Source organism: Podarcis melisellensis, assembly GCF_964234715.1.
Source record: "Podarcis melisellensis genome assembly, chromosome: 16".
NCBI lineage: Eukaryota > Metazoa > Chordata > Lepidosauria > Squamata > Lacertidae > Podarcis > Podarcis melisellensis.
In genome coordinates this window covers 6,036,675-6,108,475 of record NC_138533.1, presented here as the reverse complement: position 1 = coordinate 6,108,475, position 71,801 = coordinate 6,036,675, and the positions used below count along the sequence as shown (strand labels likewise).

Here is a 71,801-nt window from a genome sequence, read left to right as displayed (position 1 = left end):
AACCTATTGGTATTGGGGGACTTCAACATCCATGCTGATGCCACTCCCTCCTCACAGGCTCTGGACCTGGTGTCTTCCATGGCGACACTAGGGCTCTCCCAGTTTGTTTCGGGCCCCACACATCAAGCAGGCCACACGCTGGATTTGATCTTTGGCGCTGGTATAGATGTGATCATGTTTCCTTCGATGAAGGTGCCATGGTCTGATCACTACGCTCTGAAAGCCAGGATTGACGTTCCACCCCCACCCTGCTTAGGTGGCGAGCCGATTTGGGCCTGCCCGCAGAGGCTGATGGATCCTGATAGATTCCGTCAAGCCTTGCGGGACCTTTCTCCCCCTGGCGACTCATTGACTGAGCTTGTTGAGGGCTGGAATACCCATGTCCTGGCAGCCATCAATGAGATCGCACCTAAGCGCCCTCTGCGACCCCGCAGAAACCGGGCTCCCTGGTTTACCGAGGAGCTCCGGAAAATGAAGCGGGACCTCAGACGGCTAGAGCGAGTATGGCGGCGTGCCCGTGACGGAGCTTCAAGAACATCTTATAGGGTTTTTATGAAAACCTACGAGATGGCTGTGAAGGCCACTAAGAAGTCCTACTTCTCGGCCTCCATTGCATCCGCTAGCTCTCGCCCGGCGCAATTATTTAGTATAATTCGGTCTTTAACGTCCCTCGAAGGACAGCCAAATTTAAATAACAAATTGACACACAGCTGTGAGGCATTTGCGAGCTTTTTTGCGGAGAAGGTCTTGTCGCTCCGCCATGACCTCCCTGCCAATTTGGATACAATAAAGGAACTGGAGGCCCCTCGACTGTCCTCGGGTCCAGTATTGGACCACTTCGACTGGATATCCCCAGCCGATGTGGACAGACTCCTCCGAGCTGGAAAGCCCACCACCTGTCCTCTTGACCCGTGCCCGTCTTGGCTGATTAGAGCGTGTCCAGACGAGGTGCGGGCCCTCCTGGGGGATATCATCAATTTGTCCCTTGGCACGGGGACATTCCCAGGGGAACTGAAGGAGGCAGTGGTGCGCCCGCTCTTAAAGAAAACATCATTAGATCCTTTAGATCTATCCAATAACCGCCCGGTTTCGAATCTTCCGTTCCTGGGTAAGGTGATTGAGAGAGCGGTTGCTGAACAGCTTGGTGGGTTTCTGGATGAAACATCGGCTCTGGATCCATTCCAGTCCGGCTTCCGCGCTGGCCATGGGACCGAGACGGCTCTGGTTGCCCTAACAGATGATCTTCGTAGACAGCTGGATCGAGGCGGGTCGGGGCTGCTGATTCTTCTAGATTTGTCAGCAGCTTTTGACATGGTCGATCATGAACTTCTGGACCACCGCCTTGCCGACGTGGGGATCCAGGGCACAGTCCTTCAATGGCTGCGCTCGTTTCTCTCTGGTCGGGGACAGAGGCTGGCGCTTGGGGGGGAATTGTCATCGCGCCACTCCTTGGTGTGTGGAGTGCCTCAGGGTGCGATTCTCTCCCCGATGCTTTTTAACATCTTTATGCGCCCCCTCGCCCAGCTTGTCAGGAGTTTTGGGCTGGGCTGCCATCAGTATGCTGATGACACCCAACTCTATCTGTTGATGGATGGCCATCCTGACTCGGCCCCAGACACACTGATCAGATGCTTGGAAGCTGTGGCTGGATGGTTGCGTGGGAGCCGGTTGAAGTTAAATCCTTCGAAGACAGAGGTCCTCTGGCTGGGACGGGATGATATGGGACTGAGGGGGCAGCTCCCATCTCTTGCGGGGGTGCAATTAGTGCCAGCACCGTCCGTTAAGAGTTTGGGTGTAATCTTCGATACCTCCCTCTCCATGGAGGCGCAGATTGCAGCTATTACAAAGGCGGCATTTTTTCATCTCCGCCAAGCTAAGCAGTTGGCTCCTTACCTCTCTCGCCCTGACCTAGCTACTGTGATCCACGCGACGGTCACCTCCAGACTGGATTATTGTAACTCGCTCTACGTGGGGCTGCCCTTGAGACTGACCCCAAAACTCCAGCGGGTGCAGAATGCCGCAGCGAGACTCCTTACGGGGTCTTCGCTGCGAGATCACATTCATCCGGTGCTATACCAGCTGCACTGGCTCCCGGTGGAGTACAGGATCAGGTTTAAGGTGCTGGTTTTAACCTTCAAAGCCCTATACGGCCTAGGACCCTCGTACCTACGGGACCGCCTCTCCTGGTATGCCCCACAGAGGAACCTACGGTCTTCAAACAAAAACACCTTGAAGGTCCCAGGCCACAGAGAGGTTAGGCTGGCCTCAACTAGAGCCAGGGCCTTTTTGGCTGCGGCTCCAACCTGGTGGAATGCTCTGTCACAAGAGACAAGGGCCCTGCAGGACTTGACATCTTTCCGTAGGGCCTGCAAGACAGAGCTGTTCCGCCAGGCCTTTGGTTAGGGCGCAGCCTGACTCCCTCCTCTGGCAACCTTTACAAAACTTTATGGCTGCCATCAATCTTGATTTTAATTAATTTTTATAATGTTTTTATAATGTCGCACTATTTTGGTGTTGTTAGCCGCCCTGAGCCCGGCTTCGGCTGGGGAGGGCGGGATATAAATAAAATTTATTATTATTATTATTATTATTATTATTATTATTATTATTATTATTACCCTTCCTGACTTCGCGGGGGGTGCAGATGTCAGAGCTGTCCCCGTGTGGGGGCAGTTAGTGCTACCAATGCCTAAGCAACCACTCACATTGCTGTGTTTGAATAAAGTTGTGGCCAAAATTATGCCAAAAAATTTAAACAAAAATTAAGTGTCAATTGTGTTTTCCTTTGGGGTGTATTGGGCACCTCGACACGCAACATAATTTTTTTTGAAATGATTGAATTGGCAAAAATGACGGCAACAATTATAATGCAATCTAACTAAAATCTCAAACAGGAATGGAAGTGTGTAGATGAATATATGATTAAAAGATGGCTGAAAGAAGTGGGGTGCCACAGTTATGCCAATGGCCTTTAGCGAATCAGAAATGTGGCAAGGTTGGGAGTATTTATTTTGCAGGGACCTTCTTTTGCTTCGCGTTGCTGAACACCCCCCACCCACCCGTTAATTAGGTCGTGTTTGGCCTTGCTTTGGACTTCAGTTGGTCGCCTGTTTTGGAATAGGGGCTGGGTAGGAATTTTTTCCAATGTGGGCAGTTGGTTTTTGCCTAGCTCTTAACAATTGTCACAACTTTGTAAGGTTTGGCAGTTAGGCATTGGTTTAGGGGAATGTGGGGAGGGGAGGTGTGGCCATCTCCTGCCCCTCCAATGAACAGGGTATTCCGTTAAAGGAATCCAGGGGTCTGGATCTCGTCTGAAGACTGGAGAGGGGCTAGGGCCATTCCAGGACCTCCGGAAACCCCAGGGGTAAGCACCAGTCAATATACATTGATGGAGCTCCCCCTGTTGGTTGTTTACCCTTCCAGGCTTCCTGTAGGGTGGAGCAGGAGCCAGATATAGTTTGATACCAATGCCTACGTCAATACCAATCACATTTGTGTATTTTAATAAAGTTGTGGCCAAAATTTGCCCATTAACATTTAAACTAAATTCTGTCTCCACTGTGTCTTTATTTCCGTGGGGGATGGGTTTTGGGGCTCGAAGCACAACAAGACTAAGAAGCAAATTATAGATGGTATTGTAGAGATAAAGACTTAAACTATATCTTAACTGCTGCCATAACTGTATTGTTTATCGTTATATTGATTGCTAATTCAAACTTAATTTTATTGTGTTTCTGATTTGTTTAGTACGGTAAATTCAGTTCAGTCAATTCAATGCATTGCTTGCTGTTTTAGAATAAAATCATTAATTTTCTTACTCATTTTCACTATTTTGTATTGCTTCTGAAACTCATTTTAAAAGAGCTACCTTGCCTTTGGCGAGACAACTTCTTAGCTGCTTTTAACCAAAAAGAAAGAAAGAAAATCTTATTGCGCATCTTCTTCCTCAAACAAAAATCATCTTCTATGACTGGCAATGAAATACTGTTGCCTTGTAAAGCAATGTGTGAAATAATAACTGCTTGCTGCAATTCTATTATATACAGTACTTACATTTCATTTGTGCTATCTGGACACACTGGTTTCCTTTTTACACTTGTGGTTATTTTGTTTATTTATTGAATTTATATACCAACCTATACCTGGGGGTCTCAGTGCAGTTCACAGAATAAAATCAAGATATAAAACCGTTAAATACATAATAAAAATAAAAGCAATAGCCCCCCCCCCCCAAGACACATTTTAAAAGGCATAGGCTGTTGGGTTAAACCCAGCACCTCCAGTTTCACCTCAACATTTTCTCTGCGTGAAAATGAACTGAGGTCTCCTCATCCCATAATATCTCGTAAGGATGATGTCATGCCTCTACCTGTATTTCCTGTTATACCTGTGAAGGGAATGAATGATGATTCTCTTTGTTGTATTCCAATATCCTCCTTGCTGCTGCAAGGGACTTGGGGAGACATAAACAAAACAGAATTTGCATTGGCAGGAAATATGATTTTATCATTAGAGATTGCATGGCGCTGCTGCTGCTGCTGTGTGTATGTGGATTCCAGTGCTAATGGACTTCATTGTCCACCTATTGCAGGGTGGAGAAGATGAGGCTCAGCGATAAAGAGATGGCTTCACAATGGCTTGATTAAACATGACTGAAGCAGTGTTTAAAAGAGGGTGGGTGTTGTTTCAGATGTTTAGATGTTTACAGACGCTCTGCATGTTTTAGATGATTTCCTGCCCTAGAATCTCCAGGTCTCAGTAATTTGCGCGTGTAGGTCCCCAGGCCACCCCTCAAATAACTTCACACATAACACGTAATTTTAGTTTTGGTTTTTGGGCACTATTTTGGCCACAACTTTATTAAAATACAAAATCAGTGAGTGGTTGTTTAGACATTGGTTATGACTATCTGTCCCCCCGCCTGGGACAGAACTGACATCCCGAGGTCCGATTGGTAGCCAGTAGAAGAGAAAGTCAAACTTGGGGGTCATTTGAGCTAAGCGTCGGACCCACGCCACTCACCCCAGCGGCTCCCCGAAAGCTTGCCTGCCCGGTCCTATGACAAGGATTCCCATAACAGGGATTGGGCGGCCCTGGTCCCATAACAGGGATTGGACGAAATCATGCAAGCCCCAGGATTCCTTTAACGGAATTCCCTTCAGCGCAATAGGAGGGTCAGGCCCACCCTGACCCCTCCACCACCAGCATATTATAACCAATGCCTAACCACAACCTTACAAGTTGTGATGAATTGCTGAGTAGTAGGCAAAAACCAAATGGCACAGCCAATCACCAAATGGCACAATTCCTACTAGGCCCCTGCTCCAAAGCAGACGACCCCATGACAGGCAAAGCAAGGTCAACCGGAAAGTGGGCGGGCGGGCGGGTGATCCGATGCACTCTGCAAAGAGAAAGAGAAACCAGATTGCACCAATATTTCAAGACTATGGTCCCACCCACCCAATTTGCAACATACAATTTGCCCCAGCAACCCGGTTACCCAATCATGATGCCAGGCAACAACTATTAACCTGCCTGGCAACAAGAGGCCTGGCCTGGTGGCCCACACCGCAACACGTGCTCTCATTTATTGGAGAACACGCTTTATAAATTATTGTGAAAAGAATTAAGAATAGATGTATTGGAAATTTGAGTTTGTAGCAATAAGTATAGTAACAAAATGCGTAATTAGAAAGACTTTAGAAAACCATCAGTTGAGGCTGAAAGAAGTCTTAGGCTGTGATAGCCAAAAATGATGTTTAAAAGGATGTTTTGCTGGAAAATATGTGTAAAAACTAATAAATTATTATTATTATTATTATTATTATTATTATTATTATTATTATTATTTAAAAAAGGAATCTCCAGGTCTCTATAAATTTCTGTCTGAAATCCTGGGTAAGGGCTGCCGGTCAGTCTGTACAGTCTTGAACTAGATGAATCAATTGGTCTGAGTGTGGGGAGATACAGTATCTGTATAGTATTGTATCTGTATAGTATAGTATCTTTAAAGTACATGACTTTCCCTAAAGAAGAATGGAGACTGTAGTTTGTTAAGGGTCCCCAGAATTGTACCTCTGTGAGGCCGAAACTAGGTAGAAGGCACTTTCCTATTTTCCTTCATTACTTTCCCCAAGCAAACTACTTCCACGCAGTTCATGCCCTGACTTGTGAACTGGCACGGAATGCAAGGCGTTTTCCCAGGGCAAAATTAACCCACAAGCGTATCGCACTCCGAATGCCCTCAGTTGGGATTCAGGTTCTCTGTGTGATGATCCCCAGTGAAGAAGCTTCTGTTAATGCAAAAGGAATTACACTGCATTCTTAGAATTCCACTGCATTTACCACATAAACACCAGCAAGAAGACATTTCAGGAGATCTTAATGGGGCTGTGTTCTTTTTGTAGTTTTAGGACCAGCAGCTGCATTGGCTTCCAGCTTGCTTCCAGGTCCAACTCAAAGAGCTCACATTCTTGTTTAAAGCCACAAATGACTTAGGCCCCAGAAAGACCACCCCCTTCCATAGAAACAGTCTCATGCGTTCAAATCAGCAGAGGAGGGCCTGTTGTGGTAGCTCTACCACCCTCAGAAGTTGGGGATGTGTGACCCAGGGAAGGGCATTCTCTGTGGCAGCCTTTAAGTTGTGGAATTCCTTTCCCACAGAGATGCCCCTGGTGCCTTCATTGTATGTTGTTGTTGTTTAGTCATTTAGTCATGTCCGACTCTTTGTGACCCCATGGACCAGAGCACGCTAGGCACTTCTGTCCTCCACTGCTTCCCGCAGTTTGATCAAACTCATGCTGGTAGCTTCAAGAACACTGTCCAGCCATCTCGTCCTCTGTCGCCCCCTTCTCCTTGTGCCCTCCATCTTTCCCAACATCAGGGTCTTTTCCAGGGATTCTTCTCTTCTCATGAGGTGGCCAAAGTATTGGAGCCTCAGCTTCATGATCTGTCCTTCCAGTGAGCACTCAGGGCTGATTTCCTTAAGAATGGATACGTTTGATCTTCTTGCAGTCCATGGGACTCTCAAGAGTCTCCTCCAGCACCAGAATTCAAAAGCATCAATTCTTCGGCGATCAGCCTTCTTTATGGTCCAGCTCTCACTTCCATCTTCATTGTATAGTTTTCATCATATGCTGAAGAAACACTTCTTGACTATGGCCATTCTCACTTGATATGTAGTGTCAAAAAGCATCCCAATCTGCAAGTGGTGAGAGAATCCCATAGTTCTAGCTGCTTAGCTAGGTTCAGTTTCCTTGGAATGAAATTCAGTGGCGACTGGGGTGTTTACACATGTTCATAACTGGAGCATAGGATGGAGGGGCTCACAACATTAACACCCCACAAAAGCTTGCTTCACATTACAGTGGTACCTCGGGTTACATACGCTTCAGGTTAAAGATGCTTCAGGTTACAGACTCCGCTAACCCAGAAATAGTGCTTCAGGTTAAGAACTTTGCTTCAGGATGAGAACAGAAATCGTGCTCTGGCGGCACGGCAGCAGCAGGAGGCCCCATTAGCTAAAGTGGTGCTTCAGGTTAAGAACAGTTTCAGGTTAAGAACGGAACTCCGGAACGAATTAAGTTCTTAACCCGAGGTGCCACTGTAGTTGTAGCTTTGGATCAAGCATGTCTCTGTGCCTTCAGCTTCCAACCTGCTTTCAGTTCAGCTAAGCACACTCTCTCTGACCATTGTTCTCCTATGGATGCTTGTTTTAGACTAATGTTATTTTCACTTTTTGACAGTCTTAAATTACTATTATTATTTTTTTTTTGGGGGGGGGGGGGTTATTGATGATTTTATCACTTTATCTTTTCCGTAAAATGCCTTGTTTGTTTTTTACCATCAAGTGTTGTATAAAGATTATGAAATTAATTAATCAATTAATAAGGATCTGGCCAATGCCACACCATGCACTTAAACCATTATGGTTAAGAGCGGTGGACTCGTAATCTGGTGAACCGGGTTCTCTTCCCCGCTCCTCCACATGCAGCTGCTGGGTGACCTTGGGCTAGTCACACTTCTCTGAAGTCTCTCAGCCCCACTCACCTCACAGAGTGTTTGTTGTGGGGGAGGAAGGGAAAGGAGAATGTTAGCTGCTTTGAGACTCCTCCTCTTCCTCCTCTTCCTCCTCCTCCTCCTCCTCCTCCTCCTCCTCCTCCTCCTTCTAAAGTTGAAACTCTCCCCCCGCCACCACCACCACCGACTGAGGGAATCCTGGCTAGTTTCTTTTCCTCCGCTGATTAATATGCTTAAATTCAGTGGGTTGCTGCATCTGATCTGAGGTTGTGGTGGGGGGAGGCATGAATGGGAGAGTCGGAGAGCTCTTGAGTGATTGATAGCCTGTCCCCACACACCCTGATCACTGTGCTGTTCCCAGGAAGAATGAGTCTTGATCCTGGTGTAGAAGAGGAGGACAGCCCACCTTGCAATGTGGACAGAACACCCAGGAACTCCTGGCAAGGAGCCATTAACTGCACGAGGACAACACTCTGTGTGTCCACAGAGATAGGCACTGTGGTCCATTCAGAGTGATGAGAGTTATCAGAAGGATACCCTCTTCCCCTTCCAGTGTTACAGTTCCTAGGTTTCTCTGAGAAGATGGATCCATTGTTCAACTATTCTGAAAATTGTTGCTGTTTAAGAGGAATCGGGATCTCAGCTCCCTTAAGAAACTACATCTCCCAAGATACTTTGAGGGAAGCACTAGGGCCTCCACTCCCTACACTTGTGCTGCTCACCAACCCCAGCTACCCATCATTCCAAAGGCATTGTGGGGTGTCGCTTCAGAAACAAAAAGCTGAAATACACATTTTGATATATGCGCAATGAAGCAGAAATAAAAACAATGGCTAAAAACACTTTGTTGACTCTTACACCCAGAACCCACTGCAGTATTCTCACAGCAACCAAACTCTCCTGTAAGTGTTAGTGTTCTTTGGTGACAGATGTGTCCCTATTCCAGGAATTGAGGGGCTCCTAGACCATCATAGACTCTAGTAGCATATCCTCCAACATTTCTCCAATGAAAATAGGGACGTCCCAAGGAAAAGCAGGACATTCAAATCCAAAACTGGAACGGCTTCTGGAAATCCAGGAATGCCCCTGGAAAATAGGGACACTTGGAGGGTCTGTAGCAGGTTGCAGGTGCACCCTAGACTTAGGCCTGTGGGTTTACTAGCTGTTTTAGCAAACTGCATTAATCAGACATAGTTCTAAGGCATAAAGTGTGTGGAAACATTGAAAGAAACAATCATCTCCATGATGTGTCTTCTAAACATACAGTAAAACATCGCCCAAAGTGATTGTCCTACCGGATATTGCCTTTCTTTATCAGTGACTGTTATCTTCCCCATGATCTGTCTTCAAATAATCCAGGAAGACGTCCTGTGATAGGTTTCTCCTGCCAGGCATTGTATTTATTTATCCCAAAAGTTGCCCAATGTTTGTTGATCTGCAGGTTACCAAGAAAGGCAATTAATTAAGTTACGTGGCACGGAATCACCCCCTGGAACGTGATCCGGCGCCTGCTGTATGGCATACATGATCCTATTATTTCCAGATGACACTTTTCCAAGGGGTGGGGCCCATCCATCGAAGATTTGCTCATGGCTTGAAGGGCAATATTGCTCAAGAGGGAAAATTCATTCCCAGAAGTAAGGCAAGGGGACCATATAAAAGGTCTCACCCTCCAAGGATCCAGACATAGACTTCGGATCTTCACTACTGCAGTTTTTCCAGTTGGCATTAGGGGTAAGTCTGGAGATACCACCCGCTCTATTGATTGTATTTGTGGGAGGTCTGAACTTTGAATATTCAAAATGTATGAGGATAACCTTGTTTCCAGATTAGGTGTCCTTGGGTTGCATCTAACTACATTTTACTTAGAATAGACACAATGAAATGAATGAACCTTTGTTAGCCATGTCTATTGTCTCCAGTGGGTATCCTCTGCGTAAAACTAGCATGGGCTTTGAAAACCATCTCTAGGCAGAGATTTTAAGTGAAATGTGCTAGGAAGTAATTGACAGATTATAGGCATTGGTGAATGAAGGAGTCAAGAGAATCTCTGGCAATGTTCTTAACTTGGTAGCAGAGCATCTACTTTGCATACAAAAGATCCTAGTTTCAGCTCCTGACATCTCCAGGTAGGGCTGAAATCACCCCCTAGAAAGCCACTGCCAATCACTGTGTAGACAATGTAGAAATGGCTCAGTGATCAATGATCTGACTCAGCATGTGGCCACTTCCTACGTTCATGTATAGGCTAGTCTTGAAGGCACTAGAGTCCAAGGCATACTTTCTCCCTTAAAGAGTTTAGGGAGCAGGAGCTCCTTTAGTCTGGATCACTTGCTTTGCCAGCTGAGCATACTGTATGTTCAGTCAAGGAGCAATAAAGAGGGTGATGGTTTCCTCCATTCTGAACCTCAATATAGGTACACGTTGGCCTCAGCTACTAGGAGCACAGAAAGCTGCCTTATGCTGAGTCACGTACCACTGACTAGTCTAGATTAGAATTGTTAGCATTGATTGGCAGTGGTTTTCCAGGGATTAGAAAGGGGATAATCCCAAGTCTACCAGGAGATGCTAGATTGACTAATGGTGTGATTCAGAAAAAGGAAGCTTTATATGTTCCTGTTTTACAAAATTAGATACCCAGTGTACATTGGGTGTACGCTGGGTGAGACCCACAACAGTTAAAATATTTACTTATGTACTTATGTACTTGAATCGCGTCATCATTCCTTCAAGAAGCTCAAGATACACAGTTTTCCTCCTATACATTTTATCTTCACAACTCTGTGAAGTAGGTTGGTCTGAGAGGACTTGACTGGCTCAAGGTCACCCAGTAAGATTGGTGGCTGGGTAGGGATTTAAACTCAAGTCTCCTAGATCTTAGTCTGGTGCTCTAACCACTAAGCCACACTGGCTCCATTTAGAAATCGATTTCAGCTTCTAACACAAACAGAACATTATAGATGCCTCCTACAGGGAGGGAAGGCCACCATATTGTGAGCTGCTTTGAGTGGAAGACTAAGAAAGATATGCTTGTCCTGGACCTTCACTGAAAGGCTATTTCTTCATTTCTCACAGGACTCCAAATTTGACCGATATCAAGATGTGCTCCCGCAACAATAGAGGATGCTGCAACAAACCACAGGACTCCTGCCAACAGCAACCTCCTGTGGTCACCCCACCTCCATGCAACCCTCCTCAGGTTGTCCCACCACATTGCCCAAAACAACCTCCCGTAGTCATCCCACCTCCATGCATTCCTCCTGTGGTCATCCCACCCCCTTGCCAGCAACAGACGAAGCGAACTCCCCAGTGGCCAGGCCAGCAGAAGTAAAGGAGACATGTCTCCCAAGGAAGACCTGTTTGGTGTCTGAAGGGTCAACATGTTCTCTTGAGTCGCCTCTGGCTGAAAGAAGCGGAACACCCTCCCCCCCCCCGAACCTATTGCATGTCTTACTCCCTGCATAAAAATGTATCACATATTTTCTCCATCAGGAATGGAAATCCCAGCGTCTTTCATTCATCCTGAAATGTGATCTGAAAAAGAAATATATATATATATCCCTTTTCTGCTTTGGTCCCTATTTGGACAACAGTAATCAATAAAATCATATGCTAAGCTAAGACTGTATGCTGCAGTTCAATTATTCTTTACACTGGTGTTCCTTTTTACATCTGGTGCACCTCAACATTTTCTTTGTGCGTGCATTTGTGAGCTAAAGGGGAACCATCGGCACTCCAGATGTTGCTGAATGACAGATTCTATCTGCCCCTTGCAACATGGCCAGGAATGCTGGGGCATGTCATTCTGTAACATCTCAAGGGTCAACATTTCCCCAGACGTATGTTAGCATCTTGTAAAGGCAAAGGGATCCCTGACCATTAGGTCCAGTCGTGACCGACTCTGGGGTTGCGGCGCTCATCTCGCTTTATTGGCCAAGGGAGCCGGCGTACAGCTTCTGGGTCATGTGGCCAGCAGGACTAAGCCGCTTCTGGCAAACCAGAGCAGCGCACGGAAACGCCGTTTACCTTCCCGCCAGAGTGGTACCTATTTATCTACTTGCACTTTGACGTGCTTTTGAACTGCTAGGTTGGCAGGAGCAGGGACCAAGCAAGGAGAGCTCACCCCGTTGCGGCGATTCGAACCGCCGACCTTCTGATCAGTAAGTCCTAGGCTCTGTGGTTTAGCCCACAGTTCCACCCGCATCCCTTAGCATCTTGAGGGAACCCTAAAAATGAGATAAAATCAAGTGTCTATTCCATGTGGCTATGATTTGTATTTGAAAACCAGCGGACAGTGTCTGAAGAAATCTCTGGGTGCCAGAGGAATGAGCAGAATCTCCTAGTGTGTGGAGATGTGTGGAAATACAACTCTGTACAGGGGGAACAAGGGATTTCCTAACAACTCTCAGCAGCCTTAACAAACTTAAGTCCTCAGGGTTCTTTGACGGAAACCATGAGTGGTTAAAGTTGGATCACGATTGCTTTAAATGTAAGGTGCAGATGGGGTGAAACTAATCCATGGTGGAAAGAACATAAGAAGTTCCCTGCTGGATCAGGCCAATGGCCCATCTGGTCCAGCATGCCGATGTTTGGGGTGAGCCTACAAGCAAGACATGGGTACCAGAGCACTCTGCCCAGCAAATTTCCAGCAAATGGCATTCAAAGGGCTACTGCCTTTGACAGTGGAGGCAGAGTCCATCCATAGTGGCTAGCTGCATAGGGTCACCATATTTGAGACAGTGGAATTCTGGACAGAAAATTTGTTGAGGTTTTTTTGGGGGGGGGCAAAGTTGCTGAACTTTTTTTTGAGCTGTTTCTGAGCTATTTTAAGGGGAAATTGGCATTTCCAACATGAGCTGCCATATGTCCAGATTTTTCAGGACATTTGGCCCATTTCCACCCAGACACTGTTAACGTATGGCTCCAGACGTATGGAAACCCTAGAACTGATAGCCTTGCTCCCCAAATTCAAGAGACAACCAAAACTAAACTCTTTTTACTCTTTTTACAAATAAAGGAGATCGAGCAAGACAACCTGCCCACAAAATATCATGGTATCTGCACATTGGGACCAATACCTAAATTCGAAAAGCGTCCGTAACTGGAAATGAACTGAGGTGTCTCCTCATCCAATAATCTCTCATGAGGATGATCTCATGCCTCTGTCTATCTTTTCTGTGAAGAACAGGAATGATGGCTCTCTTTGTGGTATGCCAGTATCCTCCTTGGCGCTGCAAGGGATTTGGGGAGACGAGGACAGAAATATTTACATTGGCATGTAATATGATTTTGTCATTAGAGATTGTACTTTAGGCGCTGAGAAAGCCCTGTGTGTCTGTGGATTCCAATGCTAATGGAGCTCATTATCCACATATTGCAGGGTGGAGGAGATGAGGCTGAGAGATGGAGAGATAGCTTTACACTGGCTTATGACAACCCTGTGACGTATTCTTCTCTAAACAGGGTTGCCTTCAGATATCTTCTAAAATCAGATAGTTGTTCATCTCCTTGATATCTGCTGGGAGGGCATTCCACAGAGCAGGTGCCACCACCGAGAAGACCCTCTGCCTGGTTCCCAGTAACCTCACTTTTTGCAGGGAGGGAACCGCCAGAAGCCCCTCGGAGCTGGCAGAACAATGGGGGCGGAGACGCTCCTTCAGGTATATTGGGCTGAGGCCATTTAGGACTTTAAAGGTCAGCAGCAACATTTTGAATTGTGCTCAGAAACGTACTGGGAGTCAGTAGTGTGCCTGGATAGATAGGCTAAAGAAGTCCCATAACAAGCATGCCTCAAGTTGCAGCTGCAAATCTCACCAAATTTAAATTGCCCTCCTAAGTTATATTCTCAGTCCAAATAAAGTACCCAGTTGCAAGCAGAAACTTCATGCTCCATCAATGTGCTGGAATGTTTGCATTTTAAGATACCTTTAAAAAAAATCAAAATTCATATTTACAATAGAAAAATAGATTCCAGTCAGGCTACAACCAATGAACATTTAACAAATATACAGGTAGGTAGCCGTGTTGGTCTGCCGTAGTCGAAACAAAATTTAAAAAAATCCTTCCAGTAGCACCTTAGAGACCAACTAAGTTTGTCATTGTTATGAGCTTTCGTGTGCATGCACACTTCTTCAGATACCAAGAAGAAGTACTGGAAGGAATTTTTGTTTGTTTGTTTGTATTGAGTATGTTTGAGCTTGGGAAGGAGTGTGTGTTACTGCAATCTGCTGTAGACCACCTTGGGGCAGGTAATAATAATAATAATAATAATAATAATAATAATAATAATAATAATAATTTATTATTTGTACCCCACCCATCTGGTTGGGCTTCCTCAGCCACTCTGGGCGGCTTCCAACAAAGATGAAAGATACACTAAAATGTCACATATTAAAAACTTCCCTGAACAGGGCTGCCTTCAGATGTCTTCTGAATGTCAGGTAGATGTTTATCGCTTTGACATCTGGTGGGAGGGCGTTCCACAGGGCGGGCGCCACTACCGAGAAGGCCCTCTGCCTGGTTCCCTGTAACTTGGCCTCTCGCAGTGAGGGAACTGCCAGAAGGCCCTCGGAGCTGGACCTCAGTGTCCAGGCAGAACGATGGGAGAGGAGACACTCCTTCAGATATACTGGACCGAGGCCGTTTAGGGCTTTAAAGGTCAGCACCAACAGGTTTATATATAAGGTATATAAACCTTCCAAATGAATAACTAAAAACTACATTTGTATTTTACTGCATTTTCTCTCGAAGCTCAACACCTTTGATAGCTTCCAGCTGCAAAACTGTTTACAAACCTGCCAAATAAATTTTACTATATAATAAAAATGCAAGGCTGTTGTGCAAATCCAGTGTGAAGACAGAACCACAAACAGACTGGTAAGCAAGGAAGCAGCAGTGGTATCAGGCAGCTCTAGTTGATATCAGGCATGCATGCTCCTTGCACTGTTTTCAACTCATTGCTCAGAAGTCCTTTGTATTATTAAAATGACTTCGCTAAAAAAAAAAAAAAGGTTGGGATTTAAATGAAATAAACAAACATGGAAGTAAAGTAATATGCTACAACTGTAAGGGAATTGCTGCTGGCATCCTATTGAGGTCTTCCAAACCTCACCTGGTGGGGTTATTATTTCGTTGTTGTTTATTTGTGTTCAAACAATAATGTGTGCAAAAGCAGTTATCAAAGTGCTGGAAAATAATAATAAAAAATGTAAATAAAGAGGAAAATGAGCCAAAACACAAGAAGGCTCGTCTATTTCCTCTCTCCCCCCCTTTTTTTTCTTTTTCTCCCCTCCCTCCTCCTTCTTCTTTCCTTTTTTCTTTTTTCTTTCCCATAATGGCTTATGTTCTATGCCATGTAGTTTGATATTTTTTGTAGGTTTTTTTTAGCTTTTTCCATTATTATTATTAAGGATTTTTCTTTTGTAATTTTGGTTGTTTATATTTATCTGTATTTGTTTAAAGCAAAATAAAAGTATTAAAAATAATAAAAAACTAAATACAATTTAAAGGTTTAGTTTATTAAATCCATACATCATTTCCCACTAAAGAAAAAGTGATTTATAGTCATTTGTAATGAAATTGTGTGAATGTTATTAAAAAAACTCCAGCAGGGGCAGAATGCCGTGGCAAGACTCCTTATGGGGTCCTCGCTACGAGATCACATTCACCCGGTGCTGTACCAGCTGCACTGGCTCCCGGTGGAGTACAGGATCAGGTTTAAGGTGCAGGTTTTAACCTTTAAAGCCCTATACGGTCTAGGACCCTCGTACCTACGGGACCGCCTCTCCTGGTATGTCCCATGGAGGAACTTACGATCTTCAAACAAAAACATCTTGGAGGTCCCAGGCCACAGAGAGGTTAAGCTGGCCTCAACCAGAGCCAGGGCTTTTTCGGCTGTGGCTCCGATCTGCTGGAATGCTCTGTCACAAGAGACTAGGGCCCTGCGGGACTTGACATCTTTCCACAGGGCCTGCATGACAGAGCTGTTCCACCAAGCCTTTGGCCAGGGCACAGCCTGACTCCCTCCTTTGGCAATCTTCACAGAACTCTAGCCCAATGGTTGCCATCAGTTTGTTTTGAATTAATTTTATAATGAAATGATTTTAGCATGTTGTGTTATTTTATTGTTGTTAGCTGCCCTGAGCCCGGCTTCGGCTGGGGAGGGCGAGATATAAATAAAAAAATATTATTATTGTCAGGGTTTCTGGGAGAGAGGAGGAGATGACAGAGGAGACGGAGAGCGAGTGGGAGGAGGGGCAGAAGGATGAGGAAGAAGATGACGGAATTCTGAGGGAATCCACGAGTCTGAGCAGCGAGTCAGAGGATTCTCAAAAGGGGGTTACCTTAATCAAGCAAAGGGGAGGAGAAGGGAGAAGCGGAGAGGAGCCCAGTGGAAGACAGAGGAAGCAAGAGACGTCTCAGCCGGAACGGAGAAGAGGGGGTGGAGTCGTCAGCCTCTCGGAGGGAGCAGGATTAGGAGAGAACAGAGAGAGGGGGTTGGAGCAGGGTGTTCAGCCGGAAAGGGTGGAGAGCAGAGCAGGGGGTGGTGTAGCGGTCGAAAGAAAGGTCAGCAGCAACGTACGCGCGCCAAGTTCAAACGTAGAGGCGCGCGGAAGTGGAGAGAGCTCAGGGGAGGAGCCCGGCCCTAAAGCCAGAAAGAGGGGGGAAGAGGCGGCAGAGGATTCAGCCTCAGGCGAGTCACGGAGAGAGGGAACCCAGGGGGGCAGGAAGACCCTGCGGAAAAGAAAGGAGAGGAAGAGGTGGTCTAGAGCCAGGCTATTAAGTTGGTGCGGAAGAGGGGAGGAGTCAGAGGGGACTTCAGCGGTCTAACGTGGCAGACGTACGGCCACAATGCTGAACTGTATGAGAAGCAGAAATCTTCAATAAACTTTTCCTGTAAATAAGCTGCAACGGAGTGAGGTCTCTTGTGAGCTGGGACCAGACCTGGGTGGCCGTGACAGTAAGTCCCCTCTCTGAAAGCAAAAATTTTTTTTTGCGAAGCTCACGAACGGGAGCAGCCATGAGCGCTGAGGAGCAGCTGGTTGCATTGCGGAATCAGGTTACCGCTCTCACATCGGCAGTCATTGCTTCGCAGAAGAAGAATGACGACTTGGAGAAGACGTGCCAGGATTTGCAGGCAAGGTGGGAGCGCGCGGACAAGGCGGGGGCCCCAGGATCCAGAGCGGAGGGCATTGCGCTTGGACGGAAGGGGGGTGCCCTAGTTCCGCATTTTAATGGCAACTTGCAAGACTATCCCAATTTCAGAGCGGACGTTGTATATGCACTGCACTTACTCCGTCACGATTTTAAAGATGGGGAGGAGAGAGTGGGGTTCATTGTTTCGCACCTGCATGGGGAGGCCAGGGCTTGGCTACGCAATTTGTGGCGCGAAGATGGACCGGCCCGTCGCGATTCAACTGCGTTCATCAAAGCGATGGATTCTTGTTTTCAATCCTCTGTGGATGTGGACATTGCGCGCCGTCAAATGCACGGGCTGAGGCAGGGGAAAGCGACTGTGCGCCAATACCACTCTAAATTTTTTGCATTGCTCACCGCCTTAGATTGGCCAAAGGACAGTAAACCGGTCAGAGATCTTTTTTGGGAGGGATTGAGCCCCCCCATCAAGGATGAGATCGCTAGGGGGGACAGACCCCAGACCCTAGAAGACGTGGTGCAACGGGCTTTAGCTCTTGGAATTCGACATGAGGGGCGTCCGTGGCATGAGGAGGACGGGCCCCAAGCGCGTGCGCAAGCAAGGACTCTCCCTTTTGTGCACAGGGATTTCAGCCGTACGCACCCCTCGCCAATGGGGAAGGACAGAGAGGAGCCAATGGAGATTGGTGGTGCTAGGGCTCAGAAGCCATCCCAGAGCCCTGTCCCTGGTGCAGCCAAAGCGAAGCCTCCTAGAGGAACCAGGAAGTGTTACATCTGTGACAGTGCGCACCATATGGCGAAAGAGTGCCCCCAGAGGCTCCAGAAGCACACTGCAGCGCTGGCAACTGTAACAGCAGAGGTGCAACCAGGGGAGCAGCTTCAGGGAAACGACAGTGCCTGGCTGGAAGCAGAGCTACTGGGGCTCAGCCAGGCGGATCTGTAGACAAGCCCCCAGCATCACTGCAGAGCGTGGACCCTTTGCCTCCCAAACCGGCAGTTCTGCTCACAGCAACACTCCAGTTGCCTGATGGGAGACTCCTCGAGGTTCCAATAACGATCGATTCGGGAAGCAACGCCGACTTCATGGGACTGCAGTTCGTTAAGCAGCACAACATGGCGCTCCTGCCTGCAACGACGCCTCTGAACGTGGTCACGGTGGACGGCAGGAAGTTGCTGGGGGGGCAAGTGGTGCAGCAAACCCCTCCCATGATGATGCAGATTGGCAACCATCGAGAGCTTATTAGTTTCAATGTCACCCACTTATCGGACACACCCATCGTGTTAGGCATGAGTTGGCTGGAGAGGCACAGTCCCGCGGTTGCGTGGTACCAGAGGCAGATCAACTTTTGTTCATCGTATTGTGCTCAGCATTGCTTTCAGACCGATCAGGGAGGAGAAGCTGAGCAGCCATTGCATCTGGGTATGGTGCAAACAGTGCCTCACAAGTACCAGGAATTCTTGGAGGTTTTCTGTGAGAAGGAAGCTGACAAGTTGCCGCCTCATAGACCTTACGACTGCGCGATTGATTTAGTGCCAGGGGCGCAATTGCCTGCTGCCAAGCTGTACTCCATGTCGGAGGACGAAATGCAAGAGCTTCGGGAGTTCATAGACCATAACCTCCAGCGCGGTTTCATCCAGGAATCTAAAGCAGCGGGAGGCAGCCCTGTTTTCTTTGTGAAGAAGAAGGACACGCCCCAAAAAAGGCTTATAGTGGATTACAGGTTCATCAACAGCTTGACTAAGCCCAAAGCTTTCCCCATGCCCAAGATTGACGACCTTTTAGCGACCGTCAGGAGGGGCAAGATTTTCACCAAGCTGGACCTACGTGGAGCTTACAATCTCATCCGCATCCGGAAAGGAGATGAGTGGAAGACCGCCATGTTCACCCCTCTGGGCACATACGAATACAGAGTCATGCCTTTCGGCCTCCAAAATGGCAGCCACGTTTTTCAAGCATTTATGCACCACGTGCTAGCAGGTCTCCTCTACAAAAAGTGTGTCTGCTTTCTCGACGATATCCTGATTTTCTCGGAATCGCCGGAGGATCACGATAAGGACGTGAGGGAGGTCCTGCAGAGGCTGAAGGAACACAGGCTGTACGCCAAGTTGGAAAAGTGCCAGTTTGATGTCAGAGAGGTTGATTTCCTTGGCTACAAGTTGTCCAACGAGGGACTGGCCATGGACAGGGCTAAGGTTCAAGCGCTGTTGGACTGGAAAAGCCCTCGAAATCGGAAAGAGGTCCAGAGGTTCATCGGCTTTGCCAATTTTTACCGCAAGTTTATTAAAGGTTTTGCGAACGCGACGGCGGCGATCACTGACACCCTCAGTTCCAAGAAGAAGAAGTTCGTCTGGACCGAACAAGCGGAGCGGTCTTTCCGGACGCTTAAGGGTCTTTTCGCCTCCGAAGAGCAGCTGCTCCACGTGAATCCCGGCAGACCCATGCGGGTAGAGACCGATGCGTCAGACAGAGCGGTTGGGGCCGTTCTTTTGCAAGAGGATTCACAAGGCAACTGGAGACCGGGTGCGTTCTACTCCCGGAAGCTCAGCAAGACGGAGCGCAATTATACCATATGGGACAGGGAGTTGTTGGCCATTCATGCAGCTTTCAAAGCGTGGCGACACTTCTTAATAGGAGCCAAGCACACGGTGCAGGTCCGCACGGATCACAAGAACTTAGAGTATTGGCGGACGGCTAAGTTGCAGACCCAGCGACACATGCGCTGGGCGGAGTTCTTTGCGGACTTCGACTTCAAAATAGAATACATCCCAGGAGACTCCAATGTTATTGCAGACGCGCTGTCCCGAAAGCCGCAATACTTGGAGGAAGCAGCTCCAATCGCAGCAAAGCACATTTTCGCACCGCAGGCGTGGACGTGCGCTACCATCGCAGTCGACCTGGACGCGGTGCGACGCGCGTTGCAAAGGGATCAGTTTGCACAGTCTAAGATGGAGGAGCTACGCGGAGGGTCGCGACACAACGATGAGTTTCAATTACAAGATGGACTTTTGACTCGTAAGGGTGCCCTTTACGTGCCCACCGACGATCTTCGAGCCAAGGTTCTGCAACAGTTGCATGACGCCCCTAGTGCAGGCCATTTCGGCAAAGAGAAGACGATGGAGTTGGTGGCTAGAGACTTTTGGTGGCCCCAGATGAGAGGAGAGGTGGCGGACTACGTCGCCAGGTGTGATATCTGCCAGAGGTCCAAACCAGTGCACCAGAAGCAGGCGGGATTGCTAGAACCGCTGGAGACACCGCAGCAACCATGGGAGAGGGTAGCGTTGGACTTTGTTACAGACCTGCCCAGCTCCAGAGGTAAGACGGCGGTGTTAGTGGTGGTGGACTTGTTCACCAAGATGGCGCACTTCATCCCTTGTGCCAAGGTGGCGACGGCAGAACAGACCGCAAAGCTCTTCATCGATCACGTCTTCAGAGTGCATGGACTTCCGCAGTCCGTCTTGTCCGACAGGGGGCGCCAGTTTGTTTCCACTTTCTGGCGAAAGCTTCTGGGCATCTTGCACGTCAAAATCAACCTGACATCGGCGAGACATCCACAAACCAACGGTCAAGCGGAGAGGGTCAACGCGATCATGCAGCAGTACCTGCGGTGCTACGCCAACCAGCGACCTGCGGCGTGGGTGGACTATCTGCCGATGGCTGAATTCGCCTACAACAACACGAAACACGCTTCCACCGGGGTGACGCCTTTCTTCGCGAACAATGGCCGTCATCCCAGAACCTTCCCGAGATTTGCGGCACCAGGAGGGGGGGGGCCTCAAGATGCCGACCAGTTTGCAGCGGAGTTGCAAGAGGTGCACGAGGAGCTGCGGAGACATTTGGAGCTGGCAAAACAGGCGTATAAGGTGCAGGCCGATAAGCACAGGAGGGCGGGAGAGGACATCCAGGTTGGGGACTGGGTGTGGTTAGCAGCCCACGCGATGCCGGCCAGGTCATTGGCCAAGAAGAAGTTAGGACACAGGCAGCTAGGGCCATATCAAGTTGAGGCTAAGATCAATCCGGTGGCTTTTCGTCTAGCCCTTCCGGAAGGTTCCAGGGTGCACCCGGTCTTTCATAGGTCGGTGCTCACTCCCTACAAAACCCCACACAGGTTTCAAGAGTCAGGAGCACCCCCAGAGCCACGTAGGAGGGCGCCTGAGAGGGGGGAATCGCCAAGACCAGAACCTCTTAACGAGGTCACAGAGATACTGGACTCGAGATGGGGGGAGGAGGGAGTTGAATATTTTCTCGCCAGGGAGGGCACACCAGCCGCTGCTAATAGTTGGGTGCCAGGCTACGAGTTAGACGAACCCCTTTTGAAAGAAGAGTTCCATGCACTTTTCCCACATAGACCCATGCCAGCTGAGTACTTTGATGACTGGCTTTTCACACCCACATTGTCAGATAGCACGTTCAGGGGTTTCTCTTCCCCCGAGGAAAGAACACCAGAATCAAGCCCGCCCAGGGGATCGTGCTCGGGGGTGGACACGGAAACCCCTTATTGGTGGGAGGAGCAGCCAGAGGAGGAATGGCGTAAGAGGTGGCTGATAGGTCCTTGGCGGGCAGCACCGGAGGAAGTAGCGATGGAAGCAGAGACTGAGAAGCATTTGGGGGAAGAACCCGACTTCGAATACACTTACACAGAACTGCCAGCAGAGAACATTGACGTAGACGACCTGTATCCTGAGCCTACCCCCGAAGAGCCGCAGTTTCCACAACCGGTCCCCGGCGAGCGGGAGGGGGGAAGGGGGGGCTTCGAGGGGGGGATGGATGTCAGGGTTTCTGGGAGAGAGGAGGAGATGACAGAGGAGACGGAGAGCGAGTGGGAGGAGGGGCAGAAGGATGAGGAAGAAGATGACGGAATTCTGAGGGAATCCACGAGTCTGAGCAGCGAGTCAGAGGATTCTCAAAAGGGGGTTACCTTAATCAAGCAAAGGGGAGGAGAAGGGAGAAGCGGAGAGGAGCCCAGTGGAAGACAGAGGAAGCAAGAGACGTCTCAGCCGGAACGGAGAAGAGGGGGTGGAGTCGTCAGCCTCTCGGAGGGAGCAGGATTAGGAGAGAACAGAGAGAGGGGGTTGGAGCAGGGTGTTCAGCCGGAAAGGGTGGAGAGCAGAGCAGGGGGTGGTGTAGCGGTCGAAAGAAAGGTCAGCAGCAACGTACGCGCGCCAAGTTCAAACGTAGAGGCGCGCGGAAGTGGAGAGAGCTCAGGGGAGGAGCCCGGCCCTAAAGCCAGAAAGAGGGGGGAAGAGGCGGCAGAGGATTCAGCCTCAGGCGAGTCACGGAGAGAGGGAACCCAGGGGGGCAGGAAGACCCTGCGGAAAAGAAAGGAGAGGAAGAGGTGGTCTAGAGCCAGGCTATTAAGTTGGTGCGGAAGAGGGGAGGAGTCAGAGGGGACTTCAGCGGTCTAACGTGGCAGACGTACGGCCACAATGCTGAACTGTATGAGAAGCAGAAATCTTCAATAAACTTTTCCTGTAAATAAGCTGCAACGGAGTGAGGTCTCTTGTGAGCTGGGACCAGACCTGGGTGGCCGTGACAATTATTATTATTTATTAAATACAAATGGGTATTCACCTGGCATTGAATTGATGACAGGCGTAGCACCAGGTGGGTCTCCCTGGGGAGAGCATTCTGCAGTTAGGGTGCTTCTGCAAAGATGGCCCATTCTCCCATTGGCAACTCCTGGACCTTCCCTGGAGGTTAAGCATAAAGAGAAGGGTCTGTGATTATGATCTCAGGATCTGGACAGGCTCATAAAAGGAAAGCAGGCTGGGAGGGAGGAGCAAATAGACAGACTTAGAGTCGGCTTCTTCATTCTAATGGAATTTTCTCATTAGCAATGAAGCTGATACGATCATACAGCAATGTGTTTGGATCTTCCCCAATTATATTGCCATATCAAATAGTCCTTCTCGTTGTGGAATGCCCTCTCCAGTAAGCTGCTCTAAACTGCATGATTATTACCTTTCAGGAAGAATTTTAAAATATTCCTGTTTAAGCGGGCATTTTGTGGGCTGTTCCTGGCAAACCTCAAGATTGCTGGATGGGAGCATGTTTCTAATTGCAATTGCACTTAAAATTATTTTAGCCGCAACTGCTTTTAGATGTTTGCAATTGTTTTGAGGGTGGTTCATTCTGCTTTAGAATGATTCTCCTTTGTTTTGTTTTATCTCTTTGCTGCTCTGGGCCCCTTGTTTCCATGCCCTATTGACGGAAAGCTCTGCAGTGCAAGGCTACCATTTCCAGAAAATTCATTTAGAGTGCTATTAAAAGTGTCAAAGGCGGGGACCGCCCTTTAATTAGTTTTGGACTAACATGCAGAGGACAAATGACATACAAGATGAGATAAACATCAGAAGAGGTGACTCAGAAGATAATTGCTGTGAGTGATGAAAGCATTAAGTGGAAGCATTTCTTTGTAAAGATGCTGGCCGTGACTACATATCAGAAGCAGAACAGGGCTTGGCAGGTGGTATATAAACCTACCCCACCACTGTGCTCTCCATTCAGTTGATACCAGCCACAGAGGTGCCTTCTCAGTGTTTACAGTAAGCCTCTTTTCCCAATTTCATTTTTCTTTTCTTTCTTTAACCATTCACCCAGATACCTTTCTTGCAATGGACAGAGGCGAAGCAACCTGCTCCGATACCTGGAGCGGCACTTGTCCTGGGGGGTGGGGCATGGTGTGTGTCCCGAAGGGCGTGGTGCACCACCAGTGGGGAGCATGGTCGCATGCTGGGGGCCTGGCACATGTCCCAGGGGCTTGGCACACATCCGGGGGGTGCGCTGCATGCCCCAGGGGTACCACCAATTGGGGGTTGGCATTTTGTCACACCCCCCCTTTGGAATGACACCCAGGGCAGACCGCCCCCCCACCTCGGAATGCCCCTGCAAATGAATTTGACTCCAGTTCCTTGTTCTCCCCCCAATAGGGAATTCAGCTGGGTATCATGCGGTAGAGTTCAGCAGGCCACTTGGCCTTTAATAGTTTTTCTATTTTGCAGGCAAAATAGGAGATTATAAATGCTTGTGTGTGTGTGTGTGTGTGTTTAAAAATGCCATATGCTTATTTGATTGCAAACAGCTTTCAGAGACTACCTGGTCTGGAAGTTTCTAATGCAAGGAAACAAATGAATAGATTTACCTTGCCTCGTTAAACCCAATCACAGATGCAGTGAACACAAATTGTTGCACCACAGGGGAAACAGGCCAGCTCAACTTTCAGAGATGGGGAGAACATTCCAATTAAGTGTGGAGAAACAGTCTCTCTCCCCCCACAGCCTAATTTGTTAGATTGCGTTAGAAGCTGCTAAAAATCCCAGCGTATTGAATCTGAGTGCAGGTGTTCTTTATTAGGCTCTCAAGGCCAGCTCTAAGGAAAATTCGTTAATTAAGAACTTGTGGTGCAAACAGGTTTTCGCTGCTTTATGATAGAAGGACTGAATGCCCATTTTCTCAAAGGCTTAACCACCTGTATTTCCTGATTGGCTGCCTCTGGTTATGAGACTTGGGCCAGTAGCCCCTTAAATGTTCATCGTGAAGGTGCAGTTCCGTGCCATGATACCAGATTGAAGTTCACCTTCCTGCTCAACTTCCAGTATTTTGTGTAAGTGTTGTTAGTCTTTAGCCAGATAAGACAGTTTTGTTGTTTTCTTTGCTTCTGAGTTGTGTTGTCCTTTGAAATTCTCTTTCTCTAATGACCCTTGCTTTTTAAAATAAAGTGTGTGTGTGTGTGTGTAAGTGTAATGGCTTTTCATTTGAGCTCCTGGACCTGTTAACCTTGGTTGTACCCTGAAGATGGGTCAGTCATCACATGAAGACTCTAGGACAGCGGTTCTCAACCTGTGGGTCCCCAGATGTTGGACTACAACTCCCATCATCACTAGCAAGGCCAGAGCTCAGGGATGATGGGAGTTGTAGTCCAACAACATCTGGGGACCCACAGGTTGAGAACTGCTGCTCTAGGAAATGTTAAAGTATTTAAGTGGTTGGATTTCAAGGAGAATAACCCTGCAATTTAGCATTTCACAGTGCATTGTTTGTTGTTGCTCTGTTTAATGCCAAGGTTGCTTCCAAGAATATTAGAAAACATATAAACCAATCCATTACATTCAGAATAATTAAAAATCCATCCATATGCATGGGTGCCATGTAAAGTGAGGGGGCAGCATTATATAGTATGGAGGAGAGGGAGCCATTAACCATGCAAGAAGGATGTGCTATCTAGCCACACATCTCATCATGCATCTCCAAAGTATGTCCACCACAGCCCTGCGGCTTTAGTAAAGGTAAAGGGACCCCTGGCCATTAGGTCCAGTCATGACCAACTCTGGGGTTGCGGCGCTCATCTCACTTTATTGGCCGAGGGAGCTGGCGTACAGCTTCTAGGTCATGTAGCCAGCATGACTAAGCTGCTTCTGGCGAGCCAGAGCAGCGCACGGAAACAATGTTTACCTTCCCGCCAGAGCAGTACCTATTTATCTACTTGCACTTTGACATGCTTTCGAACTGCCAGGGTGGCAGGAGCTTTAGAATATTGCATATTGCCACTTGCCTATGGTGAGAAGGAATATACTGTAAAATAATGTAGTCAGGGTGACTGTTTGTACCTCCAGTATACTCAAGAAGAATAGATGGACTCGACCCCTACAATGTATTGCATTTGTGAATGCCAGCAGTGCTAAATTTCCCAGCTTGCAACTCCTGTTCCCCTGACGTTTACTTATGCTGTTTCCTGGAAGTTTGCCAGCGATCTTCTCTAATCGACACTTCATTCTCAGATGCTAGAAAAATAATACTGGTGAGATGATTGATTTATTACCTAGTAAAAACTAGAAAGTCCTAGGGTGGGTTACTGCTATATAAAATACAGCATTAAAACAGCTTAAAACAATTCATAAACACAATTGGAGTGGGCCTCTCTCTTAATTTATTATTGTGATTGTGATTATTATTAGTAGTACAGTGGTACCTCGGGTTAAGAACTTAATTCGTTCTGGGGGTCCATTCTTAACCTAAAACTGTTCTGAACCTGAGGTACCACTTTAGCTAATGGGGCCTTCTGCTGCTGCCGTGCCACCGGAGCCCAATTTCTCTTCTCATCCTGAAGCAAAGTTCTTAACCCGAGGTACTATTTCTGGGTTAGTGGAGTCTGTAACCTGAAGCGTCTGTGATCTGAAGCCTCTGTAACCCGAGGTATCATTTATATCCCACCTTTTCTGCAAGGAGCTCAAGGTGACATACATAGTCTTCCCCATCCGCATTTAAGTGGGCCTCGTTTTTATTTGATATAATCTCTTGGGGTGCAGAATCATACCTTTCACATAGAGTCCTATTTCCCTTCTGGGCCAAGCATGAACCCAGGTATGGTAAAATCAGCACCACTGCAAACTGGGCCAGAGATCTGATAACCAAGTGTTGCAGGCTCCAGCCTGTATAGCAAGTTGCCTATAACCTTTGGTTGCTTGTAATAACTTTGCGCTGCTTGCAATTGCCCTGAGGCATCGACAGCATTTGCATGTCACTCTCAGCACTGCTTTCATTGCCTATATGCAGTCTGCCATTCACTGATCAGGAAAGAACAATGCCGAAGAGTGGGTTTCCTCTTCGGCATCCCCTATGCTTCAGTGGCAGTGAAACTTTTTCAAGCCATAGAAATACATGGTGAATACAGGGCAAATATATATTTTCTACTGCCCCAGAGGGCGGAGACTAGGTCTGATTGGCACAATGGACAGGAGGGTAGATTCCATTTGAACATTAAGGAAAACCTATTGGCAGACACAGCAGTTTGGCAATGCAAGCAATGGCCTATAGAGGACTCTCCCTTGCTGGATATCTTTAAGCAGGATTAGTCATCCATTAAGAATGGATTATTATTGATGCTGCCAACATTTCTATACTGCCCTTTGTCTGAGGATCACAGGGTGGCTTACAATATAAACACACAAAAATTAACAAACAATAACAAACTGTGCAGTACACAGTGAAACTATGGAATTTATTCCCACAAAAGATAGTAATGGCCGCCAACTTGGCTTTAAAGCAGATTGGATAAACACATGGCATATAAGGCTATAAGTGCCTACTAGACACAATGGCTATGTTCTAGTTCCACTGTCAGAAGCCAGGAGCTTCTGAATGTGAAGCCAGTAATTGGGAATCACATGTGGGGAGAGGACTGTTGCGTTCAGATTGTGCTTGCAGAGTTCGCATAGTTCTTGCACAGTTCCTCTGTGAGAACACGATGCTGGATGAGGTGTGTCGGTTTTCATTTCTTAGTGCAGAAAGTATTGATCTGATGTGTAGAGATCTTTCCTATTCCAATTAATTCAAAAGGGTTCTGGAAGCTTCTCTGTGTGATAGAAACAAGGAGAAGGTTCATGATGTTTGGGTTATTCCTTCAGAGAAGCTGAGTACAGCTTGCTTAAACTGGTTCTCTTTCTATTATCTCTTCTTCAGGGTCATGCTGACTATAAAAGTAAGGCCAGAAGGAGCCTGGATTTCATACTCTTTCTATGTCTTTTCCTTCAGGCATGGTGTTCTGTACATAGTAAGCTTAGTGGTTTAGACTTGTTATAAGTGTTTGTAAGTTAAAGTCTGCTGCAATTGGATTTCTTATGGATAGTGCCAATGCTGAATGTATTGGATTTATGACCATCACGCACATTTGCCTTCAGCTCTGCTGAATGAAATATTAATTGCCTCTGGTCTATTTTGGGGGAATCTTGCAACGTGTTTAAGTTGTTACCTTGCTGACTCCACATTGGAATCTACCCTGGATCAATATTGAGTAGACTTCCATGACATGTTGGACTATGTTGAGCCTTTAGCCTGATCCAGAAGGTCTCTTCTTATTCCCTACTGTTGCATTCTTCTTCGCAGACTGGTCCTGCAGTGCTGCATCCTCCTCCATGGCAGCTCTTGGCACAAGCCAATCCCCCGCCATTTTGACATTCTCCAGCAGGACGGCCCCAATAATCCCGACAGCCTCCCGAAGGCCTGCGGACACAGCACGACCTTCTCTGTGGCTGTACCAGTGCAGAGACGTCGGCTGCCATAGCAGCGGTAATTGTGGCCTCCTCTGATGGGCAGATCTTTGTCACAACAAGTCATGCAACAAGTGCTATTGCCATAGCAAAATGGCGTGCGGCAGGTATCCAGCCAAGAACCTGCAGGGTCGTACCATACTGAATTCAAGTTGAAGTATGACTCTCTCCCAGAAGAGCAGGTCATTATGTATCCAGATGAGCAGCGAGGGGCTGGAAGAATAGAAAACAAATTGGCAAGTGGTCCAAAAGATAGCCCAGCATAGCTTTGCTTCCACAAACCACAGAAGTAATTAAATGATAGATCACTGTATATCTAAGAGCCCTGGTGGATCAGGCCAGAGTCCTACTTAGTCTAGCATCCTGTTCACAGAGTGGCCAACATATTTATTGCATGGTCAATGCCTCCCTCCGCTTCACACTTTACAATGCCTCTGCCCCACAAGGAACTGGTGGACTTGTGGCTGACTTAGGGATGGGAAAGAAATTGATTTCAGTTTGTCTTTAAAGGCAAAGCTGCCAAATCTGCATTTTCTGAAACAATATGCAAACCAAATGACAACGACCCTTTGAAATTTGCACATCCCTGAATTTTGCAGTGCAGTTCGTAAAAATGCATAGACTACAGTGTACATAAAAATGCATGTATTGGAGAAAATAACATACCAAAACACTTTTTATTAGGGTGAATTTGCTAACCTCCATGTTCCTTTTCTTTTTTTAAAAAAAATCCTCCTGAAAATTCATCAGCATTCTAGTACGAATTTCTGCTAAAGTACACATTTTTAATGCATTTTCCCCTAATAGGTACATTTTTGCAAAGCAATTTTCCCCATATAAAGTTTTTTAAAAAAACTAATCTATAAATGTGTAGAACATAGGATCCAACTTCTGGGGGCTGAGGGGTTTTTTGGCCCCCCATGAAATATTTGAAGGGGCCAGGGGGGCCCAAAGTTGATGGGCATTGCCATTCAAATGACATGCTTGCCCCACATCATGTGATTGATTATGCTAGGTGGAGCATCCCTGCCCCCCAAAAAAAAATTTGATTCAAGTTGGCACCTCTGGTATAGAAACACTTCCCCCCAGCATATGCCCCCTTTTTGGTGCACATTACAGTAGTACCTCGGGTTAAGTACTTAATTCGTTCCGGAGGTCCGTCCTGAACCTGAAACTGTTCTTAACCTGAAGCACCACTTTACCTAATGGGGCCTGTTCTCAATTTCTGTTCTCATCCTGAAGCAAAGTTCTTAACCTGAGGTACTATTTCTGGTTTAGTGGAGTCTGTAACCTGAAGCGTATGTAAACCAAGGTACCACTGTACTTGAATAGAGAATGGCATTACAAAATTCAGAAAAGTGCAAATTTCAAAGTATGGCAGTGCTTCAGTTCATGTATCAATTCTGAAAATGCAAATTTGGTAAGTTGACTTTTCAATGCAAGCTGAAGCAAATTTCTCCATCATCCCTTGTCCCAACAGCCACTAGCCAAAATGGCATCTAAACTCCTTTCAAACAAATCTGGCTGGGTGCTCAATAGACACAGCAAACCTTGAAGATAGGTTGAACTAGTAAGTGCAAAAAAATAAACTCAATACCATATATTTCTACACCATATATCTATATACACACATACTAGGAGCTGCTATCCTTGCTCTCTTCACTTGCCAACCCTTCCTACCTGCCAACATTTCTGCCAATGTCCCTTCCCCGACACCAGCCCTCCTCCCATTACACCTTGTCCCACCCCTTCCACCCACAGTTCCCCCAAGCCTCTGCCCCTCCTCTCCCAGCTCACCTCAACTCCCAGCCCCTTTTCAAGGAGGGAGGAGACGCTTCCCAGAGTGGCTTGCTAAACCTCTGTGTGAATTGTCTCCCTCCCTCCATTTAACCTCGCCGCAGCAACACTTGATTGAGGAGGAGTGCTTCACAGAATGGCATGCTAAGCTGTTCTGTGATGTGCTCTCCCCTCTCCATTAAGAAAGACACACATAAACTCTTGCTATTTGTCATGCTGGAGTAGGCAAGGCTACCTATTGGTGGTGGCACAACCTGCCAAGTTTGGTGAAAGAGAGAGAGAAAGAGAGAGAGATGATTGATAAAAAAAATCTTCTAGCCCATGACCAGAGAGGTCAACAAATGCCAACAATAATATCAACAAACTATAATATATAGTGTTAATTTTTTTAAAAAATACAATGACTCAATAAATCATATTCCTCAATAAACAGGTAATCTGAAAGCACTTCTAGTTTTATGGGAAAGGGAGAAAAAGCTTCCTTATGCCTGAATCATGAAGTCCAAGGTATCCTCATCTCCCATGGATTGTTACAACTGCACATGACTCACAGCTGCTAGAATAATTACCAGCAACACTTTGATGTGCGGAAAATTAATTGCAATGCTACTTTCAAGAAGTGTCTTAAAATGATTTCCATTCACCAGCATTCTGAGCATACCTGAAAGTTAACCCTACCTTCTCCCTTCTGGAAGAGCTTTTTCTGACACTCAGAAGCCATTGTCTTATTTCTCTGGCAAAACAATCCACTTGGATTTCTGGACAACCATTGGATTATAACCACTCTGTTGTGATCCTCTCCAAGCAGTTTAAACCTCACTGGAAGACATGTTTGCATGTTATGAGATGAAATTTAGAGTCAGGACTTGGAGAATTTGGGAGAGAAGATCCTACATAGATGCTCGGTCTTGTTATGGAGCTCCTTTATAAGGACCCCCCAGACAATATTTTGAAAAGCCACAAGCTTCCCTTCTCTGTCTTACATCCTGCCACATGTCCAGGAAGCCCAGAATCTGCAAACTGCAGAGATTCTCAACATCTTTCCTCATTTCTCCAGACAGCCACTGCTATCCCTCACCATTGGCCATGCCAATAAAGTTTACTTCAGTTGTTCCCATAGGAAACTCAGCTTTGTTAGCATACCAAAAACTTTCTGGAGAGCCATGGGTTCCCCAACTCTGCAAGTGCATTAAACGTGTTCCCTGATTGATTGGGACATGCTTATAGGACAGGGGTGGGGAATTTATGGAACATCCAAATGCCATCATCCCTGACCACTGGGCATGCTGACTGGGGCTAAGGGAAGTTGGGGTCCAAAAAGACTCCCCATCCTTGGACTAAAGCTTTCTTGGTGTGGTCTGACTTACCCTGTGGATAGTCAAGGCTCTGTGAGGCGATGCAAGGGTGAACGTATGAGGGACCCATGGCCTTTTTATAAAGCTCAGGAGATCCTCTATAATGAGAGACTCTGCTGTATATGGGCCTTTCATTCCTCATGTCAGCCCTGGTAATTTGGTGTTCCCTTGATACAACATTCAACACATTGACTCACACTTTTTCAATCCGCTTCCATTCCTACATAATGACACCCTGAGCACCATAAAAAAACAGTTTTACAACTGAACTAACCTACATTGCCTTTTTATGTGTGTTTTATTCCACGGTGATATTGGTAGCAATCATGTTTGTTTAGCACTGGAGGTGATCAAATTTGAGGCACATTGGTTTTGGAACCACCTCTCGTGACTGGGTGATGATGTGGTGACCATGTTTAGAATCCAACCATTCCTGGCTTGTGCCTTTGTGGTAAACCGGCTGTTCTGTCGTGTTTCTTTTCTCACACCATTTATCTCATTATGTAAGATTAGAAAATAGAACAGGTGTGTGTGTGTGTTTACCATGTGTGTGTAATTACTTAAGAAGTTCAGGTGCTTTTCTCTAAATTTTTAGAAGACATGTGGACTCATCCAAACATGATCCAGAAGTGAGTTGGTAGTAGAATGATGTGATAAATTCCTGAATTCCAATATAATGCTTGCTGGGCTTGTGAACAGGACAATGACTTCATTCTTATTAATAACAAACACAGGAAGTTGCCTTATTCCAAGTCAGACCACTGATCCTTCTGGTTCAGTCTTGTCAACACTAAATTGAAATGACTCTCCAGGATTTTAGACAGAGGTCTTTCCTGCCTGACCTGGAGATGCCAGAAATTGAAGCAGGGACCTTTTGTGATTTGTACCCATGAACGATTTTCTTCTTCAAATAACGTATTTCTTTTTTCAAAATAGTTTTTATTAAACATACATGCATTGTTTCTATTTTCAGGTTGTAGAGTTTTTTTCTTCAGTTCACTAACATTCTATGTGAGACACTGATGTTGTATACTGTACAGTGGTACCTCGGGTTAAGTACTTAATTTGTTCCAGAGGTCCATACTTAATCTGAAACTGTTCTTAACCTGAAGCACCACTTTAGCTAATGGGGCCTCCTGCTGCTGCAATTTCTGTTCTCATCCTGAAGCAAAGTTCTTAACCTGAAGCACTATTTCTGGGTTAGCGGAGTAAGTAACCTAAAGCGTATGTAACCTGAAGCGTATGTAACCCAAGGTACCACTGTATAAGGTGGGGAGAGATGGGGCAGAAGGAGGTAGTATTAAAACTTACCTATAGTTAGTACCCAACACCATGTAAATTGGTGGTGATACACCCAGGAAGCTTACCAAAATGCTGGGGAGGCTGCACCTCTATAGGCACATACCTCCACATGTGATGAGATTGCTCTCAAATCCAGAGCCGTCTTTCCCATTGGTGTTAGTGGTTCATTGCACCAGGGTGCCAGCCCCTCAGGGGCGCCCTAGCAAGTGGGGGAGCTGCGTGTCTTTGCCAGCAGCCTCCTCTTTCCCTGCACGCCCGCCAGCTGCACCCCATCAACTATATGGCTGGCAGGCATGCAGCTTCCTTCCCAAGCCTCCACATGAGGAGAGCGATCCCTGCAGAGGCCTCCCAAGCATCTGTGTCTGCTAAAGACGGCCCTGCTCCCGGTCGTTGTCCTCCTCCTGTTTCCTGGTGAAAGGTGGTGTGCAGCCTTCCTGGGCTGCCTTCTCGGGCACCCCAACACTGGAGAGCATGTCCGCCAGCACATTTTCCTGCTTGATTGCCACCACCACGCCAGGGATTGGGACAGTGGGGGAGGCAGAGGACATTTTCCACAGCCCCCTCCATTGTTTTGGAGTTGCCGGGGTGGGCGCCAGAGGGATCTTTGAACCACGGCACTAGATTTGCTTAAAATGGCCCTGCCCAAATCCAACCCTTCTGGGCAGCACTCCTGAAATGATGCATTATCTGAGACAAATAGGGCTTTCAGCATAGGAACACAAGCAGGGTTCTGCTGGATCAGACCAATGGTGGCCTATCTAGGCTAGGATTCTGTTCTTACAGTGGTCAACCAGTGTCCCAGTGGGAAGACTGCAAGCAGAATGTAAGACAGCAACTCTTCCCACTTGTGAATCCCAAGAAGTGATGTTCGCATCCCTGTTGAATTAGGCTATAGGACTGTGCAGTTCACTACCTTGTTCTCACAGCAGCAAGCCAGGTGCTCTTGTGGAAGTCCACAAGCAGGAACAATAGCAGGTCAATAGCAACTCTCCCAAATTGTGATTTCCAGCAACTGGCATTCTGCCTCCAGCTGTAGATGCTGCAGGATGGAGTGTTAAGTACTACAGCCATGTTAGGATATAGTTCCGTTCCACCTTAAAAGGAACAGGCATGGCTGTTGCGTGTCACATGCCTGTTTACTTCCAGCACAGTCTGCTGGGAACTTCCGTTTGTATATTGCTTTTGCTTTACTGCAGTTTTGCTGGACACAAAGGGAAGCAGACATGTTTTCCCTTTGTTCCTGAACTATGCTGAATAAATGCCTGTAAATAATGCTTACACATGTCTCTGTCTGCCACTTCCGTTGTGATAATTTATTCACTCTGATGATAAGAGTGTGCACAGCATCTGAACATTTCTGAGGCTCGTGTAGCTGATTGATGCTGTATCGGAGATAGCCCAGCTGCCGGCCGGTGTCCTGCCAAGTGCCCCCGTCTCCCTGGCAGTGTCCCAACAAGCCATGCCTTCTTCCAGGATATTCTATTCCATATCTTCTCGCAAACGAACAAAACCATTAGCATTCTGTAGCACAAAGTATGAATATTCTCAGTGCTAGGTAGCACAAACAATCTCTTTGTTCATAACAAGGTCTAAATTGCCATTCCATTTAAAATAATGAGCCCAAGATCAGATGTTGGATGAAGGCACGAAAAGACTGTTGTGGTTCGGGTTAAGGCGCATGATGTCTTTCCCAATTTGGGGCTATGCCTCACGTCCTGGGGGAGGGACATGGCACCGTATAAAATGATGTCTGTCCTATGGTCCAAATAATTCACTCAGAGCACTTTGGCCTTCTGCTGCACAGCTGCTATCAAGGGTGAGCATGAATGGATTTTGTTATATTTGAAGATATGGGGTGGGGGAGGCTCAAAGCTGCTGTTGCGGGATGAGAGGCTTGGAGAAGCTGTGAGGAAATGGGATTTGGGTGAGGTGTAAATGGAGCAGTAGATAGTGCTGGCAAGCAAAGATGTAAGCCCCTACCGTGTGTGTGTGCATGCGCTTGCATGCGTTTGCATCCAACCCAATGTACATTGGATTGGATCCAAAGGTTCTCTGTTTCTGGTAGGAGTCTTCTTTTGATGCAGAGATAGGGAACCTGATGTACCTTGCAGATGCAGCTGGGCTACATCTCTGACCATTCACTAGGGCAAGGAACCTTTGTCATTCCAGATGTAGTTGGACTCCAGCTCTCATCAGCCCTAGCCAGCATGGCCAATGATGAAGGATGACAGGAACTGTAATCCAGTAATGTCTGGAGGGCCACTGGTTCCCCATCCCTGCCTGATAAGTGATGGTGAGAGTTGGGAAATTGGAGTTCAGCAACATCTGGAAGGACATAGATTTCCCCAATGTGTGTTCCAGGGCTTTTTTAAAGGCAAAACTCGCCAGAACTCAATTCTAGCACCTCTTAGGTGGTCACCATTGTCAATATAAGAGAACAAGGGAGGCTTTCATGGTGAGCTCCGGTACCTCTCTTTCTAGAAAATAGCACTGACTGTGTTCTAGTGGAATAGCACCTTCTGTTGGGGGAAAAAGGGAAGCGCTGAATTCCATCTGTCAGTCATGAATGCAAATTTGTGTTTGGGCTTATATCCAGACAGTAGTTTGGATTTGGAATCCCGCTTTATCACTACCCTAAGGAGTCTCAAAGCAGCTAACATTCTCCTTTCCCTTCCTCCCCCACAAGAAACACTCTGTGGGGTGAGTGGAGCTGAGAGACTTCAAAGAAGTGTGACTGGCCCAAGGTCACCCAGCAGCTGCATGTGGAGGAGCGGGGAATCAAACCCAGTTCACCAGATTATGAGTCTACCGCTCTTAACCACTACACCACACTGGTTCTCTGAAAAGTGAAAAGTCTGAAAAGCCAAGGGGCTTGGTTTGGTTTTGAGAGACCACCATGCTAAATGCTCAAAGTAATAGGTGTAAGATTTCAACTGGGAACACTAGGTTCATTTCTGAACTTGCTTCGGTGTGTTACTGTATCAGGAAACAATGGCTGTTGTTGTTTCAAAATGACATTTCTGTAAAAGAATGAGTGGCTTTTAAACTCCCGAGAAGCTCTGTAAGATGGCTTGAGTGGCTGGGAGACTCTGGCTTGCCTATTCATACTACCTGCATCTAGCTCAGAAGTACCTACTGTGGTGCACTCCAGATGTCATTGGACTATAGCTCACACCATTCTTGATCTTTGGCCATTCTGGCTGGGGCTGATGGGAGTTGATAGTCTGTAACAACTTCTGAAGGGCACTATGTTGGCTATGTCGGATATGGTCATTAGTAGGAGGTGGCTGAGGAGGTGAGGCACCTCCATTCCTCACCTCTGAAGTAGCAAGACAGGGCAGAGGAGGAGGAAGCTGCAATTAGCCTTCCACATCTCAAGCCTGTAGGTGGAAAAGACTGACCTCCAGTGGAGATGTGTGAGGCTGTGGGTGGCAAACCCACCTGGAATAGCTCAAGCATTCAGATAGGCATCTACATTACTCATGAGTTGGAAGGTCCCTCAAAAGTGGCCAGCCAGCCTCTGTTTGCCAGTTTTGAAATTTATGACAACTTCTGCAGAGACAGGAAAGAGTCATGTGGGAGATATTGAGTGTCATAACTGCTCCTTTCTCAAATGCTTTTAATCCCTTTTCAGCATCACCGCAGCTGCAGGAAAGATGGGCTGTTGTGGAAGTGGTATGAGGAAGCATGACGAAAGAACATGGCATGAAACTCGTAGACATGCAGCGTGTGTGCCAAAGCAGCCCAGAGACCATCATAGGGGTGGTGGCTGCTGCTGCTGCTGCAAACCACGTCGTGGCCACCATGAGTTGGAGCATTCTGGACCTTCTCCAGCAAGGCAGAATTACCCTGTTCAACCTTACCCTTCAGCACCCATGCATTATAAACACCATGACATGTATTCCCCAGAACCGGTTCATACCAAAGGCTGAATAAACTACCATTTGAAGCACTGCAGCACCCCAACACCATAAGTTCAAAGACTTCAATTCAAAACTCCAGGTTTTAACAACTTCTGTTAAAACGAAAAATAACAAAAACCATGTGATTCACAAATTTTAAATTTCTCATTTGTCATCAAGTCTGAAGTTGACTTCTGGATTTTGCAGCCATTGAAATACCACAAGCGGCTCCTTTGGGAAGAAGGGCAGAACATAAATCTAATAAATACAACAATTAGATCAACAGGAATGCCAGAAATAATACCAATAATTATAGTAAAAATATGGATGTGAATGTTAATAATGCTATCATTGAAATGATAGCTGAATGGATAATGAGCTGATTTAGCTGATGTGGTTTGGTTTGTGGTGAAATGCTCTCTCTCTGTGTCTCTCTGTGTTTAACTGGTATGGCCAATGCACTGTGCAAATCCAGCTAATTAGGCATCACTGAAGGAAGCCACCTTCTACTGAATCAGCTCATTGGTCTGCCTGGCTCAGTATTGTATTACACTGACTCTAGCTCCGATTACCCTCTCAGAGTGGTTGAACAATCAATCTTCTCAGGGAACTCTAGGAATCCCACCTCTGTGAAAGATGGGGAAATCTGCAGTCCTCCACATGTTGTCAGACTCCAACTCCCATCAGCCTCCAGTAGTAGTAGCCACTCTGGGCAGCTTCCAACGAATTATTAAAACACAATAGTCCTTCAGATATTAAAAGCTTCCCTAAATAGAGCTGCCTTCAGATGTCTTTTAAAAGTCTGGTAGTTGTTTTTTCCTTTGACATCTGGTGGGAGGGCGTTCCACAGGGTGGGCGCCACTACCAAGAAGGCCCTATGCCTGGTTCCCTGCAACCACACTTCTTGTAGTGAGGGAACCGCCAGAAGGCCCTCTGTGCTGGACCCTCAGTGTCTGGGCAGAATGATGGGGGTGGAGACACTCCTTCAGGTATACTGGACTGAGGCCATTTAGGGCTTTAAAGGTCAGCACCAACACTTTGAATTGTGCTTGGAAACGTCCTGGGAGCCAATGTAGGTCTTTCAAGACTGGTGTTATGTGGTCTCAGTGGCCACTCCCAATCACCAGTCTAACTGCCACATTCTGGATTAGTTGTAGTTTCCGGGTCACCTTCAAAGGTAGCCCCACATAGAGTGCATTGCAGTAGTCCAAGCGGGAGATAACAAGAGTATGTACCACTCTGGCAAGACAGTCTGCGGGCAGGTAGGGTCTTGGCTTGCGTACCAGATGGAGCTGGTAGACAGCTGCCCTGGACACAGAATTGACCTGCACCTCCATGGACAGCTGTGAGTCCAGAAAGACTCGCAGGCTGCGCACCTGGTCCTTCAGGGGAACAGTTACCCCATTCAGGACCAGGGAGTCCTCCACACCTGCCCACCTTCTGTCCCCCCAAAACAGTACTTCTGACTTGTCAGGATTCAACCTCCAGGTCCAATGGTCAAGGATAATGGGAACTAGAGCCTAGAAGCATTTGGGAGGACCATATATTGCCCATCCCTGGTGTACATCTGAGACAGGGATGGCAGTGGCGTAGCATGGGGGTGCAGGGGGGTCCGGCCACACCGGGCGCAACATCTGGGGGTTAGGGTTAGGGGGCGCAAATCCACGGGTTAGGGGGCGCAAATTACTTACCTTGCCCCGGGTGCTGACAACCCACGCTACGCCACTGAGGGATGGGAAGCCTGTGGTACTCTAATGGTTGTTTGACTGCAACTCCTGGTAGCCCTAGCAGCAACATGGGGTGAGGGTAACTCTGCAGCTCATAGGTTATATCTGGCCATTTAATGGTTCACAATGCCTCGCCCCTCTGTCACCAATACCGCCCAATAGACCTCTCATAAAGATTATAACTCCCACGGATCCACCAATCTGAATCCCTTTCAGAGATCCTCATGAAGAGGGGTCTATGGTTAAAGAACTCTGGAAATTCAGCTCTGTTGAGAAGGATGGGAAAGTCTCTTGACAACTCTCAGCACCCTTAACAGTTCCCAGGATTCTTGGGGGAAGCCGTGTCTGTTTGAAGTGCTATGCTACTGTTTTAAATGTATGGTGCAGATGTGGCCAGAATTTCTAAACATCTTTGATTTGTTATCCTGTGCCCAACTAATAATACAAATCTAATTTGGATAATGTGTAGGGATAGGATTTCCAGCAACACTGATCAGGAGAATGCAGAAGAATGGATGAAGTGAGTATATCTGAATAGTGGGGCAAAACACCATTTGGTAAATGAGGAAGAGGAAGAGGAGGAGGAGGAGGTGTTTGGATTTGATATCCCACTTTATCACTACCAGAAGGAGTCTCAAAGTAGCTAACATTCTCCTTTCCCTTCTTCCACCACAACAAACACTCTGTGAGGTGAGTGGGGCTGAGAGACTTCAGAGAAGTGTGACTAGCCCAAGGTCACCCAGCAGCTGCATGTGGAGGAGCGGGGAAGCGAACCCGGTTCACCAGATTACGAGTCCACCGCTCTTAACCACTACACCACACTGGCTCTCTGCTGTCTGCAATCACATTGGTTATACCTCCTTTGCCCAGTGGTTAGGGGTGGGAGAAAAATCTAACCCAGTTTGCATTTAAAGTCGAATCTATCAAATTCACACCTTCCAAAACAATATTAGAACCAAAACACACCCACCCTTCAAAATGCACATGTATCTGAATTTTGTGGTGCACTTCTCCCCCCCCAAAAAACCCCCACAGTATTTACAAAAAATGCATATATCAAGGGAAAGCATGCATTAAAATGAATGTATCGGTGAAAATAAGATACAAAAAGCATTGCATTAGAGGAAATGGCTTTTTAAAATATGCACATCTGTCAAAATACAGGAAAAAAATGAGGCTACAACCTACCTTCTGACCAAGACGATGCCTATCCAATGCCTAAACTGCTGACGTTGCAACAATTGCTATGAGGATGGAGGAAACCAGAGGAATGGAGCCAATTTGCCAACTGGGAAAATGCCAACCTGGCCCTGAATACGCTGGTCGGCTATGCCATAACAAGGTCAAGGAGAACGACATGCAGCAGCAATATATAACATGTGGGAGGGGGAGATCCAATGAAAAGTGGCTGCAGAGCAAAGCAGAGGCCTATGTTATATACAGGAGGGGTGGGCCAAGCCAGCCCCCAGTGGCCCATGCCCACTCGTGATTCGCTGATTAGGTGAGCAGGCAGGACAAGAAGCTTCCTTTGCTGTCTCGGAAACAGGCCCTGGGACTTCCCACATCGGATCCCGGGTGAGTGGACCAGTCCAAACTGCATACAGAATGTGCTTATTATGAGGAATTTACATTAATATGCTGAATATGCTGGTGAATTTCCACGAGATGTTTTTAACATAAAAGCAGCAAGTTACGGCAGAAATGTGGGGAGCTGAAATTAAGGTTGCAAAAATGTGGGGGGGGGGGGTGAGAGAAGTGAAATTGACAGATTTTTCCATCCCTACTAAAGGTAGACACTTTCACAAATGTTTCAATTGGCCTTTTTGGTCTTTGATGGGGAACTTGCAGCCCTTAAGATGTTGCTAGATTCCAACATCCTCCAATCCCAGACAACTCAGGGATGTAGGAAGCTGCCTTATTCTGAGTCAGGTCCTTGATGCATCTAGCTCAGTATTGTCCACACTGTTCTCCAGGGTTTTAGGCAGTGGACCGTTCCCAGTCCCACATGGAGATGTCAGGGATTGAATCTGGGACTTACTGCATGCAAAGCCAGTGCTCTGCCACTGAGCTATGGCTCTTCCCAGGTGGCTACACCATCCTAAATTCTCTACCCTTCCAAGCAAGCCTTAGGGTGGCCAAACATGTGCTGAGAGGAGGCAGCCTCCGGGCCCAGTCATGCCTTTCTTTCTCCCCTCTCAGCTCTCCCAACCTAGCCCCAGTGATCAGGAATGATGGGATTTTCAGTCTAGCAACATGGGAAGGATTAGAGCATCCCCACCCTTCCTGTAGGCCTTCCCTGATTCTTGGTGGAGAATTCTTTTTAATTTTATTTGTGACCAATGGGTTCAAGGAACACCCTCAGCCAATTAGATCACCCCTTTGATTGTTGTAATTGCTTGAGGAAATTAAGAGCCCATTAGCCAGCTGGCCTGAGGGACACGAACATCATTTGGACAACTAGAAATTCTAGCTCTTCTCCCACAGAAAATGCAAGCCATCACAGAAGCACTATTCAGATAGAATCCTTATTCTTTCCTAGACACAAATGTGAAGCTGAATCCATTTATTTATTTTACATATTTGTTGCATTTACACCCTATGTTCCCCCCCTGCCTCCAAATTGCTCAAGATAATGTGCATAGTTCTCCCATTCCTTGTGTAATCCCCACCATAACCATGAGAGGTAGATCAAGTTGAGAAGTAGTGACTGGCCCAATATCATGCCCGGACAACTGGGGATTTGAACCCTGGTCTTTCTCAGGTCCTAGTCTGACACTCTAACCACTATACCATACTGGCTGTTGAGACTTTTTATGCCACAGATACTCTGGTTTATTTCTGACCTGCTTTTGTTGCACTGTAGACCTTCCAGGCAGCAATAATGAGGTACAGCATTGGGGAAGCATCACAGAAGAAACTAAAGCTGAATAAATCCATGATTGATGCTCTGCTGTGAGTTCAGTTCCAGGCCCAATTCAAGGCCTTCTAGGTGTCATTGGGTGTCTCAGCACCCATTGTTATTTTTTTAAAAAACGATTATCATTGGTAAATCACAATGCATTTAGAATACAGTGGTACCTCGGGTTACATACGCTTCAGGTTACATACGCTTCAGGTTACAGACTCCGCTAACCCAGAAATATTACCTCGGGTTAAGAACTTTGCTTCAGGATGAGAACAGAAATCATGCTCTGGCGGTGCGGCAGCAGCAGCAGGCCCCATTAGCTAAAGTGGTGGTTCAGGTTAAGAACAGTTTCAGGTTAAGTACGGACCTCCAAAACGAATTAAGTACTTAACCTGAGGTACCACTGTATCCACAAGATTAGAGACTGTGTGTATGCTGTTATGTCAAGAGCATGTTGTAGAATACACTGTAATAAAACACTAGTTTGTAGGGGCCTTTTATCTCCAGAATTATCTCCACCCAGACCCATTCCCCCAAGTAGCAGAAATTCATCTGGAAGGAAAGTGAGACCATTTCAAGCAAAGTAATTTGCAACAAAACACCAAAACAAACAGGAACTTGTGCAAATTGCATGTAAGCTTTATTGTACTCTAGGTACCTCACCCAAGAAGGAAGCTATAGAGGAGAGGAATATGAAAGCAATTTAGCTCACCTATCAAGGGAAAATATCAAGAAGACTATTCAGCAGCGAAGCTTCTGTTTCTTAATAACAGCTGTGCTAAATATTGTACTGATTCCAGCAAAGAGAAGAAGAGATGTTTAGGAAAGGAGGGTGAGAGAGCTGATAGCCTTTGCCAGTTGCAGGCAGGAGATACTCCAGGAAGTCTTCAGCTGATGATACTCCAAATCCATCTGATAAGCGAGCAACTTGGAGGCTGGGTTTTATATCCACAGATGTTCCATTAACAAATCTTGGCTGAACCCAAGCTCTGCTGAAGGGGAATGGCACTGCCCTTGGATTTCACGGGTGCATAGGCAGATTGCAGAGACTGGCAGCAGGCCTTCGCAGGGGCACAGGCGGATTGCAGAGACTGGCAACAAGATTGCATGGAAGGATAGTAGCTTTGGACAGGGATACACTGGGGCGCATAGCATGGCTGGGGTGCCATGGGCATTGGGCAATAAATGATGGTTGCCCCACTTCCACTGCCACCGCAGCAGCCACCACAACAGCCACAACAGCTCATCTTGGTTGAGCGAATGAAAAGCTGGAAGATAAATCAAATCACCTTAGTTAGGTATGGTTACCATAAGAAACAAAAAAGAGACACTTGCTGGTTCAAAATGGGTATTCTTCTGGTCCAGGGATGGTGAACTATTTTTTTTCATTTCAAGGGCCACATTCCCTTCTGAGAAACCTTATGGGGGCCATATGGCAGTAGGCGAAAGGGAAAAGTGGATGGAGCAACACATGTGAATTTTAGCTTTGTACAGCAGGTTAATTTCTACTCACACACTCCAACTTTGTCCTCCATCCAAGCAAACAAGGGGCATGATCAGAGTTCAAGGACACATTCCAGCCAGGTAAAAACACTCAAGAAGGATTCAAAATAGGACTGGTGAGGAGTGTGGTGGGAAGATGGGGTGTGGCTGGGAAAAGTCTCCGGGACCAAATGGGGAGATTGGGATCAAGTGGGTTTGGAGGAGAAGGAAGAGGGTGGAATCCACACACCCCTCTCCCCCCAACACATACACACTTTGGTCTCCTAGGAACATATGAAGTTACCACATTTTGAGTCGGACCATTGATCCATCTAGCTCAGTACTGTCTACGTTACTGGCTGGTAGTGTCTCTCTGGGGTTTCTGGCAGAAGGGAATCCCCAATACTTTCTGGAGATGTTGTGAATTGAACCTGGATCCTTCTGCATGCAAAGCTGGTGCTTTTCCAGTGAGCTATGGCTCTTCAACCAGAGAGAGGGAGGTTTGCAAGGTTTAATCTCTCACCTCCCTAACCCCACCCTCCTTCATTAGAACACAGGAAGAGTCCTGCTAGATCAGACCAAAGCTCCATCTAGACTTATCATAAAGGTTCCCCATGGCAGTCAGAGCCTGCAAGGAGGGTACGAGGGTAATAGCCTTCCATGCAATCAGTAAATAACCAATGAGAAGTCCACCCAAAGTTGAACATCAATGGAATAATTCCTACCTTAGTTAGCAGAAGCAGCCGGTAACGATGAACCCAAGTGGATTGGATGAAGTTCTGCGGGATGGCGGACCTTATTTATACATCTCAAGTCGCCCTTCCTCTAGGAAGTGACACATCATCAAAAAGTTGAAAATTCTTCTTCAACCTCCAAGGCATCATTATTTTTTCCTGATTATATTTCCTGGCTCAATTCAACTCCCATTAAAAATTATGCTCCTTTAATGGTGCAGATGATGAGACTGGTCATCAGTTAACATTATAATTTTCAAACTAGCCCAGCTAGGATTCTACTAGCCCAAAAATGGAAAGATGCCAAGATGCCAATGAAAGAAGAATGGCAAGTTTAAACTTATGGAATACGCAGAAATGGCGAAACTTACCGGATGACTCAGAGACAATGACAATAGAGACTTTTAAAAAGATTGGGAACCGTTCATGCTGTATTTACAGAAACATTGTAAAGAAATGGACTCACTAGCAGGGTTTGAGTAAACACATACAACTAAGAAAGCAAATGTAAAGGTTAAGAAACAATAATTTGGAAATGAATCAAGTGTAAGATGTAATTTGTAAGAAAACATGGTATAAAATGATAAGAATATAAGAGCATTTAGTTAAAAGATTACAAAATTAAGGAAAAACAAATTAAGCAGAAGTAAAGGTAAAGGTACCCCTGCCCGTACGGGCCAGTCTTGACAGACTCTGGGGTTGTGCGCCCATCTCACTTAAGAGGCCAGGGGCCAGCGCTGTCCGGAGACACTTCCGGGTCACATGGCCAGCGTGACATCGCTGCTCTGGCGAGCCAGAGCTGCACACGGAAACGCCGTCTACCTTCCCGCTGGTAAGCGGTCCCTATTTATCTACTTGCACCCGGAGGTGCTTTCAAACTGCTAGGTTGGCAGGCGCTGGGACCGAGCAGCGGGAGCGCACCCCGCAGCAGGGATTCGAACCGCCGACCTTTCGATCGGCAAGTCCTAGGCGCTGAGGCTTTAACCCACAGCGCCACCTGTGTCCCTTAAGCAGAAGTAGCAAGTATTTAAAGAACCAGAAGGGGAAGCTGAGGGAAGTCACGGGGTGGGGGGTGGGGATTTGGATTTTTTTATATTGTAAGATGAATGTGTTGAATATTAAATTGTAAAAACCAATAAAAAATCTTTAAAAAATAATAATTTTCAAACTAGCCCAAAATTCTATTACAGAATATTGGAGTGAATGTCTGCTGATGGCTTTGCTCATCAGGATCGCCATAGCTGAATACTGCGAAGCTTATGGGTGCCAGCAATATATTTGACAAAGCATAACCTCAAAATCTAGGACAGAATCCATCAAATAGACTCACTCTTAAATCTGCCATTTGACTGGATAGCGGGCTTTTTTCCCTATGGCCAGTTGTTTCCCCTATTTATGTGACAGCTTTCTAAGGCTTGAAAAAGGTTCACCACCACAGAATTATAGGGTTGTGTAAGAATGCAGATGGGGGAATCTGCTTGTATTCTTCTGATTGTGTTGCCTCCTCTGCATATGCTCATTCAGGAAGAACAACAAAGCACCCTTATTTTCTGATCAGTGAATGACAGACTTTGTTGTTGTTGGCATCTGTCTGTCTTGAGAGACAATAGAGTGCACCTCTGGGGGTGAAGTTACTCTGCTGTGCTAGCAGCACCAAAGTGACCTCCCTGGGGTGCAAGCCTGGGCAGTGTGTATTGAGGTCTTGGGATGCCTGGATGACAAGACTCCTCTGTCTGCCTCACTGATGTGGTCCAAAGGAAAGCAGAGCAATATGTTTGGCACCAGCTTGGCTGCAGGAGCTGCTGTAAGGAAGCATACAAGGCACCATCCAACCATCTTAGGGGCTCCACTCTGGATTTGTGTAGGGTTTACTCCTTAGTCTTTTCTTCTCCCATAAGATATCCCACAAGGAAGCAGAGGTTTAAGATCAAAGTTTTCCTTCAACTACCTTCCCAGGTTGAGCCCCATCTGCTCCTCACTTCCCTCAAAAGCATGGGCAGAAACTGCCTTCTTGACCATTGGACCCACTATTGGTCTAATCTGTTCAATCCACTGGAGCCTGTCTTTGCATGCAGGAGAAGTTCCTAACTGGCCAGCAAGGGAAGATTCAAGTCTCCCCTCCCTGTGCATTGTGGTCTCGAGGGAAATGGTTAAAATTATATCCTAACTTTCCAATGAATGCTGCAAATGATTCAATTAGCATAATGCATGGTTTGCCCCTCCATCAAATGTGCTTAGCCTTGGCTTACAATAGTGGAGGTTGGTTCATTAGGGTGAATGGGGCACCATCTCACCAACCTCAGTCTGCTGTCAGCCAGTCCCTACCCATCTGACTTCCTGCTTACAATCAACCCAGCGGGTGGCACAGTATGGATATTATACTGGTTGCTACTTCCATGCAGCTTCTCAGGTATAGGTCTGAGCCTTGAAATGCACATAGAGCTGAAACAGGAAGTGTGGAAGAGCAATCCCTTCCCAACTTCCTCCTTTAGCAGTAAGTAGTTTTCAATGGGTGGGAGGGAGGAGGTAACTACCCTCACCACCTCAAAAGGAAAGGAGAGGTGAGTTAATTCATAGACATTTGAAGTGCTAGAGCAACTTTTCAATGGTGGCATTGTCCTTCAAGGCACCTTCTTGATTACTCCAGATCCAGATGTGGGTCTCAAAATATTACAGGCTGATCCTATGCAAGTTGTAGATACACAATATGTTCAAAGGACAACTAAAATGCATGACTGAGCCAAATAATCTTGGGAACTGTTAAGGATGCTAGGAATTGTAGCTCAATGAGCGGTGAGCTACACGTCCCAGGAGTCTTTGGGACAAGTCCATGTGCTTTAAATATGTGTTGTGACATGCGACATGTGTACAATATTGTGGAATGAAATGTTTCAGGGCAATATTGGACAACTATATTGTTAGAACAAGGCTAAGCAAGAAATAAAACAACCAAAGAGATATAAACAACGGTGGAAAATCCCGTGCCCTATATTCATGATAATTCAGCCCCATGCTCAAACTTCCGGTTCATGCTCTTTAACTCAATTCACAGCTCACCGGGCAAATATTTATTTACTTGTTGTTTTGGTAGGGTAGGCAATTAAGCTATCTTTGGATAATAGCAGGATTATTCTTAGGCTAGCCCCAAAGGCAGTCACAGGTCTGTGTTTAAAAGGTGAATATTGGGGTGCTTTGACTCTGAGTGTCTTGGTGACTGTGCTTCAGATTACTTGTGATTCTGACTTATGAGTGGCTTAATTTTATTGGGCCTTCATTGCAGTTTTTCTAGCCTTCTTGTTAAATATAAAGTCTTCTCTTATTTGCACTTCATGAACCACAGTTAGAGGGGCTTCAGCAAAGGTTTGACACCAGTTTACCAGGATAGGATCTGCTAATAAATGGGGCGGGTGTTGACCCTCCAGATATTATTTGACTCCAGCTACCATCTTTCTTGTCTATTGGCTGGAGCTGGTGGGAATTGGAGGCCAACAAGAGCTGTTGACAAATTCTGTTCATAAGAAGAACCTGCTGAATCATGACAATGTCCCATCAAGTTTAGCATCCTGTTCTCCCAGTGGTTGACTGGATACCTGTGGGAAACTCACAAACAGGGCCTGAGAACAAGATCACTCCCTCCTGTGGTTACCAGCAACTGAAATTCAGAAGCACTGGTGGCTTGGTTTGTGGGGACAGAGTATAACCATAATGGCTAGTGATGATTCGCGGCTTTCTCCTGCATTAATTTGTCCAATTAAAGCCATCAAAGTTGTAGGCCATCACTGCCTCCTGTGGGACCAAGTTCCATAGCTTAACTTTGTGGTGTGAATCTTCCCACACACTGCTTCATTGGATGGTTACAGGTTCTAGTGTTTTGAGAGGAGAAGAAAAACCAATCTCTGTTCTATGTATAGTTTAATGAACTTCCATCATGTCACCTCTTAAGTTCCCTTTCTCTAAACTAAAATAATAATAATAATAATAATAATAATAATAATAATAATAATAATAATACAATAATAATTTATTATTTATACCCCGCCCATCTGGCTGGGTTTCCCCAGCCACTCTGGGTGGCTTCCAACAAAGTATTAAAATACAGTAGTCTGTTAAACATTAAAAGCTTCCCTGAAGAGGGCTGCCTTCAGATGTCTTCTAAAAATCTGGTAGTTGTTCTTCTCTTTGACATCTGGTGGGAGGGCATTCCACAGGGCGGGTGCCACTACCAAGAAAGCCCTCTGCCTGGTTCCCTGTAACTTGGCATCTCGCAGCGAGGGAACCGCCAGAAGGCCCTCGGCGTTGGACCTCGATGTCCGAGCAGAACGATGGGGGTGGAGATGCTCCTCCAGGTATACTGGACCAAGGCCATTTAGGGCTTTAAAGGTCAGCACCAACACTTTGAATTGTGCTCGGAAATGTACTGGGAGCCAATGTAGGTCTTTCAAGACTGGTGTTATGTGGTCTCGGCCGCCACTCCCAGTCACCAGTCTAGCTGCTGCATTCTGGATTGGAGAAGACTCCAAATGTTGCAACTCTTTCCTCAAAGGGGAGTTGCTCACCAGAACAGCCCTGCTGAATCAGGCCAATGGCTCATCTAGTTCAACTTCCTGTTCTCACAGTGGCCAGGCAGATGCCTGTGGGAAACCAGAAATTAGGACCTGACTGCAGCAGCGCTCTCTCACTCATGATTCCCAGTTACTGGTATTCAGAGGCATATTGCCTCTTACAGTAGAGGCCAGACACTGGCTACCTGTAGCCTAAGATAGGGTTGCCGTATTTCAAAAAGTGAAAATCTGGAAGCAAAAGTTGTTGAGAGTTTGGTTGTTGTTGTTTGAGTTTTTGAGCTATTTTTTAAAGAAAACAGCCAAAATCTACACTTCCAAAATGGGATGCCATATGTCTGGATTTTACTGAACATTTTAGCAATTTCCACCTGGACGCAGTAGAAAATGTACATGTCAGAAAGAGGACTTTCAAACCCTCTAAATGTCCCTATTTCCAAGGGACAGTTCTGGATTTACAGAACCCATCCCAGTTTCTTATTTGATCCTGGAATGTCCCTATTTTCCTTAGGGTGTCCCTGTTTTCATCCGAAAAATGATGGTGGGTATGGAGTTACACGACCCACGAGCCAAGGAGATAAGTAACTATACAACCTTTAGAAGACATCTGAAGGCAGCCCTGTATAGGGAAGGTTTTTTTAATGTTTGATGTTTTACAGTGGTACCTCGGGTTACATACACTTCAGGTTACATACGCTTCAGGTTACAGACTCCACTAACCCAGAAATAGTACCTCAGGTTAAGAACTTTGCTTCAGGATGAGAACAGAAATCGTGCAGCAGCAGCGCAGCTACAGCAGGAGGCCCCATTAGCCAAAATGGTGCTTCAGGGTAAGAACAGTTTCAGGTTAAGAACAGACCTCCAGAACGAATTAAGTTCTTAACCTGAGGTACCACTGTATATTATATATATATTTGTGTTTGTGTGTGTTTATATATGTTGGAAGTCACCCAAAGTGGCTGGGGCAACCTAGTCAAATGAGCAGGATATACAGATAATTAAGTTACTATTATGGAATAGGATATCCCTATTTTATCAGAGAAATGTTGGAGGATATGAACTTTCGGCCCCATAATATGGTTATATTCCATGTAGTGGGTTTTATTATGAATGTAGGAGCTTTCCATCCAAAGAATGCCTTCACTCCAACCACAAAACTGGGGTAGCACAACTGGCAGGCTAAAAATAAAATGGCCTTTATTATAAGCCAAACACATTTCATTTCCAGGGCAGAGGAGAGACTTTTTACAAGGGGACACATATTCTTTCCCATTTGCTTCTTGCATTGTCCTACAACTGACAGGTTTGGGCTCCCCAAATGGAGCATTGTCCCAACAACCTGCTGAAACATCCTTCCAAATATCTAAGCACAGGAGTTTCTGGGCCTTAGGCTCAGATAAATGCTATTTTGCAGTACTTCAGATGTCCTCCTTCCTCATTTCCTCATTCCTCATTCCTCCTTCCAACACCCACAAACATAAGTACCAGGGATCTGAACTCATAAAGCCAAGGTAGTTTATCCCTCAACGAGAACAGGGTTGCATCCTGGAGGCTGAATCTGCAGCATAGTCATTCCACAGGTCAGTGTTCTTCAACTTTGGGTCCACAGAGGTTGCTGGACTACAACTCCTACTATACTTGAACACTGGCTAAACTGGGGGTGGGGGGAGTGATGGGAGCTGAACTCAGTGATTTGGAAGCAGTAATATTTCTGAATTCCAGTTTCTGAGAATCACAGGTGGACACAGTGTTGTTCAGCTCATGTCCCGATTCAGGTTTACCACATGCATCTGAGAGAACGAGATACTGGACCAGATAGGCTATTGGCCTGACCCAGTAGGTTCTTCTTATGTTCTTATGTAGTCCAACAAGATAAGAGGACCCAAGGTTGATGAACACAGCCATAGATAAAGCCCCTTTGCAAGTGGATTTGGATACCTCTGGAGAAAAAATGCAGCAACAGGAGGAAACTGATTTCATTCCCTTTGCCTTTCATTCCTCCACATTCTATCTTTTTATTCATTCTCCTCCATACTACACTTGCTAGGCTTCTTCCCATTTCCAGCCTCCGGCTTTTCACCTTGTGTGGGTTCTCCAACCCATGTACACCCATAGGTGAGGAATCTCAGGCTTTGTGACCTGAATCTAGGAATTCTCCTCAGCCACCCCCTCTCTCCTCAGGCCACATCCATCACTGGCCATAATTCACACTCCCAAGTGTGTATGTGTGCATTGTAGGGGGCTGCCTGACTAGAATGCATACTTGTAATGCCTCTTGCTTGCCTTTATGGAGGTTAGCGAGGGGTGTCTGTGTTTGTAGAAAGTAGGCTACTAGACAAAGAGGAATTTTCCAATCATTATTCCACCCTGTCTACCACTGGCATGTGAACCTCAGAAGGTTTGTCATAAGGGAATGCGGCCCTTGATCTGAAAAAAAGTTTCCCAACCCTGCTGTAAGCCATTCTGTTTGCCCCTTATCTCCACCCTAGGGGATCAAAAGAGCTTATCCAACAGAAGCCACCAGCTCCTTGGAAGCTCAGCCAATGTTGCTTTGGTGGGATCTGGCTGCCAACAACCCTCACCACCACATGCCCCCTTAATTCCATGACAAGACACGAGTTCAATCATTCCAATCTTTTATTGTATTGAGCCTCTCAAATTACAGCTAATAGATCATGGGGGTGTGTGTATCATTCCAAGATGTCCTTGTGGCCAAAGAAGGATCTGTAATTTAAGAAAGAGCTTCAGGCAGGCAAATTAGCAAGATGGAGGTCATGGAGGTGAATCACCTAGTCTTCAAATCACCATGGAATGTAGTGTTGCTGAAGTTCATTCCCGCTGTTATTCTGGCAGATGGCAGACTTGAGCTTCCATGCCAGATTCCCCTTTTGTTGAAGTTGGCTTGCAAGTTGAAGAGGATTTCAGCATTTGGATCTGCAGCCATTGGAGCAGCAGGAACAGACAGAGTGACGAGACTAGGGATAGCGGGGAGCAACCATATTCAAAGTGGGGGTGGCTGGTTACAGGGACAAGGGACAGGGAAGATTGACCATGGAAGCAAGGGGCAAGGAGGGGAGTGTAAACACCTGGAATGGAAATGGAAGGGGGCAGTGGCTTCATCTAGGACAGCAATGTGGAGGGAGAATGTCTGCATTCAGTATGGCAGAATGGGGAGTAGTCACCCTAAGCATAGCAACGGGGGGAGTTGCTGCAGCCAGGGTGTGGGAACAAGGAGGAATTGTAACACTCTAGATGGCAATGGGGGAGTAGCTGCATCTGGAAGGACAAGATGCTCCACATGGTGTCGAAACAGGGGGGGAAGTGGCTGCACTTGGGATGGAAATGGGGGAGTGGACACACCTTGGTTGGCAATGGGGGTGTGGAGGAACCTGAGATGGAAACTGGGGAGTGGAAGCGACAAGGGTGGAGGCTGGTGGGGGGATGGCTACCTGTAGAGTAGTAATGGGGAGAGGAGATGGCTACCCACGAGAAGGCACCTGGTGGTGCAGCCGTGGGCTGGGCTCAGCATTTTCTACAGCACATCTGAGAACAGCAGGGCGTGCAGCAAGCTGGGCGGCAGCAGCAGCAGCAGGGAGGGCAGCAAGGTGGGCAGCACATTGGGGCACAGCAGCAGGGAGTGCAGCAAGGCTGGCAACCCGAGGAGGGTGTGCAGACAATCATGGTATCGTTGTTGCCGTTACTACCGCAACCGCAATCACAGCAGGAAGAACCGCCGTTTCCCATTTCTGTAAAGCAAAGGGGGGGTATTGATAGAAAACGGTCTGTGGTTTTTGTGTGTGTGTGTTTAAAAAACTAGATTAGCAAACTCTGAGCTTTTGAGAAAAGCACTCTTTAAAATCCAGCCCATGTTTAGTAGGGTAGCCAGGTTTTTGAGATGAACGATGTGGTTTTTAAAAAATGAATAAACAGATCAGGCGACTCTGAGCTTTTGGGACAACTTCTCTTTGAAATTTAGCCATGTTTAAGAAGGTAGGGACACGGGTGGCTCTGTGGGCTAAACCACAGAGCCTAGGGCTTGCTGATCAGAAGCTCAGCGGTTCAAATCCCCACGACGGGGTGAGCTCCAGTTGCTCGGTCCCTGCTCCTGCCAACCTAGCAGTTCGAAAGCACGTCAAAGTGCAAGTAGATAAATAGGTACAGCTCTGGCGGGAAGGTAAACGGTGTTTCCGTGCACTGCTCCGGTTCACCAGAAGCGGCTTAGTCATGCTGGCCACATGACTCGGAAGCTGTACGCCGGCTCCCTCAGCCAATAAAGCGAGATGAGCGCCACAACCCCAGAGTCGTCCATGACTGGACCTAATGGTCAGGGGTCCCTTTACCTTTACCTTTAAGAAGGTAGCTTTTGAGACAGCACCTTCTGCAGAACCCTGGCTGAAGTCAGGAGCACATTAACCATGAACCACTGAATATATGTTGGAAGCAGCAAGGTTCAAATGGTCTCCTAAGCAAACTTGGAAGAGTGGGTAGATGTCATAGTACTTCCTTGCAAAAGCAGACTCCAATTTCCTACATTAAAGAATCCCAGGCCTCTGGGGCTTCAACAGAAAAGGTCATTTTATGTTATTGAAGTCCATAAGGTGGAATCTTCTGGAATGCCATTTTTTGGGGGTGGGGAGGTAGGGGAACAATCATGTTAGAAGTGCTTCTCTAAGACAATAAAATAAATCTACTTTTTAAGGGTTTGAAAATTTAAAAGATGGGGGGGGCAATTGAAATGGCTCTATTTTAATATAGGTGGCTCAAGAGAGCCACAGCTGCCTGCACTAAATGAACTTTCTAAATAGCCTCCAAGGGCAGCCCCACATAAGGCACACTGCAGTAGTCTAACCTGGAAGTCAACAAGCATGAATGACACTGGCCTGGCTTCTGTTATTCAGTGCTGGGCATAGCCAACAAATAAGCCAATGCTGATAAAAGTATCCTGGACTTTAGCCACCAACTTCTTGTAAACCACTCTGAGGTTTGTTTCTTTGTTTACAAACAAGCATTATATAAATTGCATGAAATAAATGAAAAGGCAAGCAAGCAAGTATACAAACAAGGATTCCTGGAGTAAGGATACTTTCAATAATACCCTCTTAGCAATTAATTTGGTTCCTATAGGAGAATGTGATCCTATTGATACATTGCTCAATTTTACTTAGACCTCTACCATAATCAGTTTTCTTATCAGGATTGAGTTTAAGTTTATTTACCCTCATCCAGTATGTAGTAATTTTTAAAAGCATCATATTTTGAAAGCAACACATTCACTACTGTTTAATCTTTAATACAGTCTACTTTGAGCATTAGAAGCCTGCGGCTCTGCAGATGTTGAAGGACCACAGCTCCCACCATCCCTGAGTATTTTCCATACTGGATGGGAGCTGGAGTTCAACAAAATGCAGACAGCCACAGGTTACCGTCCCCTGATCTAAAAGTAAACCATTTCCCATTGCAGTAATGACCTGTCAAATGCAACTTACCTTTCGGAGAGGTTGAAGCTGGTATAACGACAATGAACCCAAGTGAGATAATGAAGATCTTTGGGGATGGGGCACCTTTTATATATTTTCCCCAAACCTTCCTGTAGGAAGTGAGGCACCGCCGTGGAACGGCAGAGCCTTCACTCATCATCAACATGTTTCCTTCCTTGATGCCATCATCCAATTCATGCTCCTCGAAGGAATGCCCATTTCTCATTAAAAGAGCACTTCCCCATGGCGTGTGATTAAAGGGATTTTGAGTTAGCAACATGGTAATTCCAAGACCAGGAGGCACATGAATGATTTTAAAATAAGAAACCTAAGGAGGAAGATTACTGCTCCAATGCTCTCCTTGTGGGGACCATATGACTAAATATCCATTATTTCCCAAATTCTTTTGACTCTGACTCCTCTTGATGCATCATCAGATTATCACAGGTGTGGGGAGCCTCGGCCCTCCAGATGTTGCTGAACTGCAACTGCCATCAACCCCAACAAGCACAGCCAGTGGCCAACATCTGGAGGGCAAAGGTTCTTGCTTCCATAATGAATGCAAGCAGCAAAGTCTAAAGCAGGTGGGAAAACATGGTGCCCTCGTATGTTATTGGACTCCAACTGGATAATCACGGTGGGACATTGCTTAGGGGTTGTAGCTGCAGTCAAAATTAAGGACTGCAGTCAACAAACATCCACTTACAGTACGCCGATTAAAAACAATGAACCTAAGTTAGTCATGCCCATCTATTTCATTGGGTCTACTCTGAGTAGGCTTCACATTGGATGCATCCCTAAGTTTTAGGAATGCTTTGTAATTATCTGGATTATGTTCCTCTTTTAAAGTTTTCATTAGCTTTTTGTTTGTTGGTTGTATCCAGTATCAGCCCTACTCAGAGTAGACCAACTGGATTTTTTTTGGGGGGGGTTCATAATTTTTTTATTGATTTTCACACGTTTTACAAATTTCCTTAAATTTCAGTATATGTTTTTCTTAAAATTTTGACTTTCCACCCTTACATCTATGATGTTCTTATTTCCACCTTATACCTTCTGCTTTATATAACATACTTTTATCTACAGTGGTGCCCCGCAAGACGAACGCCTCGCAAGACGGAAAACCCGCTAGACGAAAGGGTTTTCCGTTTTGGAGGCGCTTCGCAAAACAAATTTCCCTATGGGGTTGCTTCGCAAGACGAAAAAATATTGCGAGTTCCCGCGGGCTTTTTCCGCTTTCCCCCCCTTTTCCTAAGCCGCTAAGCCGCTTAACAGCTGATCCGCTGATAAGCCGCTTAACAGTTGATTGCTAGAAGCCGCTAGACCGCTGTAGCGCTAATCCGCTAAGCTGTCAATGGGCTTGCTTCGCAAGACGAAAGAAACGCTAGACGAAGAGAATTGCGGAACGAATTCTTTTCGTCTTGCGAGGCACCACTGTAATACAATTATCATCTATTTCACTTATTATTATTTTCTTTCCACTGCTCATAATTCCATGTTTTCATTTGACTGTGACAGTTCTTCAAATAGTCAAAAAAGTGTCTCCACTCTTCCATGAACAGTTCATGGTTGGATATAACCCTATTTGACAATGTGAATACTGTTATTGATTATATTACTATTCAAGTCTTAAAAACAATCAAAATCCAAGTTTCTTCCCCTTACAACAGTGGTGGGGAACCTCTGGCCCAGGGGTCAGATGTGACCTCATTAAACCTTAGATAATAATCAACAGTCAAGAGTCACATGTTCCCAATAAGCAGACCCTACAATATCCATAGACTCCACAATGTGTCCTTTAAAAAAAGAAAACACTCCTCTCTGTGCCTCCTGGGAAGCCCTGAGAATCACTGTGCTATTATCTAAACAAAGCTTTAATCATACATAGTACAAACACACTTCTAAAGAAGAATGGGATATGGGGGTTGAGTCAAGCGCCGTGAACCATTAGACGTTATGGCAGGTGACCATGTGTGTTGATGTTTAATGAAGACCTTGCCGTTTCGTGGTGGTGTCTCACTTCCAAAGAACTGTATAAAAGCTGCCCTCCCCCAGCAAAATTCCTCATTTGCTCAATAGGATGCATCCCTCCTTGCCATTTCCCATTGCTTAACAAGGTAAGTCCAGCTCAAAGAATCTTTGTGAACTGCTTAATAAGGTCTGTTTTGCTCAGCAGATCTTTGTTCACAGCAAAGGGATAAACATAAGAATGTGATAGAATTAGCTGACATCTTCAGATAAAGCAGGGGTAAGGAAGCTGTGGCCCTCCTGATGTTGCTGGGCCCCAATTTCCCCAAACTCCGGTCCCTGTGGCTGATGGGTTGCTGGAGTCCAGCAACATATGGGAGGCTGCAGTTTCCCCTTCCATGACCTAAGGCCTGGGAGGCAGTGGCGGAGCAAGCCGATTGGGCACCGTGCATTCCCTGTGCCCAGGGCAGGACACTCTGTGGGGCCTCCAAGGAGTCTGCCTGCCTCCCCCCATCAGCCGCCCTACAGCTGAGGGGGAGGCGGCGGGCAAACCGTTTGGGGTAGCGCAGAGCCTGTGTGCATAAGCCACCGCGTCTCTCCCAGGAAAGACATGTGGCTCAGGCGCGCTGCAGGCCCTGTGGTGAGTGCCGCCTGGCATTTTATCACCCCCCTCAGTGGTGACACCCAGGGCGACCCACCCCCACCGCACCCCCTTCCTCCACCCCGGCTGGGAGGTGGGGTTGGAATATGGAAAGCCATAGCTCAATGGTTGAGCACATCCTTTGCAAGGAGAAGCTCCCTTGAGTCTCTTGAGGCAATGTCACAAAAAATCTCTTCTTTCCATCCTCATCTCAAAGATGTTGTGTGGTTCCAATTGTTGCTGCTCTCCCTGCTGCTGCTGCTGCTGCTGCTGCTGCTGCTGCTGCCGCCCTTGCTGTGGTCCCAGTAGTTCTGGCTCTTGTGGCTGCGGTTCTGGTTGCTGCTCTCCTAGGCAGGACTGCTGCCGCTGAACCTCAAGGGAAGCTTTGGAAGCAAGTAGGGGACCTGAGGGACACAGGTGGCGCTGTGGGTTAAACCACAGAGCCTAGGACTTGCCGATCAGAAGGTTGGCGGTTCGAATCCCCACGACGGGGTGGCTCCGGTTGCTCAGTCCTTGCTCCTGTCAACCTAGCAATTCGAAAGCACGTCAAAGTGCAAGTAGATAAATACCGTAGGTACCGCTCTTGCAGGAAGGTAAAATGGTGTTTCCGTGTGCTGCTCTGGTTTGCCAGAAGCGGCTTAGTCATGCTAGCCACATGACTTGGAAGCTGTACGCCAGCTCCCTCGGCCAATAAAGCGAGATGAGCGCCACAACCCCAGAGTCGGCCATGACTGGACCTAATGGCCAGGGGTCCCTTTACCTTTACCTTTACTAGGGGCCTGAAACCACCACCACCCAGACTCGCCCTGCTGCTTCTCTCCTTTTGTTCAGTGTTCTGAGTTGATTCCCTCAAGCTTTGCACCTGCCTCCTCTACTAATTGGTAGATCGCCTTTCATATCCTCTGATTCTACTCTTTGCTTTGTAATTCATGGAGGAGGCATGGCTGCTTTTGAAACGGGGTTCCCCTAGTTCTGTTCCATCTCTTTGAGTAACTCCACTGTTGACCCAGTGCAAACTATGTGTATGGGAGATAAGAAAATCCCTTAATACAAAGTCTTGGTGGATTTTCCTCTTGCTTTGTTTGGAAATGTTGCAGCCAGCCCAACAGGTTGAGTACCTGCTTTGAATGCAGAACAAAACAGCCCCACCAATCCAGGTGAACGATTATGGGTTTTATTTATTTAGATATTTAGATATTGCTATTCATGGGGGGGGGGGAAATCAGAGTGGTTTACAACTGTACACAAAAGCATGTAATCACGTATTAAAAAAATAAAATCCAAAGTCAGCTAGCTATTATGGAAAAGTTTTCAGTGGGTGTTTAAAAGCTTAAACAGAAGTTGCTAAAAGCTTGGTTTCTTATTATCAAAGGAGTTTCGCCAACTCAGGAAACAACCAGCAACTCTCCTGCGTATTATCTCAGTGGGTGAGCTGGGTTTTCAGGCGCACAATTTTTGTTCTCATCCTGGGGCAAAGTTCTCAAACCAAGGTACTACTTCTGGGTGAGGGGAGTCTGTAAGCCAAAGTGTTTGTAACTCAAAGCATTTGTAACCCGAGGAAGCACTGTATATAATTTCCCAGTAAGCATTAACCTTACTACAAGACCACATGATAAAAAGAACCTCCTTTATCTTTACATTTCCAACACTTATTTGATTTAGATTTATTCATTTTTGCCATTGACCCCATATGGTGACCCGATAACAAGCCACGACCACTACCACCGCCTGAAGATAGAAAGCGGGTTTTGCTTTCAGCCCACAAATGATATGTAATTGGTTATATTTCCCCTATACTTGCATTGTATTTCCTTTGAATGTATTTAATTGGATGGCATAACATAATGACAGTGAGACGAATTCCACTAACGAGTTCCTCTAGTGCAGTGTTGACCAAACCTGGGTCTCCAACTGTTTTGAGACTACAGTTCCCATCATCCCTGACCACTGGTCCTGTTAGCTAGGGATGATGGGAGTTGTAGTCCAAAAATAGCTGGAGGACCAAGTTTGGCCAACACTGCTCTAGTGGAACCCCACACAAAGGTTTCTGCTAGTTGTGGGGATAAAACGAGGGAGAACCATGTACTCCGCCTTGATCTCCTTGAGGGCAAAGTGGGATTGAAATGGAATAAACAAATAAAAGCAAAGCAGCAACAGCAACAACAACAACATCCCATGTAGACTCCCATAATTATGTGCTGAACATATTTAAAAACACAATATTCATGTCAGAGGCATTGCTAATTATATGCATGGAGGGGGAAAATATTGTCCTCTGGTGATAGAGGATGGGCAAGGTATTATCCAAGCAACTCGGATAATAATTACATAGGGCTTCTGTTGCTCTTATTGGTTAAAGAACTCCAACCTTTCCACAGTTTAGAATGCATCTTCTGCATGGCTTACATTGCTGCGGGGATGCCGATCTCTTTCATCATCCTCAAAGACTTCATAATGAACAATGTGATTTGAATTAAATCCAGTATCGAGCAATAGAAATCCAATGTGATTTTGGCTTTGGGCATGATCCCTGGAAGGTAACTCCCTCAATGCCTGTGAAAGAGGTGCCTGAACCTGTCTGATGTTCTTCTGAATAGGTTCGCATAGGAAGCTGCCCTCTATAGAGTCAATCAATTGGTTCATCGTGTCCAATACCAGAATTGTTTTAAAGAAATTATTATTCAGGATAGAACAAAGAAAGCAGTTTTTTCACACAGGTCCTAGATAAACTACAGTGGTTGTGAGGTAAAGGTTCATTTTACATTTCATATTTTACAGAAACTATACCATTCAGTATTCCATTATTACATCCATCGTAACTTTATTTACACTGTTAAATTTATCTCAATGCTGCCAGTGTTTTCAGCCATACACAGTTATTTTCCCTATATTCAATAAACGTTTTCCAATCTTCTCTGAATGTACGTTCTTCTTGTTCTCTTATTCTATATGTGAAGTCTGCAAGCTGTGCATATTCTGTCAACTTAAGTTGCCACTCTTCTTTGGTTGGGACCTCACTCGATTTCCATTTTTGGGCTAACAAAACACGGGTTGCAGTAGTGGTATACATAAATAACCTTTTCTGACACCTGGAAATTTCAGTCTGAATTATCCCCAACGGAAAGGACTCTGATTTTGGAGGGAGAAGTACTTTCAAACATTTTCCTCCCAATTCATTATGGGATCATTTCCCAATACTCTCTTACCCTTTTACAAGTCCAATACCAGAATTGTTTTAAAGAAATTATTATTCAGGATAGAACAAAGAAGGCAGTTTTTTCACACAGCTCATAGATAAACTACAGTGGTACCTCTGGTTATGAACGGGATCCGTTCCGGAGTCCCGTTCGCAACATGAAAAAAGCACAACCTGCAACGGCGCATCTGCACACGCACAGGTTGCGATTCGCCACTTCTGCGCATGCGCGCAACATCATTTTGCACTTCTGCGCATGCGTGAACGGTGAAACCCGGAAGTAACCCTTTTCGGTACTTCCGGGTCGCCACGGGACGTAACCTGAAAGAACGTAACATGAAGCGGATGCAACATGAGGTATGACTGTATGGAACTTGCACTAACAAAAGGCAGTGATGGCCACCAGCTTGGATGTCTGTAAAAGAGGATTGTACAAATTCAGGAAGAATAAGGCTAATGGTGGCTACTAGTCTCTATGATTGTGCTCTGCCTCAATGGTCAGTAATTCTTCTGAACATCAGGAGGATCCTCTTGGGCTTGCATCCTGTATGTGGGTTTCCCACGGGGATCTGAATGGCTACTGTGAGAACAGGACAGGGGATTAGACGGGTCATTGGCATGTTCTTATTTTCTTAAATCCTGCTTAATAAGACCGAAGTCAGGAGGGCCAAACCCAGAATATAACAAACCGGGGATTGCATGTGAAAAGAGCTTCTCCTACCCAGTCTCTGCAAAATAACCATATTATTGCTAATTACATGCCACAAAAGGACAACATCGACTTCTAGCAATAAAGGTCCCCTCTATGGTTACTTGGCTAATAATTATGGTCTTTAGCTATAGGATGACGGTGACAAAGGCACTTAATGGCTTAAGGAAACCCTACAATGATACTTATTTTAAAATTAAACTTCTGCATGAGTTCTAGCCTGGGATTGACCCTGTGACGGTGGGAAGGGATCCACGGAAGAAGACACCGCCATAAAACAATTTGTAATGAGGAATGTGAATTGAATCAAACCGAAAGAGGGCATGTCCGCAGGTTATTGGAGAACTTGCTGTTCCTCCATGGTGCCTCACTTCCTAAGGGGGAGGATGCAAGGAGCTGTATAAAAGGTCTCAGGACATTGGCTCCTCATTCATTTGATCCATTGGCTTCCGTTCCACTCGACGTCTCTCTGTTTAAGAAGGTAAGGAGAATTTCACAAATTGTTCATTACGGAGGGGGGAATTTCCTTTGGTAGATTCTATGGCAGGAATGGCCTGATGGATGTTGCTGAACTACAAATTCCAGCCCTGGCCATTGCCCATGCTTGCTGGAGCTGATGGAGGGCTGAAGGTTCTCCACATCTGGTCTATGGACTCTTCTTTTAACCAAACTATCAATCTTACTGGAGAGACCATTAACTTAAAGGTAGAGGGCATTGCTTTGCATGTTGAAAGTCCCAGGTTCAATCCCTGGCGTCTCTCATTAAAAGTGTCATGTCAAGTGTAGGGAACTTTTGGCCTTCCAGCTGTTGCTGTACTACAACTCCCATCAGTCCCAGCCAGCATAGTCAATGGCCAGAAATCATGGGAATTGTAGTTCAGTAGCAACTGAAAGACCAAAAGGTACCCACACCTGTTGTAATCCCTGAGTGGCTAAGCTTTGACCATTCAGTCGTCGCTGGACTATAGCTCTCATCCAAGACTATTGGCCATGCTGGCTGAGTCCCAACAGCATATGGTGAACCATAATGATGATGATGATGATGATTACCCTGCCTATCCCAACAAGAATATTAAAAACATGATAAAACATCAAACATCAAAAACTTCCCTGCCTTCAGGTTAGCCACCCATTAACAGCCCTGGTTTGTTTTGCAGGTTGGGGATAAGGGATTGAGGTTGAGATATTGCGTTTTTCTACATCCACTTATGGACTTCATGGCCAATAAAAAATTGAAATAGGAGCTTCTTAAGCGATAGCTCATTGTCTTGGGTGCACGAGCTGTGATTAGTTCTAAATGGAAGATATGCAATGGCTGGCCGGCAACTAAATGCTACTTAGAGTAGATCTACTGAGATAAATGGATCGAAGTTAGTTGACCCTTTGAAAATAAATGTCACGACTAACTTCGGCCCATCAATTTCAGTGGAGCATAATTTTGTTGGAGGGAACCCAATGTCTATCCAAAACATCAGCCTGCTGTCAGAAATGACATAGCTCCACTTTTTACATCTCAGAGCATACATTGTATCTCTGTGTTGGGCAAATATTGTGGGAAATGCACATTAAAATGCTAATATCATGAAAAATGCATTATATGGGGTGTTTAGTGTGGGGTTGTAAGGGGGGGGGTGTGCAAATAACCAAAAAGATATATTAGGAGAAAAATAAATGAAAACATTTTGTTAAGTAGGTTATATTTTAAAGGGGGGGGAGTAAGCTGATGTAGAAATGCAGTAAATGTAATGTTAAAATGGGGTAAACGAGAAAGCAAAAATTCAAAATAAGCGCAGTTGTCCATCCCTATTTGTACGCTCCCACCTGGGAACCAATGTCCCCATTGTGAAAGGACGTGTGGGTCCAGAATTGGCCTCCACAGTCACTTATGGACTCATTGTGAAAACCGTGTTTATGGAAGACAATCTTACTTGGCTACGAGGGATTGCCAAAGAAGAAAGATGATGATAAGGAACTGAACCACATGTTGCCTATCCTAAAAAAACCCCACACCACTATTTATTTTTTTCAGTGCTTGCCTTCTCTCCAACCAAGATGGGCTGTGATTGCTGTGGCTCTTCGTCTAATTCAGGAACCATCATTTGCTGTGTCCCATCCGGTGGCAGCAACTCCTGCTGCACTCCTTGCTGCACCCCCTGCTGTGCTCCCTGCTGCTGCTGCACCCCTTGCTGCACCCCCTGCTGTTCTCCCTGCTGCTGCTGCACCCCCTGCTGTTCTCCCTGCTGCTGCTGCACCCCCTGCTGCTGCTCCAAGTCTTGCTGCACCCCCTGTTGCGCTCAAGTCAAGAAATGCTGCTAAGGAAATCCCGGAATTACGAGCAAGTCTAGATCAGAACGTTATGGAAACCGGAATGACATCTCCACTGCCAGCTGCGATGCTCTTATGGCCGCAAGTTTTCTCTGCCCATCCAATGTCCCTATCGGGACATTAACTACCTAAACTACATGCTTAATCCAGATTAAGAGCAATTCAGTTCAACTAGAGTTACTTATAAGTACAGTGGTACCTTGTGTGAAGAACTTAATTCGTTCTGGAGTTCCATTCTTAACCTGAAACTGTTCTTAACCTGAGGTAACACTTTAGCTAATGGGGCCTCCCGCTGATGCCACCACGCTGCCAGAGCACAATTTCTGTTCTCATCCTGAAGCAAAGTTCTTAACCTGAAGTACTGTTTCTGGGTTAGCAGGGTCTGTAACCTGAAGTGTCTGTAACCCGAGGTACCACTGTAAATATGATAATCTTGCAATGCAAAGCTTTTGAACCTCCCTCTTTCACTCCAGTGTTGGGTCATTCCCTTCTTTCCTTTTACCTCTTAACAAATGAAATGTAAAGTAAATGTTGGGTAGATGGTGCCCATGTTTGTCTTGGGGCGCAGGGTCCTTTCAGAGGCCTCCAATAAAATTCTAAAAGCATTCAAATTGATCTTCTCCTTGGTTGCTTTTCATTCACCTTTTCTTGCAGTTATGAGATGCTCTGCCCCCTGCCTCTCCCCTTTGCCGTGACCAGTATTTGGGTTACAGCGTCCCCTGCTGTTGTGCTCCCTCTTGTGGCTGTGCTAAGTCTTGCCACTTCCCCAGCTGCTCTCAGACCAAATGCTGCAGGAACCCCTGCTCCAAGAAATGCTGATAAAGAAACTCTGGATGTTCAACCAAGCCTAAAACCTTTCAGAAGATGGAGGAACATCTCCAGCAGCAGCACTGATCTCACGGCCACAGTGTTTTCTTTGCACAATCGCTTTCCACTGTGAATTAGCTACCTGAAGCAGCAGCCCTAAGCATACTTAAAAAGGTAAAGGTACCCCTGCCCATTCGGGCCAGTCTTGCCAGACTCTAGGGTTGTGTGCTCATCTCACTCTAGAGGCCGGGAGCCAGCGCTGTCCGCAGACACTTCCGGGTCACGTGGCCAGCGTGACAAGCTGCATCTGGTGAGCCAGTGCAGCACACAGAACACCGTTTACCTTCCCGCTGGTAAGCGGTCCCTATTTATCTACTTGTACCCAGGGGTGCTTTCAAACTGCTAGGTTGGCAGGCGCTGGGACTGAGCAGCGGGAACGCACCCCGCCGCGGGGATTCGAACCGCCGACCATGCGATCGGCAAGTCCTAGTCGCTGAGGTTTTACCCACAGCGCCACCCGCGTTACTTACCTGGGTGCAATCCCCATTAAGCTCAGTGGGAGTTACTTCTGAGTAGATGTGCCTAATCTTGCAGTGCAAAGCTTTCAACTTCCCTGTGTCACGCTATTGAAAGATTCTCCTCTTCTTTCATTCGACAAAATATGTGAAGCTTGCGTAAATGGTGTTCCCATATTTACCTTGGTGTCTAGAGCCCATTCTTATGCTGTTCTCCAATAAAGTTCTAAACTCATAGAAGTTGGACCTCTTGGGGGTTTTGCAGCTTTTCTTCACTCTCTTTTTTGCAGTTGTGAACATTTCATACACCTTAATTTCCATAGAATGACTGACCAGAGGTACTTGTTTCTTAGTGTGTTGGTGTTGAAGACATTGGTACCACCAGACCTGCCTCTCCTGTAGCTTCTCCTGTAGCCTCTTAAGTCTTCTCTTCTCCTTCCTCCTTGCCATTCCATCACAACCAGACCTGACTTCCTTTCCCACCTCCTTCCAGCCTTTCTTAATGCTGCGGCTTAACCATTTGCATCCTATTCTGTAGTTTTTCAAATTGTATCCAATCCACTTGCTGGTGGACGATGAAACTGAATTGCTATGGAATGAAGGGATGGTAAGAGAAACTCAGGACAGAATTACAGCTGTGCAGCCTGAACTAAGTTAATGCCCTTGAAAGAGAGTTGAAAACCTGCAGTCTGCCCTCCCCATGCTCATCTTGCAAAATTAAAGGCCTAAAGCTTTTTGCTTCCTCCTCTAATTGAACAGTAAGACTGTCTCCTCTAATAGCTTCTGAGGAGCAAAGGGAATACACAGCCTCTCTGCTCCCCTTGATTGCTTTGGGTTTATATTTTGGTTTTTCAATCTTCAAATCGATCAAATCGATATAAGGGCAGTAATACCTTTTGGGATTCAGTCCCCATAGGGATCTTTTCTTTGGAGCGGGCTGCGTTGTCTATCTTCATTCATGTACCAAGGCAAATTGCACTATGAAATTTAACACCCCTTCCTACATGAGATATCTAAAGCACTGGAGGCCAGTGCAATCCTCTGTAGATGCTGCTGGATTCAAACTCTCATCAGTGCCAGTCTACATGGCCAAAGGTTAGGAAGTGTAGCAGCACCTGGAGGACATCACGTTTGCTACTCCAAATATTATGCAGGAATGGGCAGTAGCGGAGCTTCATGCTCTGGCACTGGGGGGCAGAGAGCAGGCGGGGGTGGGGCTGACGTGCATCCCGGGGGCAGGGCATGCTGCCCACAGGGGTGGGGCATGCATCCTAGGGGTGGTGTGTGTGTCCTGGGGGCGAGGCATGCCACCTGCTGGGGTATGATGCCCAGCGTGGGGGGGCAGTCATGATGGCACCCCACCAGGATTGTGCTACCGGGGGCGGTGTGCTCCCCCTGCACTCCTCTTCCTCCGCCAGTGGGAATGGGCAGACTTTGAGTCAGGTCACACACACACACACAGGATCCTGAGCCTGGGAATTTTGAGTATCAAAGTTGAACTGAGTTCATAGCTCTTCCAGGGGAAAACTTGCTTGTGGTTACTTCTACTCCCCCCTACTCCCCCCCCCCTTTCTGCAGTATAATTTATAGGGACTGGGGGCACATGGTTATGCTGGCTATTTGCAGATTAGCTCTGCTGCATAATAATAATAATAATAATAATAATAATAATAATAATAATAATAATATATTTGTACCCTGCCCATCTGGCTGGGTTTCCCCAGCCACTCTGGGCGGCTTCCAACAAAGATGAAAGATATACTAAAATAGCACATATTAAAAACTTCCCTGAACAGGGCTGCCTTCAGATGTCTTCTGAATGTCAGGTAGTTGTTTATTGCTTTGACATCTGATGGGAGGGCGTTCCACAGGGCGGGCGCCACTACCGAGAAGGCTCTCTGCCTGGTTCCCTGTAACTTGGCCTCTCGCAGTGAGGGAACTGCCAGAAGTGCTGGGGAGACCACACATTCAAGAAACGCAAAATAACTTTTGCTAGGTTTTTAATAACAAAACCAAAAACTCCATTTACACTAAATTACAATATATCAAGAAGCATGACCCATCCACCAGGGTACCGAGAGAGCTACATGCTGCTCTTTATATACTATACCCAACAGCTTAATTACCACAACTTAACAGCACCTGCTAGACTGCTTCATAGCTGTAAAACTAGGTCACGTTATTTGCTCTGGCCTTTAAAGAAATACACATTTTGTGGAACAATAATGACCCTTCAGATTTAAAGAGACAATTCAACAGGTTAAGCAGCTGGGAGTTATAAATCCTTGGTAATCAGATTACCCATAAATCTATCCGAATCCCAATCTAGTCTCTGCCCACTTCTGTTGCGAAAAGGGGAGCTATTGAAACTCAACCCAAAGCAAACTTAAGAATTCCTTCTTACATGAAGTATCTGAGAAACACTGAAGTGTTTTGTTAAGATAGTTGAAGTATATTGGGGGGGGTATATTGGTGGGGGTGAGGTGTATTGTTGTCATGCCCTAGCTTCTTCTAAAGGGGAGGGCCTTCACACAGCGGTTTAGCAAGCATCTTTTAAAAAGGAGTGGGACTTGGAGTGGGAGGTGTTTGGGGTAAGCTGTGGGGAGAAAAGTGAGGGTTGGGTGGTGTGTAAAGGGTGGTGGGGTTGGTCAGGTGTGGGGGAATGGCAAAGAGGTAAGAAGGATGGCAAGCAGAGTGAGTGTGGGTGCCAGCCTCGGATGTGTGCATAGTCTTGTGATGTTTGTCTTCCTGTCTTGTGATTGTGCATAAAACAAAGCAAGACCATTTCTCCCTGGATGTCAAGATTTTTGAATTTCTCACTTGTTTTACCCCTTTTCTGGTGACATTTAAATTGTATCCGGCTATGTCCTATTTTGAAGAACCCTTTGAAATGAATGACCATGGTTAACTGAATTCCACTGGTTTCTGTGGATCTACTGTGAGTAGGGCTATCATTGGATAGATATCAACCATATTTCCCCCTCCCACAAAAAGGACCGTTCATATCTCATCTTCCTTTCATCATGAAACCAAAAGGCTCCATATTTGCGTCATACAGGTAATCAACCACCCAGGAATTGACCCACTAAGTTTCAGCAAGATGGCCGCCTAATATGTCTACAGGCCATGATTAATTACATTGTGACAGGAATGTCCTCCTTTATAATAATAATAATATTTATACTTTTCAAGTTTATACATTTCACTAATTTTACAATCATTTTGACATTTCAAAAATTGACTTCCTTCCCCCTCTTTCTATGGATCCTTAAATTTATTTTTAATATCTTCTACCTATTAGAATTAACTTAATTTCTTCATTTGTTTATCTCCTTTAAATATATACTCATGAAACTGCAGGTTATTACAATAACCCCACCAATGTTTTTATCTGTTTACAATTTATCTGTAAATGTTCAATAAACCATTTCCATTCTTATATGAAAAATTTGTTATCTTGATTTCTTATTCTTCTGGTAAGTTTCGCCATTTCTGCATATTCCATAAGTTTTCGTATCCATTCTCCCTTTGCTGGGACTTCGGCTTCTTTCCAGAAAGAAAGAAGGAAATGAATATCCTCTCTCTGACTGAGACCTTGAAAAGGTGCTACGCTACCTGAGTAGACAATGCCCAGGTAAGGTCAGTCAATGCTTTGACTCAGCCAAAAGCATCTTCTTGTGTTTTATAGACATTCCTTAAGAAAGTAGGTTGAACTAGATGGTTCAGCTGGTCCTCCCAACTTCTATGACTCACACAAATTGTGTGGATTAAGTTGTGCTATCTTTACTGTGGAATGGTTGGGGAATGTGGCAAGAAAATACAAGGCAGGTTGGTCCCAGGTATCATAATTCATCTTGAACCTAGTCAGCAAATCACCTGAGGTCACAGCAACCTAGTAATCTTCTTTTAACAACAGGCCTCTAAACTGCCTTTGGGGATAGGGTCAGAATGACATCGTTATTATTTCCCACGCATAGTTTTTAATCATCTACAGGGCAAAATTAATTATTTCTCCCCTGAAAGCTGAGTCAGAGAGTCATAACACCAGAAGATGATTCTATGACAAGACTTTTGGTGGTCATGTCTGGGATGCAATTGATATGATCAATAAACATGTGGTTGGTGTTTATTTATTAGGTCTGTGGTCAATTTGGATCAACCAGGGATTCAGCCAGAGCAAGTTGAGGTGATCCTGATTCACCCAGATTGGATCAGGCCTACTTACAGTGATCGAGGGCTGTCAAATCATGTTGGATCTGCTACAGATCACATGGGGTTGGGGCCACTCCTAAGCGCTGGATTGGACCAATATAGAAAAGCCCTATTTTTTCTTATTTAATTTATGATTCACCATTCTTCTAAGGACCTCAAGGTAGTGGGAATTCCTCCCACCTTTCTCCTAACAATCACCTGAGGTAGATGAGTCTGAGAGATAAGATTAGTCTGAGAGATTAGTCTGTGCTCAGCTAATGTGAAACAAGGTTTGATGCTCCCCAGTCCTAGTTTGGTTATGAACCATAATGATAACACCATCAAAAGACACAATGGAAAAAAAATGTTAAAAATATCTTTCAGCAAAAAACCAGAAGCTTACCTATTAGGAATCACAAATTCAGATATCCCTAGAAAAGTAAAATAACTTTTTCTCTATGCTACAGTTGCAGCAAGAATACTCATTGCGACAAATTGAAAAAGTGATAAAGTCCCCTCTAGATCAGAGTGGATTCAAAAAATGACCGAATATGAAGAATTAGACCATTTAGCAGAAAGAAGAAAAAATAAATCAAAGGAAGTTTTTATCACAAAATGGGAAGTTTTTAAAAATCTATTTGAAAAAATAGTAACGACAGTTTGAAGTCTGTAGCAGCATTTGAATAACTTCAGTAGGAGTTTTAAGTTTCATGGAAAACCTAGGATAGAATAAATAATATTAAAGCCAAAACATATTATAATATGGCAGTGAATAATGGACAAGAAATAGAAGTAAGGAGTAGACAAGAAGTCAGCTATATAGGAAAAGTCATCTTTATGTTAAATGTATTGTGAGCACTATTTAATGTACTGGTGTTGTTGTGGTGGTTGTTTTTTATTTTCATTTTTTTCTTAGTTGTTAGGAGGTGATGGATATTTGTTTATCTTCATATTTCTTTTTTATGTGATGTATTAAAATGAAATTAAAAATTAAAAAAGATACAATGGTTTTAATAGAAGCACAAAACAAATATCCCTGCAACCAAGGTCCTTGGACAGAGGTGGAAACTGCCTCCCCAGCCTGACTCTTCCAGAGAGGAAGAAGACAGTTCGGAATCACAACAGGGGGTTGAGGGAGGTCACAGCTCAGAGGCAGATGCGGGGGAAACCTGGGAAATAATGGGAGAGGAGGAGAAGGAGAAGGAAGCACCAGGAGGATGGCAGCTGATGGACACAGTGTATTTAGAAAGCATTCCAGACCCCCCTCCCAGAACCCGGCGAGCCTTGAAAGTAGAAGAGCTAATAGCTCAAAGGCAGAGGGCACTCATCAGCACTCATAGAGATGACAAATGAGGAAGTGGGAGAGGTGGCGGCGGGTGGGGCAAATGTTGGGATATTTCCGTTCCACCTTAAAAAGGGAGCAGGCTGTTGTGTGTCACAAGCCTGCGTACTTCCTGCTCACAGGAAGTTTCTGTTTTGTATATAGCTTTTGTTTTGCCTTGACATGAAGGCAGGCAGTCATGTTTATCCTTTGTTCTGACCAACGTTGAACAAATCTGTAAAATATGCTCTCCTGGGTGAATCTTTCATTGTGGAAACTCTGTGAAAAAGGCGTGCACGAGTCCTGGAATGTGGACAGGTATTTCTGAGGCTCGTGTCACTAATTGACTGATACTGTTTCCACGGGAGACCGGGAGACGACGTGGAGGCATGATGGCCTATGTCTCCCTGGCAGTATCCCAACAGCAGATTCACTCGGGACAACGCCATTATCCAAGAGGCTGGGTTCCAAAGCCTCTCTCCGTAAATACTGAATAAAAAGCAGGTGGTAAGAAACATTTCCTTGTCTTTGTACATTCTTAGGCAACCAGCCATGGGAGCTGCTGGCAGATGCCTGACACCGTCTGAGACAACTTGAAAGACAAGGGAAATGAAAGTGGATCAGAACTATAGTTTGTTAACTATAATCTTAGGAAGGGCAGTTTGTTAAGGTGGCTGAGAGTTGTTAGTAGGTCCCTCATTCCCCTTTCAGAACTATAATTCCCAGAGTTCAGCATACAGCTGACAACACACTACAAAACCTCTGGATGACACTACATATATATACTGTTGTTGTTTAGTTGTCATAGTCGTGTTTGACTCTCCGTGATTCCATGAACCGGAGCATGCCTTGGAAACACTCACTTTCTTCTCAAAGCTTCTTCTTTTTATGTCCATGGAGTTTTCTTGGAAAAATACTGGAGTGGTTTGCCAGTTCCTTCATATATATATACATTGTTGTTGTTGTTTAGTCTTTAGTCGTGTCCGACTCTTCGTGACCCCATGGAACAGAGAACGCCAGGCACCTCTGTCCTCCACTGCCTCCCGCAGTTTGGTCAAACTCATGCTGGTAACCTCGAAAACACTATCCAACCATCTCGTCCTCTGTCGCCCCCTTCTCCTTGTGCCCTCAATCTTTCCCAACATCAGGGTCTTTTCCAGGGAGTCTTCTCTTCTCCTGAGGTGGCCAAAGTACTGGAGCCTCAGTTTCACAATCTGTCCTTCCAGTGAGCACTCAGGGTTGATTTCCTTCAGTATGGAGAGGTTTGATCTTCTTGCAGTCCATGGGACTCTCAAGAGTCTCCTCCAGCACCATAATTCAAAAGTATATATACATAAACATATGTGTGTGTATGAATGAATGAATGAGAGATACAACATGGGGCAATTGAATTGAACTTTGGAGGGAACCCCCAATGAAGGCCCCATGGTGCTGAATAACACTTCCCCAAGCATCACCTATTGAAGACAACCATCCCAGTTTGACTGGAACCACTTCAAAGTGGTGCAACTTGGATAGCCTCTCCAGGAGGATACTATGGTCAATGGGATCAATAGCTGCTGAAAAGTCAAGGAGGGTTAACAGGGATATATTACCCCTATTCCCAGGGTAGTTTGTATGGGAAAACCAACCCAAAACCCTAACTGAAATGGATCTAGAAAATCAGTCTCCTCCAAGAGTGCCTGGATCTGGTCAGTGACCACCCACTTAAGAACCTTGCCCCAAAAAGGTAGGCTGGCAACTGACCAGTAGTTGCTTAGGATCTCAGAATCTAGGGATGGTTTCTTAAGGAGCAGTTTTATCATTGCCTCTTTCAAACAGGTGGGAACCACCCCTCTTGTAAAGAGGCATGGCCCACCTTCCTGGCCCAGACAGCTGTTTCCAACCTGCTAGATTTTATCAGCCAAGAAGGGCAAGGGCCCAGAGTGCAGGTAGTTCCTTGAACTGATCCAAGTGCCTTTTCCACATCCTCAAACTACACCAACTGAAATTCATCCAACAAAACAGGACTAGACAGTGCTCTGGCCATCTCTTAAGATTCTACAGCTATAATGGCAATGTCATGGATGGCCTTAGCACAGAAAGAGATTACATTGCTAGGTCATGTTATTGGGTGAAGGAAGCAATGGACTAAGAGTAGGTTTTTAAGTCCATCACTTCCTTCAACAAAATTAACAACATGTCCAACTACAATGGTACCTCGGTTTTTGAGCATCTTGGAAGTCGAACGTTTCGTCTTTCAAATGCCAAAAACTCAGACATAACTGCTTCAGTTTTTGAATGCTTTTCGGAAGCTGAACATGCTACGCGGCTTCTGTACTGAGTTTTCTGGACGTAAATGCTTCCAGAAATGCAAGCTTCAGTTTTTGAACATTTCAAAAGTTGAACAGTCTTCTGGAATGGATTACATTTGAAAAGCGAGGTTCCACTCTATTTTAAAACTGCATTGGTCCTCAGATTCATGAATGGCATAAGGAGAGTCCTGCTGGATTCTTGATTCCAAAGAAGCCTTGATTCAGAATTCTGTTCTCCAGAGTCATTCACGACTGGAATTAACTGTCAGGGGCCTTTACCTTTTTAGTGGCCAAACAGGTGCCTCAACTCGATGTTGCTCAGAACTTTCTGATATAGCAGTCAACACATAAACATTGAGTGGCTGACAGGTGCCAGTGGT

General features: G+C 45.9%; 6 long non-coding RNA genes across 7 annotated transcripts; 5 read left to right on the top strand and 1 right to left on the bottom strand.

Annotated features, from left to right (window-relative positions):
- Positions 1-9,195: 9,195 nt before the first annotated feature.
- On the top strand, positions 9,196-11,640 carry LOC309358726. The gene is made up of 2 exons (XR_014163522.1): positions 9,196-9,753; positions 11,095-11,640. It is a non-coding gene; the product is annotated as an uncharacterized lncRNA (long non-coding RNA).
- An 11,853-nt stretch (positions 11,641-23,493) lies between these two features.
- LOC309358797 lies at positions 23,494-28,185 on the top strand. Its single transcript, XR_014163610.1, has 3 exons — positions 23,494-23,715; positions 24,581-24,773; positions 28,052-28,185. It is a non-coding gene; the product is annotated as an uncharacterized lncRNA (long non-coding RNA).
- Positions 28,186-29,437: 1,252 nt separating this feature from the next.
- On the top strand, positions 29,438-62,904 carry LOC309358801. Its single transcript, XR_014163615.1, has 2 exons — positions 29,438-29,513; positions 62,673-62,904. It is a non-coding gene; the product is annotated as an uncharacterized lncRNA (long non-coding RNA).
- On the top strand, positions 34,192-36,725 carry LOC309358761. Its single transcript, XR_014163567.1, has 2 exons — positions 34,192-34,485; positions 36,304-36,725. It is a non-coding gene; the product is annotated as an uncharacterized lncRNA (long non-coding RNA).
- LOC309358757 lies at positions 41,822-44,158 on the bottom strand. The gene is made up of 2 exons (XR_014163561.1): positions 43,411-44,158; positions 41,822-42,471 (listed from the first exon to the last, which is right to left on the bottom strand). It is a non-coding gene; the product is annotated as an uncharacterized lncRNA (long non-coding RNA).
- LOC309358782 lies at positions 55,531-62,152 on the top strand. 2 transcript variants are annotated; one of them, XR_014163593.1, is made up of 3 exons: positions 55,531-55,572; positions 60,182-60,449; positions 61,998-62,152. It is a non-coding gene; the product is annotated as an uncharacterized lncRNA (long non-coding RNA). The 2 variants fall into 2 exon arrangements; XR_014163594.1 differs by having other exon boundaries at positions 55,532-55,572; positions 60,188-60,449.
- Positions 62,905-71,801: the final 8,897 nt, after the last annotated feature.